We start from the raw sequence: 70161 nt of genomic DNA, 5'->3' as shown, positions 1-70161 counted from the left end.
TGGGGTTTAATTTAAAGGGGAGAGCAATCATCAGTGGTAGGGTTTGAAATGCTGAACAGTAAGCTGGTATTTTTCCTTCCACAGCAAACATTTTATTTCAATACATAGAAACCAAATACATCTAAATATATTAGCATGCAATATAGTTTAGTGGACGATTCCTGCATTTCATAAAAACCCTCTGTCTTCTAAAAATAATAGTATTAAAAGAAACCCAGAGGAACTCATTTAAAAGAGAGGAAAATACCATTTTCTTATATTTAGCAATTGTAATCCTGCATGACTGGTGATCCCTGCAATGCCATCCTCCGCTTCCTCCTCCTCCACTGGCTCCTTTTTCCCCCAGTGAGAGCTGATGAGGGGAAAAAGACACCCCCCTCCCCCTCCTCACACCCTGCTTACTTCCCTTGGCTTCACATATCCCTCACTTCACCACTGCTTTCTTTTCACAGGATGAGGGTAAAGAAATCTGAAGGTCCCCCACCACCCCACCCCCACCCCAGCCTGCAGCCACTCTTCCCTGTTTATCATATTAGCCTGTGCCCTTGATCATTTTGTAGCCAGACTCAGCCTTTGAACTATGGAGAGAAAGCAAACCAGCAAAGCCATACCATAAATCATATGGGTTTAAATTCTGACAGTAAATGGTCTGGTACTAAACCGTCAGCAGGCTTCAGAACTGGGCGATCTGATTGGCTGTTTCACCAGGCTTGTGATCCTTCCGTAGCTTCTCTCCAGCCTTAAAAGATTAGAAACACAGTCCTTAATCATTGTCTCTGTGGCTGTAAATAAGATAATAAATATTAGCAGCGCAACATATATTGTGATGAAATCATATTGATGTGAGAGGCAGCCACGAACAGCTGGGAGAACCAGGATCAAATTATCATCTACCATATGATTTAAGAAAGGCTTAATTACACCAGTGTAATATCATGCATTGTTCAGAATAATTAAGAAAGTTTAAAGCGTCATTACTGACTCCAATAATTATAATTCTGCAGAAATCGATATCTGTTGAGCACAATTGCTCCTGGAAGGAACCACAGAAGAGAAACAGCTTTAAACTAGCCAATTTCCTGAATGTCCCTCCAAGTCTCATTGTATTGTTTTGTTGTTTTCATGCCTTTGTATCTGTTCAGTAGTCATGTAATTTACTGTTTTGTTTTTGCAGACTGACATGAATCATTTTCATGACAGACAGCATGATTTGCGAACCTTTACCTACAACCTTCCCCTGCCTTAACCAGTTTTAATACCTGACCCCAAATGTAACTGGAGAACACGATGGAAGTGATGTTTGCAGTGGCCATGAACAGGCTGGGTTTCTGTTTTTGTTTATGTGTGTTAAAATGCATGACTATTTCACATAATAATGACCTTTGTGTTTTATCTCACGTGCAAATGAGGTCTTTGAAGTCTGGTTGGGAAAGGGGAAAAAACACTTCCACTCATGTGTTTCAGGCTTACTGGGTGGGTGCAAACCTAAAGACCTCTTTCAGATAAAGCTCTGAGGCGAGAAACATCCAATTAAGTCCTTACCATTAGAAAACAAACATTTCTGAGTTAGCCGTCCTGTGTGCTCAAGATTCTCTAATAAAATGTTTTTCATCACTCAGGTAACAGATGGATCACACATGGTAAGAGGCAAAGCCAACACTGCAATCATCCTCCTTATGTCAAGTGGCCTGTAATGTTATGTCATGTAGCCCAGGAGAGCTGTTACATATACCGGTGCAGTGAAATCCAAATCAACCCTGAATGTTAGACTTGTAAAGCCTGAAAGGCTTCTTACTGAATGATTTTCTTTTCTTATTAGGGAACATAAAAATTCCATGTCGCTGGCCACCTCTGGTGTGCTTAAGATTAAGAAATAGATCCCAGTGTAAGGCTTAAAGTGCTGCTGAACAATCAGCAGCACCTTAAAAAAAAGAGGGACAAGGAGGAGGAGGAGGAGGAGGAAGGAGCCGGCAGAGGAGCCTGAAGAATGAAAGGTGAGACGTATGGAGACCTTGAGCAAAATTATTTATCAATACACAATGTATTGATTGACATTCCTTTTTGACCAGGCCTGGTAGTGCTGCAGGCTGCCGTTGCAAAGGGCACTTTAAAATCATTTCTGCGCTTTTGCCAATATGACTTCAGAAAGAATCAAGTCACACTGCCGCTTTAGGAAATATGTGGCTCACTCAGGCATTTGGTGATTCTCTCCCTCTGCCTGTCAGCACTGCAAAGATGTACTGTTTACGTCTGTCTCTTGTCAGAGACAGAGAGAGAGAGAGAGAGAGAGATGTACAACATGAACTGGTTTCAAATAAAAACTAAATTGATTTAAAATACAAATAAGAGTATGAGTCACAAATCCCTGCTTTTAAAATGTATTTATTTTGGTAAATAATCTTGCAAAAGTAAAATTCTGTTGTCCACTCATGTGGCAAATATTTGTCCGAATATTTTCCAAATATTTATAATTTCTGGTTGGCTGCAGTAACATTCAGAGCTGTGGACTTAAATGTTGTCATGTGGGGGTGCTTGCTGAAATGAGTAAAGCTGTGAGGGTCTTACAGAGGCTATAGAGTCTTTACATAACAGGAGGGAGGAAATGCTAATTGAGTGAAAGATGACTCCCTTTCATTAGCCAAAGTGGATCCCTCTGTGCTATTGTACCTTTGATGTTTCCTCTTAGATGTTTCACAGGGAATCACTTTTATTTGCAAAATGTGCAAAAATAATATAGCATGTAATTGTCTGTAAGTGTGTAACCACACAGCTCACAGCAGTGGATTCAAGAGACAGTTACAGTATGGCGCCAACTTCCCCAGAGCAAAACAGAAAAAACAACAAGAGGGCGGAGTGGGAAAAACTGTGTGTGTGTGTGTGAGTGTGTGCCAGGATATAAGGTTGTAAGTATGTCAGAATGTGCAAGGTGTTTTGTGATAAGAAGGATGGAGGAGGGGCAAAGAAGACTGCCCAGAAAAGACTTGGTGATGTGATGGGGGGAGTGTGTCTGTGGTCAAAGTGTGTGTGACACAGACGAAGGCTTTTTTAATATCTAATGATACGAATAATTACATAAATCAGCAGTGTTTTCTTGTTCACCTTTAAATCCCCATCAATATTAACTGATACATATAGAACTATATATATACATATATGTATATATATATATATATAAATATAGAGCCCACACTCTGCCTGCACTCATCTTCTCGATCAGAAAACAGTCCTTCACAGTGTCTTGAAGGGGCCTAGCTGGCAGTTTCAGGGCGTTTATATTTCTCAGGCCCAGGTAAGGCCTCAAGTGGTGTGATCTTTTGATTCTACATAAACTGTAAGTTATTGTGACATTGTGGAAACATTTAATTCTTGATTTAAAGAGATCCGTTTAAAAACAAGACAACTTCAAACATTAGAAAGTCAGCTGGGAAAGCATTTTAATCAACATCTGAAGTAAACAAAATTATCTCACTGGAGCCAATAAGCAACATGTAGCATCTGAAGCTGCAGAATCACCACCAGCAATATAGTTTTGCCTATTTCTGTGTATTTCTGCAAAGAGAGTGCCGATCTCTACGTTTCATGCTTTGCAGTCAGAGGAAAGCTTTATAGAAACATCTGAGGGCACTTAGTGATTGGTCAAAATGTTTTTGCATAATTAGATTCAGTAATCACAAAATATGAAAAAACCCGAGAGCAGAAACATCAAGACAGTCAAAAAATATGAGGCATGATATTCCATTTAAATGTTCCACGGCTCACAGATTGGCAGTATTTTAAGAGACAATGTCCTCTCTTTTGTGTGTGACTAACTGACTGTATCCAATCAGTGTGGTGTGACCAGTGAGATTCCTTAAACCGCATGGAGGGAGTTGCAGAGTGAATTCAATAATTCCCACATAAGACAGAGCTTGCACTCAAAGAGATCTCAGCAAGGTGAAATCCTCCTCCTAATACCCTGCCAAAAATCTCAGCTGGAAAAGTGAGAGAATTGGTTTCTCTGTGGTTTTATGTTGGCTGGTTGTTAGTAGGTTTTGAAGCTCCAATAAGGAGCCTGTGCTGTGTCTTTCTCTCTCTTCCCCCTCTGACACTTCCTCCCTTCACCTCCCTCCAAAGCCCTAAATCACTCTGACTGTGGACAAGCATACAGTTAATAAACCTAACAGCCGGCAGGGAAGTACTACTACTCCTGTGTGTGTGTGTGTGTGTGTGTGTGTGTGTGTGTGTGTGTGTGTGAGACCTGTGTATCTGTATATTAGGTCTCTAGGCAGGAAAAAGCACCATATTTGATAGTGATAGCAGCCTGCAGTGATAACTCCAACATTTTATCTATGGCCATTTTAGCCTCACAACCACATAAAAAAAACATTTCCCCATTTTATGTTGCAGAGGAACAGCTGTATTGGTGCATGCTGGAAAAACATTTTTGTGCTGGAGACATGACTCATTATCATGATGCACAATGATGATGAGGCTTCAGAGACAATACTGTAGGTATGGATGTTCTGTGCCATGTCACGGCTGAAAGGCTGGGTCACATATTTTGATATGCAGGTGCACACGAGCACAGGGTTTCCTGCTGCAAGCAGGCAGCTCTCTTGTCAGAGGTGTACCGAGGCATGACACGTAAAGACACACACACACACACACACACATATATCGCTCCTCTTGTCAGCCATCCGCCGCAGGATGGCTGATAAAAATATCACAGGCCCTATCAGGCAATTAAACAGGGAGACGCAGCAGAGTGTGTTGGCTGCTTAATGGCTTCGGCCTCCCCGCAGAGAAGTCAGTGTGACTGGCCAACAGGGGGGGATACAGACCACTGATGGAGTGAGGAATCAGAAGGTGGGAGAAGCAGAAGCAGCTACAGTGGTCATAGTGAACAATTTCTTCTGCCATGTGGTGAAAAAGGATTTAACTGAGAAAATATTTAGATGGAAAAATGTCAGCTGCAGTTACTTTTCATATAAAGAGATTTATCATTTATTCATAAGCACATTCAAACGTGGAGGGATGCATGGATCCACTTAGTCTCTTCACTTCTAGTATGAGGAATCAATCTGAGTCACATGGTTGTGGCTGGTTTCTACCACGCTGGCTTATCTGTGAGGATGTTTCTCTGTATCTAACACTTTGTCCTGTTTACTAGTTTTCACACTTTTAGCCATCACTTGTGCATGCAGATGTCATGGCCCTCAACTCTGGACATGCAGAATATCATGAAGGTGATGGCTCTGCACTCTATAATGGACATTTCTCAAATCCAGATTAGCAGTATCAGCAGGGTGACAGAGGTCGGTGTCTGCTCCATGTCTCGCCTCCTGACATGTCTACCACTCTCACCTCAGCAGGGGCACTGTGATGGACTCCCTATCACATCACACAATCTCAATGGCACCACCGTGGATTTTGAAAGCCTTTGTATTACGTTTTTTTGGGGTTTTTTTGCGTGTGTGAGAGAGAGATACAGTAAGAAAAAAGCGAGCAAGAGTGTGTCCCATGTTCCCTTGACTCCAGCTACAGTTTAATGGAGACAGATAGTTCCTACTCGACTGTAACAACAACACTGATGACTCAAACAGAACTGAACATCCACCATAGCAGCCAAACCTGTACTTAAATGTTTTTTTTTATGTTGGAAAATCCTCTTGAAGCTGCACTAGGTGTGAACATGACAGAATGAATACTTGTTCTAGTACATTTGTATTCATGTGCAATATATTTCTTGTATGTCTGCATGCAGTTTTTGTGCAGCTTTTAAATACTTTATGGTTACATGTCATACAAAGAAAATGTAGTTAAAAACCAAACTGGGGATATGACCCATGGCAATCTAAGGGAGGGAATGCCACTAAATCCTGACACTAGTCCTTTACTTATTCAAACAAGTTACTAAGCATTGAGGGTGAAGTGGACAACATTGATTAGAACAAAACTATATGGGCCACAACATGACAACCAAGAAAGGCACTACCCAGCAAAATCTGTCTGGTTAAAAATATCCCCCACAATGATTGGGTCAAAATGACGAAAGGCTCTACGTTTGGCTGTACTCACTATACATTCTGCTCCCCTCCCCATCATAACATCCAGATGAAGGGCTGCTAAGTCAGCTCTGGTCCAGCCTGCTCTTGCTCCACGGCTCAGCCTCCCAGTGTGTGTGCTGCAGACAAAGATAGGACTCTCAAAGGGCCAGTACAATGCAGGGTGGCTCAAAGGCTTCCATTTCTGCTTGCTCCTTTTCACTCTCCCTCTATCACACTTTTTTCTAATGGAAAAAAAAGCCCGGCCCACACATCAGAACATGCTGTAGCATTGACAAAATGACTTATTACTCCTCGCTGCACACATCCCTCTCCCTCCCTGGATTCATCAAGCTCCCAACCTCCTCTCAAAATGGCTGGCACCTCCTGGCGCTCGAATAGCCTGTCACCCGTTCTCTGCAGTGACCTTGAGATAGAGATGAAGGAGTGATGGTGCTCCCATAACTGCTGCAATACAGTTTCTCTTCCCCCCACAAAAAGATGCACAGCACCAATATGGCTCTCACTGACACTGACAGCAGTGGGAAAAAAAAGGGGGGGGGGGCTCTCTGCATATCTACATCAATCAAAACAGGATTAGGGTGCCTCTCTCTGGTTCTTTTTATTTCCCATTAACTTGAAGTTGCTGATGAAATACAGAGCTGTTTCATAGTAACATGGGGTTGCCAAGCTACATTGTAGCCTTTAAAATCTTAGTACAAAAGCTCTGCTGTGTCCTTAAAAATATATTTCCATTTACTAGCATGCCTATAACCAGAATTAATTGTTACAGATGCATTGCTGATGCCAGTGACAAAGGGGGCAGAGTGACTCTGACAGCAGGACGCACAGTTTAAATGATGTGACAATGTGTGAAACAAAACTGTCTGCTGTGATCAACCACCTCCACAGCCAAAATGATCCTCCCGCCTCTAAGGAAACTTGTGACCAGTCATGGGACCCATCGAATACAAATCTTTCGTTGTCCTGCTGGAATGGTGAGGCGAACAAGAGATGATGCATGGATTCCTAATCAAGTAAAGTCAGTGAGAAGTGATAGAAGTGGAAGGTAATTGTCCTGGCCATGCTGAATAAATGAGGCGTCGGCTTCCTTCCAGGTGCCAGGTTTCTGAATGACTCAGTTCATCAGCCATCTTTAACCGTCTGCCTCCATCCCTGAGCCACACTCAGCAGGTTCCAGAAATCCAATCGCCATCCTATCCTGGCCATTCTTCAGTCACTCCTCATTAAAACTTGTTGTCATCCTGACCTTGAGCCTGCAGGAGCGGAGCAGCTGTCAGAAATAAATTTTGAGTTTTCTGTTTTCGCTGAAAAGTAGGAATTTGTGGCTCAGCTGAGGGTGAGATCAGTGGGTGGTCCCAGTGCAGTACGGACTAGCGACGCCATCCAAATTCTGTCCAGAACACCCTTCTGTGACCACCTGAGCCTCTGCACTGTGTGCCAGTCTGCTGGCAGTCAAGTCAGGCAGCACGAAACCATTTCATTGCTTCACACCAATTCAAAATCTAGTTGCGCTTGCCCTGTCAGGTTACACCTCTTCTCTCACACTCCTACCTTTCTTTCTTAACACCTGTGCTGATGTTACTGAGTCCTGCGAAAGGAATGCTGCTATATATTTTCTCACAAAAAAAGTAAGAATTACTCAAGGAGGAGTTTGGCATTCCCATGGCAACCAGGTCCTGTGGTATAGGCAGGCATATCAGGCCAAGGCCAATACCATTTGCATACAAATTGCCCAGCTGGTACCTTGTTGTTATGACAACGGCACACAGCCCAGAATTCATTTGGAAGTAAAATATAAAAGGAAAGCAGCCAGTGAGGAGAGTCATTGATAAAAAAAAATTCTTTCATAATGAAGATGTTGCTGACACTGTGTTCACATGCAAATCCAATCACCACACAGTGGCTGCAGAAAAAAGGGCCAGATCATATATTCACACCTGGAGTTACTGGAGCGATAACAGCTTAAATATTGATTGCTCTATTTAACGTATCAAGATTTATTCTGTAAGACAGTATTCTAAATGGTAAACATTCCTATCTTGACATGACATTTCTATTTGTGCATGTTTGCTTGTCTTACAAACAATCAACAATTTGTATTTGACCTCTGGATGATACTTTTTAAAGTGCATCTCCCTCTTGCTTGGATTACCTGATTTTGCAAACCTGTGTATAATTCCTTCCAATGAGCCATGTCAAATCCTCAGAGCTTGAGAGAGAAAGTGAAACTCTGCTGACAACACAGTGGCCTCTACTGGCAGCATGTGGCAGGAGGTTTGCACACATGCCTGTCTGGCTAAAGAGATAATGTTTAGCTCAAGGCCAAGTGAGCTGATGCTTTTCCATAGTCATCCTGGCTCAGCTTACTGGTCAGTTAAATTACCCCGCGCAGGGCTCCACGAGCATTCTGTGAACCCAGCATATCTGTTTATTCCAGTAACCCCCACAAGGCTCCCATTTAATGATTGGCTTCAGTGCTGCTGTTAAACTATCAGGCTGATCAGTCTCTCTCTCTCCCAGTGGAAAACAAACCAGCTCCTGCTTCTGATACTTGACCTGTAGTATAGACGAGAGCTCATCTGTTAGCAAGGTGAACTCTCACCCTGGTCTGTACACATTGCACTTGCAAGAGCCCCAAATGATGCTTCTGTTACATATTATTGGAGACAACTGGTGCAAACAACTTCGACCAGGATTGAATGGCCTGTATCAGCAGCAGCACAACAACACAGCAGAATGTGTGTGTGTGTGTTACAGCCTCCACCTCAGGGTGGGAGCAGAAGGAAGGTGACACATTGTGCCTCTCCAGCATATAAATGCAGGAGATTTCTAGCCGTTAGCTCTAAGGCATGACAGTTTAGCGGGTTTCTTCTCTGAACGTGCAACCTTTCCCAAGGTCATAACTTGCTTGCAGCTTGCAACTAAAGCAACACCCTACTCATTTGTCACTTACCATCTAATTCAACATGGCAACTGGATGGGGACTGCCTAGCGGAGATCACCAGGTACTCAATACAAACACACACACTACATGCTCATAGTTCTGCAGGGTGTCTTCTTTGCACTGTGTTATTTTTGCTCTTTATTTATGGATAGCAGTCATTGCATCAAGGAGGATGGAGCGTTCCAAAGATTTTGCCAAGAAGCATGGTATTCCGATGGCTTACAGCAGTTATAAAGAGCCGGCCAATGACCCAGACATCGGTGAGACAAGAGTTTGTAACACATAGCTGCACGGGCAGACAAAAGGCTGTATAACTGTTTGAAGCTAGGGATGAAACACCTGTGTCCCCACAGATGTGGTGTACCTGGGAGAGCACTGGGAGTCGGCCTAATGCTCCTCAAGGCTGGGAAGAAGGTGCTGTGTGACAAACCGTTTGATATGAACTCCACACAGGTCAGACCTTGTCGCTGCAGAAAAGAGGAACACTTGATTTTTAATGGAGGTAAGTGTGAATACTTACCATAATGGCCTAATGCAGACCTTTGTCTGGGGGGCCTTTACAAGGGTGCCATTTTTGTAGTCATGCACACTTTTGTTTGTGTCGTAAATATGAAACTACAACCAGCAGTTACGTAGCTGTGCATAGTAGAAGGATTGCAAACAGGGAGAAACAGAGTAAAACAACAAGACTGAAGATGTTTCCAATCTATGCTGAGCTTATGCTCAGCTAGTTGTAGGCCTACATGTTGCTTCATATTCACCAGCCAGATATGGGTGAGATGTTCCACAATGTGAAACTGCTGTAGTTGGTGCTTTACGGCATAAGTAAAACTTTGATATTGCATAACATAAACAAATCAAGTTGTACTCTTTTACTCGACCCACTGCAGTTTATATACTTTACACATCTTCCACTGTAGTCACTCAAGTGAAAAGCTGTGCTAATAAACTGCTGCTCAGGTGAAACTTTAGTTTAAATTCTTCTCTGTTGCAATAGAGCAAGGTTGTCTGCTCTCTCCCTCCCAGGGCATCTGGACTCGCTGTTTCCCTGTTCATGCTGATGTGTGCAGGCTGCTGGCAGAGGAGGCAGTAGAGGAAGTGAAGCTGGTAATGGCCTATCCTGGCTCCCCTCAGCTCCACGTACCCCGCTCAGTGGAGAAAGAGCTGGGTGGAGGAGCTCTGCTGGACATTGGAGTATACTGTCTGCAATTTGTGGTGATGGTGTTCAATGGTGAGAGTCCATCCAGGCCACGGGGGTGTTGCTTGACTCAGGTATGATTCAGCACACGGGTCAGAAGTGGGACATTAGTATAATTAACCACACAGCATGAATCAGTAATCACCAACTGGCTAATGAGCCTCATCATAAAAAAGAGGACGTGTGACACAGAGGAAGTTTGACAGAAAATCCCTGCCTGAAATGTAAACACCTCAGGACTGACTTCCTCACACAGAAAATCCAAGCCTTATCATTAAAATGTCAGACTAATCCAAATCCCAGAGAATACAGTGGTACAGTAATACTGTCAAAGTGGCAGGAAATATGTAGAAGCATATCCTTCAACTTATTAAGACCATCATGTATCATGTGTAATCTGCCTTTTCTTACCATTATGAAACATATGTGACATTGACATGAATAATTATATTGTGTTTATTTTGACCCTTCTCTTATGTTAAACACACTTAAGCAGAGCTGCAGGCTGCTAAAGCTGAATAACACTCAATCACTTCCCTGAATTGGCCTGAGTTAGGCTGAAGCAGATTTATTTTATTCATTCATTCACTGGTTTGCTGCTACTACACAATGGTTTAATATGTTTTAAATGTTCAGGCAGGAGTGAATGAGTCAGTGGTCGTGGTGATGAAATTCTCTGGGAAGAGGATGGCTTTGTTTGCCTTTTCAATTGCTGCTCGACTTCCAAATGATGCTTTCATTGCCGGCACTAAGGGTTTTATTAAAGCATGCTATGTCAGTCGTGTACAGGAACATCTGACTTAATTAAAAATATAGAGGGACATGTGAAGACTGTGTAGAATGATAACTACTTTCACATTCAATTAAATTGAAGTATTCAGGCAAAGACTTATTTGATGATTTACAAGTTGAGACAATCAGTTCAGACAGAAGAAATGGCCTCTTTTTTCCCATCAGGTCCTTGGCCCCATGCACAGCCCCACCGCACTGGTAGTGCACGACAGGGAAACAGAATACCCTCTGCCTGAACCTTGCCTCCCACAGAATTTCACCAACAGCACCGGGCTTTGCTATGAGGCAGAGGAAGTGAGGCAGTGCCTGCTTAAAGGTAGCTCAAGATAAAAGCAAAGTTGTGTGTTTGTCTTGAAAGAGGTGAAAGTGTTTGAACATCCCAAACCACTGTTTCAAAGGTGAGGTAAGTTTGAAAGAAAGACGCTGCAATTCAGTGAAACTGTTTCATTTCCATGGCTTCTATTTAAAATTCAGGTGAATTGTCATACATGAATACTCAGTGCTGGTATCTGTCCTTGGAACGTCCTCTAGCATTACAGTCCTATTGGTTTAGGTTTTTGTATTCATTTACATAATCTTTACAGCCCTACTACCCACCATAATTTATGCTTCATTGTGAATTTAAATGTGGCTCTAAACAGATAGCTGTCTCACCTAAACTGCTCCTCATGCAGGGCTTCAGGAGAGCCCACGGATGCCTCTGACAGACTGTTGTCTTGCTGACAGAGATCATGGATGAAATCAGGAGACAGGTGGGAGTCGTCTTCAGCGCGGAAAGCCAGCGACATCAGTCAACAGCAGTTTCACCTGACAGAAACCTACTCAGATGGAACAGAGGGAGGTGCTAGGGAAGAAACAATACACACCAAACACTATGTTACACAGAATGAAGCTCTGATTGAAAACAATGTAAACAAATAGAGTAGGACTGTGTGTCACCATGCTATAAATTCAATCTTAGATCTTTAAAGAAGAGCTGTCAGTGTCAGGTGTGAGATTGATGAATCCAATAAAGGCCTTATTGTGAAAGCTGCGTTTTAATTCAAATATCATCTACTGGAGAGAGGAAGAGACTTGGAGTGGCACGTTTGAATCGAAGTGTTCTGTCATGTCTGACCCTTGCAGCAGAGTACAAATAGATTTAAAAATAGGTTGCACTGTCTGCTTCTCAAGGTTAGAACTGAAAAGGCCTTTATGAGTCAGCAAAGAGCATGGCTCATTTAATACTTGTTCTCAGTCTTTTGGGCTGGACCGAGTATGGTTCAGTGATACATGCAGTGAAGCACTGATGCATCCCATGAATGCAAAATGACAAATTTTGATGCAGTGACATTATTTTGACCTTCCTGTTTTCCTTGATTCAAGAACAATGCCTGTATTTCTGTCTGCATGTCTTGGTTTTCTGTATCAATGCTTTAAAATACTGCACTCATCATGGATAGAGGTTAAACAAAGAAAGTCTTTAAAAAACAAGACATCAACATGTCACATTAACCAGAACCCAGTAACAATCTCTTCACAGTATAGGCTTAAGTAACATAAAAATATACCAAAGGCTATTTCAAAAGCAGTGTTAGTAGAATTGGTGATTGATTAGTAGGTAACATAAAACTGATGTTGAAATAGTGAAAAAGAATTCATGCTACCAGTCACCTGTGCAGAGTAAAGAAATGTTATCACACTGAGTACAGGCAGAGAGCTCCCCTTAGTGGCAGCAGGAGGACTAACAACAAAAGCTGGTTGTCCTAGATCACAATCTGGAGGTCACCTTTAAAATAACATTTAATATGTTACCACACGTCTTGTCAGTTCAACGGCTTAATGTCATGCATGTAACTACAAATCTTGGCAGGTCCATAAATGCATCCCTCCATTATCACACTGCAGATATAGTTTTGATGAGCCTACTTAGATGTAACATTTTGATTAAACGTCTATTTATTTATTAACATAGTTTCTCATGACAAAGTTCACAAATATTGCTGGCAATCTGGTAAAAAGCAAGTTTTAAAAAAATGCATGTTTCTTCTAAATTCAAAAGGTTGAAGCATGGCATCATTTTCTTGAAAATGTTTCCCTTGCTTCTCCAAGTTCTTCAGTTCTGATGGTGAATTTTTGAATGCAAATGACCTGGATGACTGAGCATCTTCATCAGCATCTTTCTTCTAAATGTTGTTTGGGGATTCCTGCTGTTTAGCTTTTTGAATGCTTGTCATGCATTTCTATATCTTACCCTATAGACAGAAATGTGGTTTACAAATTTTTACTTTATGTTACATTTTATTCACATAAAATAATAAAACAAAGTATTACTCAGTGTGATAATTTATAGGAGTCTTTACTTTGACTGTGATTGATCGTTTATTTATGATAGTTAAATTGCAATATACTCACATACCATTCATCATAAAATACTAAGATATAAATGAGTGAAATGTTTATCATTTCAAAAGATGCATAATATATGTAACTATGTAATTTCAAATAGGTTGCGATGGTGACAGGCATTGGCTATATAAGACCTGCTAACCGTTTAAAACCCCCTGTTTGCGCTTGACCTGTGACCTGAACAGACCTGAGCAAAAACTAACAAACAAAACTACCTGTGGAGGCTGCATCGGAGCACCAGAGCACCGGACATCGGAGCACCAGAGCACCGGACAGCGGAGCACCAGAGCACCGGACATCGGAGCACCAGAGCACCGGACAGCGGAGCACCAGAGCACCGGACAGCGGAGCATCGACTCGAGGAGGATCACTGAGCATCGGAAGTCGCTGAAGAAAACTCATCGACCACCAACTACAGAAAGTGTTAGCTAACACTTGGAGCATCAAGGACACCTTGACAAAAAAATCTCCTGAACACCGGAGTTTATATTTTCTCTTTTTTTTGTTTTTTTTTCTTTTTCATCCGCAGGTCAAAACTCATGGCCTCCAGAAGACCCCCCATTGGTAGGACTGAAAGTAGTTTATTCTCTTTTCATGACAAAATCAGTGATTTAGCTCGATAAAAGCACTTAAAAAAAAAAATTATCTTAGCGTTAAACAGGTGTGACGTTGCTATGTTTAATTAGATGTTTATGATTAAATAATATGGTTTATTACATAAATATGTGTGTTCTGCCGTTATCTCTGTTACTCTGCTTTGGCTCAGATGTTCTGTGGCTTAAAAACAACCAGCACAGTCAAATGTTTTTGCATTTTATGTGTTGTAGCACATCTGTAGGTATTTTCTGTGGTAAAAGAGTAGTAGTGCAATATTTAATACATATTTTCTTCATGTCAAACATCTGAAACAAAAGCCTGCTGCAGTCTTTCATCTATAGTCAGCTGTGTTCCTGTCCAATCTCATGGAGTCATTCTCATGTTCTCATCTCTTCAACACCAGCAGAGGTCTTTCTCTTTAAATCCTTCTTATTTTGACCTTCTTCATGTTTGTTTTTCTCCTCAGAAGACGAGGTCATCAAGCGGCCCCCAGAAGACCTCCCTCTCCAACTCTTCAGCTCTTCTGATGAAGAAGACGAGAGTGAGATCGACGTTGGAGAGGAGGTCTTCCCTAACTGGATAGATGGTCCGGCTCCCTATCCCATGGAGGAGGACGAGTTGGAGGAGGAGGATAACGATGACGAGTCGGAGGAGGATGACGACGACGACGACGACGAGTCGGAGGAGGACTGGATCAGTGACGATTCTGGCTATGGCACCATGACCGAGTCCTCTGAACACTCTGAGGATGAGGATGATGGGGATGGCATGAGACCTCTTTCTCCCGTCCAGCAGGACCTGTCAGAGGACCTGTCTGAGACTGGAAGACCTGAGAGTCCCAATGACGTCCCCACTATTCACGTCCCTATTGTTTCAGATGTGTATGCTAAATACACACACTTGGTTGGGGCTGGCGCTTCTCAGGTCAGGTTTGACTTTGGAAGCTTTGGGAGCTTTGGCTCCACTGAGGAGCCAGCTGCTAAGCAACCTAAGTTTGATCTTCTTCAGGACTCCATCAGGACAGAGGAGGTCTATAGACACTCTAGACCCTCCACTTCAGGCCTCAGCACCTCCTCAAATCGAGACCCTGCTCCGTCAACCTCAGGCCATAACTCCTCCACACAGGGGAGTGACGGGCATGCCCCGTTTGGTCCTAGATGGTATGACGACAGCAGCGACTCTGATTGAGGAGTGATCGATCAGTCAGGGAGCAGGAGAGGGGTCCTGCTCTTTCTGATCAGGTCAGCTGTGGTCTGAATTTAAGGTAAGGTGAGGTAGGTAACATTATAGTGAAGGACAGCAGCTAGTCCTTCTTCTCAGTGATTGAAATGTTAAAGGTAATATATAAGAGTCTCTTTTTCTCTGTGACTGTAAAGGCGGACTCAATGTGTTTTCTAGTCTCTCCCTCCCTCCCTCTCTCTCTCTCTCAGTCTTTCTGTATTTCAGGTGTTTCCGGGTGGCAGCAGTCTAGTTTCATGCAGACGATCCTGATCCTGACCCTGAGCAGCACAGCTTCACACTCAGCAGCAGTAAGAATGACAGCCTCACCTCTTCTTGAAGCATCATCTCACTGTTCTGACAGTGTTCTTAATGTGTTTTCCTCTAACAGGTGTACTTTTAATAGCTGGAAAAAAGATTCAGGGTTCCAGCGGTCCATGGGGCCACATGTGGTGAGTCATCAGGCTTTTCATGCTGCTCACATTTGTACATTTGTAACTGCTCAAACTAAATCACTACATTTGTGTGCAGCTCCATGGACAGATGCTGTCCAGATGGTCCAGGCTCCTTCAGAGAAGAAGATGAGACAGCAGAAGATGTGGAATCAGGAGGACGTCTGGACAGCATCAGACTTTTGCTGGCACGGTGGTGCAGTGGTTAGCACTGTGCCTCACAGGAAGGTCAGCCTGCCTCTCTGTGTGGAGTTCACATGCCCTTCACGTGCCAGGTGGGTTTTCCCCCGGGTCCTCCGGTTTTCTCCCACAGTCCAGAACGTGTGCATGTTGATTGGAAGAAACTGATTTGGCCAAATGAATCTGAGTGAATAAAACATTGAACTGCCTGCCATTCAGTCTGTCATCATTTATAGTCATCATAGTTGTGTTTTAATGCTCTCATATGTTTGATTAGTTCATCATCTTTACATCTTTATTATCAGTTTGATGTATGTGATGATCATCACCTGGAAGAGAATGGAAGGATTCACTGATGTGGAGAGACACAAACACAAAGTGTGTCACCGTGACGTGTTCGTTCTGCTAACAAACCTCATTGTGTTGACTCTTCATTTACAGTCAACAGTGTTTTATTTGAAAGTTCTGTAGCATCAAAGCTTCTTTTTAAGTTAATTACTTATAAAATCAATTGGCTTCATCAGGATCTTTTGCATTATTAAAAAGAGATTTTTAGGTATTATATGCTTCATTAACATTATTATGAACACAGATGTTTAAGTTGATATTCAAGTTGTCAATACAGTTTTTACAAATAGTGTGACATCATTACAAGTGATACATTTAAAAAAATGTATCAATGTTTGAAATTATATATAATATAATATAATATAATATAATATAATATAATATAATATAATATAATATAATATAATATAATATAATATAATATAATATAATATAATATAATATAATATAATATAATATAATAAGGTGTTTCAGCTCTCTGATGGACTGGTGACCTGTCCACGGTGTACCCAGCCTTTCACCCGTAGATAGCCGGGATAGGCTCCAGCCCCCCGTGACACTGCACTGCAGGACAACGTGGGTTCAGATAATGGATGGATAGATGGATAAGGTGTGTCACTAAGGAAGAGCCCACAGCTCATGCTTCCTACACAGTGGAAACAATGACAAAAGCCACAAGACTTACTGGCCCGCTCCAGACCCAGGTACCTGTCTGACTGAACCACCTCTACACAGACACCCTCAATGGATACAGGCTGCAGAAGGGTATGAGCTGAAAATGATAGCTAGATAAATAGTTTAAAAATCAAATGGAATAGTTGAAAAGCGAAAAATACAAGCACACATGTCCTAAAAAAGCTGAACTGAATTGCAGCAATCAAACTAATAAACATATCTCGCAGAAGTCGCAAATCCACGCCCCCTGGTGGCTTCAGTATTCACTTCCGCTCTCACGAAACAGCGTCACTTCCGTTCCGCGAAACTGAAAATTTGGCGCCTCGTACGTCTGAACAAACACTGGCATAAACATCTGAAAGATTATGGAGAGAATAGGCGCTGTAGTGTCGTCGGGTTTGGTCACGGAGCGGTCACGTTAGCTGTCGCCGGGAGGTCGGTGAACAGTCTCGTGTTTGAGGAAATGAAGAGTCGTTTAAAATTAAACAAAGCAAGTTATCTTCGGCGAGCTGTAACGTTAGCTGATGCTGCTCAGGCTAGCCCTCCCCTAACAACACATCGGTCAGTTGGCTTGACGGACATCATTAACTGATCTATGTGCAATCTCTAGGCTGTCTTCAAACACCATGAACAGGACCAAAGTAAAGAAAACTAAGGTGCGTGTAAACTCCGCCTCACCTGTATCAGTCTCCATACAGAACCAGACCGCGTCTGTGTGGCTGGATTCATGTTCTCTGACCACACTAAAGTCTCATTTGTGTTCTCTATAGGCAAAAAGAACTACTTAAAAATCATATTACAATACAGTATTATGTTTCTGTAATTACATGTTTTAAAGTCTGGAAATGTTGGTACTAGCATTTGGAAACGAGAGTTTCATATTAACGTACGGTCTTAAGATAAAATAAGAGATGAGATAATCCTGTATTAGTCCCCCACAAGAGAAATCCAGTGTTACAGCAGGTGAGACACAAGCACACATTGTAAGAAGAAAACAATAGAGCAAAAATAGATAGAATAAATAAATACAAGGTGAATGAATGCTTGATTAAATAACAGAATAAAGTGAGTTCAGTCGTACACATTATGATATCCTGTATGGTGACAAATGACAATTTACACTATAGCTCAAGAACGATAAACGAATAGCTTTTTCTCTCAGGTGCCAGAACTGCAGAAGAATATCTCCTCATTTTTTCCCTTACAAAACCAGAAGGTATTTACAGTGATTTGTAAAATCTCAATGTTATGATCAGTGGCATTGATTAGACTTCTTTAGATATCGCTAAACTGGAGAGAGCTATCTGCAAAACGAGCATGTATCAGTCATATCATTTAAAAAGATATAATATTTAACAATTCCTGTAAATTCACAATGTCACATTTTTGAGAACAGTTTATTTATTGGTTATTTCTGTTCTTCATGTATGTTCATTACAGTTCGTCCCGGTGTACAAAAATGTTTAAACATGAATATTTTTGCTTCTGTTTTTGCTTCATTTTTTTTGCTTAAAGGACCCTACATCTTCCAGAGGTACATACATTACTGGTTCTGCCCTCACCAAAACTGGCATTCAAAAAAAAGATGGTGAACGAGTCCATTCCCCCATGAAAAAGAGTGTCCTCAGTGACCTTGAAAACCTCCCTCCCTCCTCACCAGATCTTGTCCTCTCTGTGCCTGAAACTCCCAACAGTCAGATCAGGCCTTTTTGTTCTACTTCCATAAGAGAAGAAGGTAGACTTGGCCAACTGTCCCCGATCTGTCGCAGCCCCCTCTCTAAGGAGCAGAGTGTACATAAAGTAATGCCTGAGGAGAGAGGAAGACGCTCTATCAAAAGAGTCTTTAGCCCTCCTGAAGTATCCCACAGTCCCAAGAGACCAAGAACAGCCAACCTATTGTCACCAAGAGCTCTGATCAACTCCTCGGACAGCAATTTAAAAGTACCACGGCCTCTGTTTGGCTCTGTAAAGATCAACCGTTTATGTAGTGACCGAACACCAGATCAGCCTGAGAGGTTGAAGCATCACAGCCAAGGTAGTAAAGTGGTCCATAATGACAGCAGAAACACAGTGATGTTGCTGCAGTCTGAAAGTGTTAAACAGAGGAGACATCAGGGAGAGCAAATCAGAAAAGATTCTGATTTTACTGTGATAACAGAGCAGAAAGCAACAGAGGAAAAAGCTAATAAAGACCAACACAGAGCTCTTGTTAAAGACACTCACACTCTTTCTGCTCATGTGTATGAGCTCTGTGCACAAACTGCACAGGAGGAGGAGGAGGAGGCTGATCTAAATGAAGAAAAGACTACAAGAACACCAATGAGAGAGGGAGGTGGGAGCAAAGCAACATCCTCAGACAAGGAGAGAGCTGCAGGTAAAAAATTCCACCTGACAGCTTCTGTGCTGCTTATACCAATTAAGCTGTTTAGCAATCTTCACTTGTATATAATGAAATTACAATAGCGATACTGTATTGTGTCAAATTCTTGCTAACCTTTTTTTTTATGTTTTTTGACCAAAAATAAGACAACACACAAATGCCTCCTGCTTGTCCCATTGAGGAAATGTTGGATGAGAGCTGGTTTGCAGAGCACATGGATCCTACTGAAGACTTCGGAAGAAAGGAGAAGTCCAAACAACCTTGGTAAAAAAGCTCATAAACACTCCGACTCAAACACTATGATGAGTGCATTCAGAGATGTGTATGTGTGTGTGACAATACTCTTCTATGTCTCTACAGTAAGGTACCAGACCATGTGATCCTCTCTGGTGGCCCAAACAACCGCTACTGGGTTGTGGATGTTGAGGATAGACCTGGCCACAAAATGCTGACCATCACATGCTCCAAATCTCTGCACCCAGCTGAGACATGTCTACTCAAGGATGGATGGTAATGCTGCATCTTATGACATCTGTGCTTTTGACAGTTTGATTATTATGTGCCTTTTCCCTTTAACATCTCTCAGTGTTTCAGCTTCTCATTCTTCCAACAGAACAGTGTGTAGTTCAAAACAGTTTGCAGTGTATTTCTGTTGCATTGTAACTGTGCACATGTTTCTTCATGTCTGCTTAAGATTACCTTCTTCTTGCATGTTTCCAGGGAGATAACTCCTGTTTGCTGTGGTGATGTGGTACATCTAGAGGGCAGCTGTGATGGTGGATCCTGGCTGGTGGACAGGGAGCAGGGCTTCCTGGTTTTACTACCCGATAGCCTCATCTCAGGCACCAGCATCTCAAGCTCTATCCGCTGCATGAGGCGTGCAGTACTTGGTGATCTGTTTAAGGTAAAAGACACAAATACACTTTATTATGGTGGTTATGGAAGTGAGAAATGAACATCTATGTGACATGTTTCTTTTGGTATTTTTACCCTCTCCATGTTTCTGTTTGCAGAGTTTTGACGGGGGTTCCAAACAGATGCTGAATGGCACTATGGTTCATGAAGTCTTTCAAAGAGCAGCTACAGGAAAGGATTTTTCTTTGGAGAAACTGTCAAAGCTGGCAGACGAAGCCCTGCACAGTCCTCAGTACCTGGGAGACATGTAAGTCTGTGGCCTATAATCCGTAAGATGCTGCATACCTTTTCCACTAATTGTCATTTGCCTTTGTAGGCATTAACAAGGTTACTTGATCTATGAACATCTATTGTAGTTAATTATTAAGTCCTGTAAGTGTGTGACCTGTTTATGTTTGTGTTTCCTCCATGTGATCCTAGGTACAGTTTGGGTGTAAGTCAAGAAGAGATGAAGCAAGAACTGCTTGATTATCTTCCATCGCTGGACAACTGGGCAAAAGAGTACCTCACCTCCCCAACACCAAAAGCCATCAGCCTAAAAAAGTGTGTGCAGAAGATGCAGATGCAGCATTATTAACTCTGCACCAATGCACCTGATCACAAGGACATATCTAAAGCTATCCTGTTCTGTCTCCATGGTCACAGGCCTGGCAACAGCAGGGGTCAGGACTCAACCACTTTTGCCACAGTGGCCAACCTGGGAGACATAGAGGAAAATGTCTGGTCTCCAAGGTTTGGCCTAAAGGGAAAAATTGATGTGACTGCACAAGTTCGAATCCAAAGACCACGAAACAGCAGTCACAGAATTCCAGAGGAGAAGACCATCCCACTGGAGCTGAAAACTGGAAAGGAGTCCAACTCCATAGAACATCGCAGTCAGGTTGGTGAATCACAATGCCCGAGATGCATGTGAAGGCTGTGGGAGTCTGCTGAGGAGGCAGCTTTAATCATGTGTGTTTTTATGTGTAGGTGATTCTTTATACTTTGATGAGCCTGGAGAGATACAACTCTGAAGCTGGCTTACTGCTTTACCTCAAAACAGGCAACATGCACTCTGTAGCAGCCAGCCACATGGATCGCAGAGGTACAGCATGGCCAAACATCCTGCCCAATATGAGTACTGTACAAACATGCATCACTGTTCAGTGTTCACTTCAATGGTCGTTAAGTGAACAATCACTCTAAAAAAACCTTTGTCGCCTTTATTGATAATGCTCTTTTTGTATATTTCAGAACTGCTGAAGCTGAGGAACACTTTGGTTCACTATGTTCACAACTGTGTGGTGAAAGGGGCCGAGCGGAGCCGTCTTTCCAGACTCCCTGACATCCTGACGAACAGACAGACCTGCCAGTATTGTCCTCAAAGGAGAAATTGTGCTCTATACGAGAGGTAAAACTTGTGAAATTTATGTCATCATTATGAAAATCCTGCTTCTGTCTCCCTCTGATGTCTTCTCCTCCTCTACCTTTTGTTCAGAGCATTGGATACCAGCTCTGCGGATGTCAGTAAGGATGTTGTGCGTGAGTTTCTGGAGCAGGAGACTGGTCACCTGACTCAGCCTCATCTGAGCTATTTTTCCCATTGGCTTCTTCTCTGCTGTTTGGAAGCTGCCACCATGGAGGCCAAGAGCCGGCGAAAGAGTGTGTGGCTTCAGACGGTTGAGAAAAGGTACGAACCCAAATACAGAGACTTCCACCTGTCCCCACCTGCTCCGCTCAGTTTTCTTTGTCTTGTGTTTGCAGTGAGAAGAATGGAAGCTGTGTGGGGAATCTCCTGCTTCATGGCCAGGTGACAGTGCAGTCTGAAGGGGTTTTCCTTCATCGTTTCCAGCGCAGCGGTGGTGCTTCACATCTCAGTTTGACAAACAGTGGCCTGGCCAGCGGTGATCGCATTGTTCTCAGTGACCAGGAAGGCCGCCTTGTTGGCTTGGCAACAGGGTACCTGTGTGAAGTGAGCAGGACATCAGTCAGCTGCACTTTGGACAGGTCAGGACAAATTCACATAAATCTACTGACAACTAAAGGACGGTGTTTTTTTTGGAGTTAGAGTTACTCAGTTTTTGACCTTGCTCTGGTAATAATTTGTTCAACAGGGACCTGTCAAAGTTCAGCGGTGTGTTGTTTAGACTGGATGGGGATGAAGGTGTAGTGGGTCTCAGCACTCACCTCACCAATCTCTCCAGACTGATGGAGAACTGTCAAGACAGGTGGGTACAATCAAATGATGACGGAGTTAAGGTGATGATAAAACCAGCTTACAAATAGTTGTATTCTTTGTTGCTCTATGCAGTGATCATCTGAGGGAATTGGTCGTTGACCTTCGTTCTCCAGAATTTATCTACAATCTTAGTTCTGTCCTGCCCAGAGAGGCCAAGGATACTGTGGCCAACATCCTCAAAGGTGACTCAGCTCTGTTCACCTAAAGCTTTCCTCATTTCTCATGAAAGGACATCACCTGTGTAGACAAGTGCAGTTTTAATCTTTTAATTTGTATGTTTGTGTAGGACTCAATAAACCCCAAAAGCAGGCCATGAAGAAGGTGTTGTTGTCTAAAGACTATACACTGATTGTTGGCATGCCTGGAACAGGAAAAACCACCACCATCTGCACTCTGGTATCAAAATCTATAAACCTACCTGAACCATAAATTCACATACTCTACTCCCTCCTGCAAAAAACAGACTTCTGATGCTCTCTTCCCATCTTTACTTTCTTCATAGGTTCGTATCCTGCATGCATGCGGCTTTAGTGTGTTGCTAACCAGCTACACACACTCTGCTGTTGACAACATCCTGCTGAAGCTCAAACGCTTCCGTGTTGGCTTTCTGCGTCTGGGCCAGGGACAGAAGGTAAGGGGGTACCCTCAAAAATGTACAACATACAACAGTCTTAGGTTTGTTTTAATGGTTATTGCTGCTGCTTAACTTAGTTTAATAGTAACTTTGTCTTTTTTGTTATATTCTCCCATCTCTCTTGTTTTTTCTTGCTGTATCAATCCTGTAACTTTTTTCCTGCCCACTCCAGGTTCATCCAGATATCCTGCCATACACAGAAGAAAGTGTGAGGAAGAACGGGGTCCACACTCTATCAGAGCTGGAGCAGCTTTATAACAAAGAGGTGAGTGTTAAGTTAACTTAAAATTTAAATAGGTGTTACTTTTTATATTTTCTCCTTGCTTGCTTGCAGACAAAATCATCTAACCAGCAAACAATCAATCTTCTTTCTCTTTCTAGCTGGTAGTGGGAACCACCTGTATGGGGATCAAGCATCCCATATTCACACGTCGTCGCTTTGATTTCTGCATTGTAGACGAAGCATCACAGATCAGCCAGCCTATCTGTCTGGGACCCCTGTTTTATGCCAAGAGATTTGTTCTGGTCGGAGACCATCAACAATTGCCACCAATAGTACAGAACCAGGAAGCCAGGTCCAGTATCTGTGTTTGCAAATGAGCTGTATAATGATCAGGCACCAACAGGGCAAAAGCAGAGATGTTGATCATTAAAGGGTGTGATAGGTGCAAGTAGGCAGTTGATGTTTGTGTTTGTTCTTCAGATCACGTGGGATGGATGAAAGTCTATTTAAGCGACTGGAGCTCCATAGTGAGGCAGTGGTTCAACTCAATGTCCAGTACCGAATGAACAGGTAAACCTGCATCCACAGATCCACTGATGAGCACATCAGTAATCTGATCTCATGAACCTGTAAGGAAACATATTATACTCCTGCATTTGTTTTCCAGGCAAATCATGTCTCTCAGTAACTCTCTGATGTATGATGGCCGACTGGAGTGTGGTTCAGAGAGGACGGCCACGGCCTTGCTCACCCTGCCCTTCCTGCCTTCTGTACAGTCGGAACTAAACTCATGTTGTCAGACCGATTCCCAGCATGACCTGTCTTGGATACAAGCCACATTGTTGCCTAGTAACCCTGTTTGCTTCCTGGACTGCTCAATGGTTTGTAGAATGAGTGCACTTCAAGTACTGCAGGTTTTGACATGTAGCCGGGTAGATATAGCTAACTTTAAGCTAAAGGTTGAGACACAGTTGTTTAAAGACCGTTTACTCCAGTGTAAATGCAAATGTATTGTTTGTCCTGCCAAAGGGTTCAATTTATACTGCACTTTAGTAACACCTAGTACTTTGAGGCTCCGTGGCCCTCACATCAAAGACTGAAAAATACACAGCATTTATATGAATTATTTGTGGATTTCAGATTATTTATTGCGAGGAAATTTCAGTGCCCTCTGTGTGCTTCTGCTCTTTCATTCATAAATCACATGGTTTGGCATTAAGAATGTGGGTGTTGGTTTATGTAATTTTATTTCCAACCGGTTCTTTCAGGTGCCCGCTTTAGAGTCTGTGGAGCAGGGAGGAATAAGCAATCGTACAGAGGCTGCACTCATACACAAGCTGCTTTCTCTGCTCATAAAGGTACATCAGATTCCCAAGGCATGATCAATTGTTATATATATGATCAAATCAATACTACTGACAAAGTGTGACAAACGGGTTGTGTTTTGTATTAACCACTGCTTTGTTTTTTAGGCAGGTTGTAAGCCCAGTGATATAGGAGTTATTGCACCCTACAGGCAGCAGTTGAAGACCATCTCTGCTCTGCTGCAGTCCTCTGCCTTCATTGGTGTGGAGGTGAACACGGTGGACAAATACCAAGGACGAGACAAAAGCCTGATTGTTCTCTCTTTTGTCAGGAGCACAGCAGAGGAAGGAAATGTAAGTCTTTCTTGTCCCAGCTCCTTTGTTTCTGCTCATCTATGTGCACCTCCATCACCATGTGGATGAACTTCCACAAGCTGAGTGAAAACCGTAGCTGATTTTTCTCTGCCTGTAAATTTGCAGCTCGGAGAGCTGCTAAAGGACTGGCGTCGTCTGAATGTAGCCATTACCAGGGCCAAACATAAACTGCTGATGGTGGGCTCGGCTACAACACTGCGACGCTACACACCAGTGGAGAAACTACTCAACCATCTCCAGCAGGAGAACATGATATCCTTTAGAACCCAGCTTGGCATTACCACTGAACTATTCTTCTGTGTGGCATTTAATTCTCCAAGCACTGTTGTTGATGCTGCAAATTTGTGTTTCAGTTTTTGTTTCAGTTCAACATTTTGTACATTTTGTGGCTTTTTCTCTTTAACCCAGACTTCACATTATTCAGCTTCCACCAGCAGCCCACAAGGCCTTACCCAGCATGCACCTGTGACAGAGCTCTTTGAAGCCATGATGGTTCCACGTCTACAGTGGAGTGGCCGTTGGCTGTGAACCCAGAGAAGTTTAAACCACCACTTCTTTTGTTAATGTTGATCAGTTATATAAAACATACTTAAGGCACTCATTTCATGATCCAGCTGTGAAAGAACCGATAAAACAGTATTGTACTGAAGCAAACTTGAAGTAGCACTGATAATATCCATGTTTTTCATCAAATACCTCCATCAAAACACATTTTAGCACAGCTGTTGGTACATTCACATGACTTGTAAATGTACCAGTTAAAACTTGAAGAATATGAAACTTGAAACTAAGAAGCTGCAGCAGTTGTTTTGTTGCAGCTTCATTCATACTTGACTACACTAAACACGTGTGCAAGAAACTGTTTTTGAAATGTGCATTTTTATTTCAAAGCTGTTATTTGTTTATCTTAATCTTAAATCTTAACTTCAGTACGAGCAACAAGTAAAGTAAAACACATGCATCATTAACTGAAGCGGTACAGAAACCTGCCTAAGAGTATAAGCTTACCTCCCATGTATCACTGTGAACAGCTCATGTCAGATACACAAGGTTAACTGATGATTTTAGGAAAAATCTTTATTTGTCCCACAATGGGGAAACTGCAGGATTTTAAGTCACTTGAGTTTACATGTTTGTATTAACTTTTTTAAGTTGTGTATTTTTTTCTGCTGTTGTGTAAAATTAATAAATAATTGAAAATGAGCAAAGCTTACCACATTTGTTCTATCAGCACCTCAGCCTGCCAGGTAAGCAGAGTGAGGTTTCATTATACAATAGACTACTCATGGCTTGAGTTTGTTTGGTGCTTTTATTTTATTTTCTTAAGTGTCTGCAGTTACGTTGGTGACTGAAATGACCTTTGCTTGCAGGTGTCTGACTATAATATGATTGTTCCTTTCATTATAGTGACCGTTTGTCCAGCTATGTTGATCCTGCCGTCATCTCTCACTTCAAGCTCCAGCTCTCCACCTCGGTTGGAGCATTGGTAAGCTACACACAGCACACAGAGTGTCAGTTTTTAGTCAGAAACATTTGCTACAGTGAAGCAGTACATTGTTTAATGGTTGGTAAAAGAATCCGTAGATTAGAGCAGCAGCACTTAAATTACTCACCCAGCAATTTTTTCTTTCCTAATTTTTTAGCCCAGTAGCTGCCGAGGACAGTGTGGGCAGAACCTGCAGGAAAAGAAAAGACGGGCCAGGAACTAGTTCAATGATTTAATAGTTAAAATTTCACAAGACCCCAAACTTTACTGATGCGTGCATCGGTCAACATGAACTCTGGCCGGTCTGCAGCTATGAAGCAAGCTCTGATGCACTGTGTATACTGAAACCTTTGGACTGCAACCATCAGTAAGATTAACAGCAGTTGTTGTGTGGTGTATCTTATAATGTAGAGGCAGCAGTAGTAGTACAGTTGCAGTTCTCTTACCAGTGGCAGGGTCCTCTGGGATGCCAAACCATGGAGCAAAGTATCTGGAGTAGAAGTCATATCCTGGCTGGCAGTCTGGTGATCCTGTTGTCAGATAGAGCAGGGCCACAGTTTGATGTGACATTCTGAGCTGGTCTTATTACTTTTATGTTTGTGGGCTACTGTGCAAGAACATTGATATACAACAGTCTGCTATAGGTTTGTTGTAAAAAGTCATAAAATGGTCTAATGCATAGTTGTTGGTACCTTTCATAGTGACAGCTATTCCTTTGACTCTTCCAGTCTTGTCACTGTTCTGAAGAGCCACAGGGTCAATTTTCAGACCTGTTAGTGCTGACCTGGAGACAACCCACATGATACATTTAGTGATTTGTGATAATTGTGTCTAGAAGGTCTTTGGTTACTGGCTGGCTCCCACCTGGGGACAGAGTGTTTGGTAGGTTCAGTGAGATTCATTTTCATCTACTTGTGTGTGTTTTGGTTGTGACCTGTCACAGCTGTCGTCTAGTCGAATCACCAGTTTCTTAGTGTTAGAGTGCAGATAAACTTCCTGAACTGGGAGGTTTCCAACAGCAGCCTGAATCACACATGCAAATGGGAAACAAGGAAACAGTCGATGGTGCTGGTGGAAGCTGCTCACAGATTGTTGTACAAATGTTCTTACTCACCTGGATAATGTCTCTGAACTCATTGGCATCCTGAGATAAAAGTCATTTTGGAAAATGATCTTAGATACCTGGTAGAATTGTCCACTTAGTGAATCTCTGTCATGGTGTGTTTATTATACTGTACCTCCACCTGGGTGGGTGGATTAAGAGGAAAGTCCATGACATAGCCTTCTCCCTGCCGGACAACAGCCAGATCTCCACTCCTAGTTTCAAACACCAGCATGGGATTTATGTTCTCTGAAGGACAGTAAACACCCACACAGTTATTGATGACCTTTGCTGGCCTTACTAAAGTGTTACCATAGAACCTAAATTTACCTGCAGTCTTACAGAACTACTACTACAAAATTACTTCTTTGCCTTCGGTCTTTTCAGTGATACTCTGCATACACATTATTATACTTTTGTATAGTAATCATGTCTATGGATGTGTTGCATCTTACTCTTGTACTGGCATAGCACTGCTGCGGTGGCCAGAGTTGCGTGACCACACAGATTCACTTCAGTGGTCGGTGTAAACCATCGGAGGCGGAACCTTGACCCTGTAATTAAACATCACATATTCATTTCAACTAGGCTTGTGCAATTAATCGTATCGTGTGCAATTAATCGTCAGAAAAAGTGTCACCGATTTTAATATTTGCCACTTATCGATTACGGTGATTAGTTCCTCGTCATGATCACGCATTTTTGTGTGCGACGTTCTCTCGCATCACCCGCAAGTGCGCACATGTGAGCCCATAATAACAATAATGGCGGAAGGCAGTGGTATTCAGTTAAATGATGCGGAGCAGCACGTTCCTAACAGAGGTTCAACGTCTTAATTTTAATGTTGATATGCACTCCTCTGTGACCTTAAGATAGGAACATTTGAAGGACAAAGTTACTTTAAATGTTTGCTTCATTATTTTTTGAAGCAGTTTGTGCATCTGTTATCAATACATATTTCAAACATGGCTGGTTTGTGCCTAATCACTACTTACCAGCCTAACCTGTTAGAATGAAGTAGTTAACTTGACTGATGATTGTTTTAGAACAATGTGGCGAGTTAGTCAAAAACATGTCAGTGCAATTGTCATCAATTAATTTTCAAATTAATCGTTATCGGCTAAATGCCGCAATTAATCGTGATTAATTTTTTTGCCACTATCGCCCCACCCTAATTTCATCATGTATACACACAAGTATACAAAACAGCTGGAACAGAGTGGTTTACTTCACAGCAAAAGTCTCACCTAGTGAAGTGATAATTCTACACATCCACAGTTTCTCATAGGGTTTTTTTGTATTGCAGCAGTTAAAAGCTGCAATTTGGGTAACATCCTAATTTTATTTCCTGTTTAATTAAAAACTGTTGCTGTTTGTTGTACTAATTGCTAAAATGGCACATTTGATTCTAGGTCATATCATGATTTTGGTTTCTATACATTAAAGAGATTCTTAAGCTGTGCATAAATAACATGGACATTCCTCTTTAGACTGTTGTAATTGTGAAACCCTGACAGCTCACTGCATTTTTAACTGTGACAGCCCGTTGCATTGTTCTTCAAATTCCCAACAATGAAAGTCTTAGCTGCGTGTTTAACAATGTTACCTGTCATACTGCTGAGGACATGTGTTTTTCCAGTTTGTTTATACAAGAACAAACAGAGTGAAAATGACCTTAGTAAACTGCAACACCACAGAATATTTGTAACCATATATCACTTGTTAGTCAGCCTCTGAATATTTTCTACAGTCAGTGTCTATGTGAATAGTATTCATGTACTCTGATCTTTTAATAGTCTTTCCTAAACGTTTACATAACTGCTGTGCTTCTTTGAAAGCTGCTGTCAATAATTGGACAGTGGAATGTGTCATCTGCAGTAATTGAAATGAGTACAGTATGCTACAAATGTCTAAATAGAAAACTACCACAAATGTTCCTTTGGATTGGGTGATAATGCTCTTCAAAGAATGAAGTCATGCCAATGTTGACCTACTCACTTCTTCTCTAATGCCATTATTATACCAATTGTCTGGTTTAAAAGCAAAACAAAATGAACTGGCCACAGTGGGTACTGTGAGACTTATACTTAATCTGAGATATGACCTGATACTGACCATCAAAGGTGGTGAAAGTACTATGACGGTGATTATCTGTTTCACTGTTTAGTCCAGCCAAGACTAAACTACTGTATCCCCATGCTAACAGCCTCAGTAACCATTTTAATGATAAATTAATTGATTCTTGTACATGACAGCTGTGATCTTCAGTGTGACAGATCTCATACATCTGTGGTCATTATTCAGTCATATAATGTGAAACATCTATACCTGTAGTAAAATCATCAGAGGGGTTGAGTTTGATGATGAAAGCAGTTTCTGACAGATTCATCTCTGCTGCTATCTTCTGATACAAGTCATCAGTCAACTCCTGTGTTAATGATACAAACGTTTTTTTAACATAAATATCAATAAAGTGTGGGAATCTGGACTGCCTAGGTTATGCTCATTTTACAACAAATACTTTAAATTCATGTAACATTCAAAACCTAAGCTGACACCTGCTCATTTAAAATGCTCTGTCGGTGATTAGTCTAAATTGTGCCACACTGCATATTGACCTAAAAATGATTACTCACATGCACAAGTGGACAAACCGCCGCAGGATTTCCCTTGAAAGGTAAATTAGTGAAGGCGTCTAGCGTGAACACTTCAATCTCCATTATTGTAACGCTACAGATGGAAATAACAAGCAGCAGGTTCCAGAGAGGTCAGCGTGTGATACAGCCGCTCTGCTGTTGTGGATGGACTTTCGACCTGCTCTGCACAGTCTGCCCCCAGCGCCACCTTCTGGCTGCCTGTGGTGCCAGATTTTCAGTCTGTGTTTTTACAGCGGCGTTTTGACACGTTATCTGGTGTCGGAAGCGAGTTTGTCAGAGTCACATGTTCAGTTGCCTATACGATGCAACCTACACGCCCTGCTCCCTCAGTATAAACAGCTAGAGCAGATAATCTGGATCACTTTTTGCCTCATCACAGGTTTGTCCCCTGAATACAGCAGATTCCAGATGTCGTCAGTTAAACCATTTAAAATGTAACTAACAAACAAGAATAAGCATTTTTATTTATTCATGCAATATTTATTATTATTTTATACAGTTCATTGTAACGTGTTTTATTCAAAGGGTTTTATACTTGTGTGTGTTATTTTCTAAGTCTCGCGATAACATACCTGACCGGGGTTTACTGGCACTGTCACCTGAGGGTCGGGACAGGAGGAGGAGAGCGGGGACAAGAGGCGGCTGTGAGATATTTTCAGACTTTTCTGACGTTATACGCTGATGGCTGACACATTTCTGTGTGTGGATATAATTTGATGCCCAGTAACAACGTACACTCGTTAGGATATAGAGTAGTTTGCCTTGTGTGTTTGACCGCTGTCAGTGTCCTACAGTTAGCAATACCAGCTAGCCTGCTAGCTGCTAACGTTACCAAGCTAGCATTTTCACGTCAGAGAACGTTAGCATAAACGCTAACTCGATATGCAGACTCGTATATATTCTTCCAAGGCCAACTTTTAAAGAGCGACTTTTTAGCGAGCAGATAATCTATTGTGTGCATATATTTCGAATGGACTTGTGAGTATTGTGGAAGAGTTTAAGGCAAATTGTGGTTACGTTAGTTAGAAAACCTCTACGACACACAGTTGGAAGGAGGAAGTACCATCCGCTAGCTTATTTAAACTGCTGTGAGAGATATGAAATGTTTTCAATAGGAGGTTTGTCACTGTGCTGTATAATCCCACCAGGAGCAGGCCAGTTAAAGTTTCATGTGTAAAAATATGTTGTTCAGGTGATCTGTGGAAAATATGTGTCATCATCGGTGACTGATAACTGTACACGTAGAAATAGCACCTGACTACACTCGTAAAGCAAATAGAACGTGCAGGCTTGAAGTTAATGAAGGGCGAGAAGTAACCTAATACAAAGCTATAAATGCAGTTTGTCCAGTGTACATATTTATGAAAAAAGACTTGCACAGCTAATGACCAGAATGGCCTTCGACCTTAATTTAGATCTGGCACAGGGGGTCCACACAGTGTCCACTGCTTGTGGGTCATATGGTGCAGTGCTGATTATGACCGTGTTATATGTGTTTATGTATATATCTGACACAGTCATTTACTTTCTTGCCGCTGTGATGTGTTCTCTATGGCAGTGAGGATGTCTTTGAATGAAGAGGGTTATGTGGTCCGGATCAGAGGACTTCCCTGGTCCTGCACACAAGAGGAGGTGGCCAGTTTCTTCTCGGGTGAGAGCACATGCACATCTTAAAGCCTTTGAAATGGAATGAAGTATTGATGTTGTTATGTGTTAATGTCAGTGAATCATCTGGGTGAATGCTGTAGATAGAGATGTTGCAATGTTTAATACAATAAGATAAGATAAAACTTTATTAATCCCAAAGGAAATTCTTCTGCCAGAGGTATCAAGTTACATTAAATGCAGTTAAGTACAGAGTATAAGAGGATGTGAGTGTCACTAAAATCCAAATCAGAGTACAGTACACAGTATGAACATGACAGTAATGCATGACATGATCAACTTGCTCTTCTCCCTACAGAAAGGGGAGGAGTTATACAGTCAATAGTAATTTATATTAAAGTACAGTACATATTCAGTAATATCAAAGCATTGCTGAACCCCTCATTGTTAGGGTTTCTTTCTTTAAAAGAAGAGATGTCAGGCATTATTTTTAAAGTGTGACATTATTTTATGTATTTGCAGATTGTGACATTGTTGGCAAAGTAAACGGAGTGTGTTTCACCTACTCTAAAGAAGGCCGTCCCAGTGGGGAGGCTTATATTGAGCTGAAAACACCTGAGGATTTCAAGAATGCCCTTGCCAAGGATCGTAAATATATGGGACACAGATACATAGAAGGTATGTAAACGTTCGCAACTGACATAGATCTCGTGTTATAGCTGTGCTGCTTTATGTGACATCACAGATGCTACTACTACAGTCTGTTGTTTATGTCATTGATTATAGTGCAGATTTTAAAGGCGTACATGTTCTAGGGTAATATATATTTTTATCTTTTCTTCTATGACTGGCCTTTACTAAAACTGAAATGTCGACAAATGCATATGTTTTACTAATGGGACTGTAATGTTTGTCATCACCTGTGTGTCTGAATTAGTGTTCAAGTCAAACCGTAGTGAGATGGAGTGGGTACTGAAGCGTAGTGGTCCTGCTGACTATGACAGCTGCAGCGGCTGCATGTTGAGACTTAGAGGCCTGCCCTTTGGTTGCAGCAAGGAGGAGATTGTTCAGTTCTTCTCAGGTATGTGGGCATTAAATCTTCTGTCCTGTTACTATGTTGTGTTGTGGTGACGTTAGACCATTTAGTGTTAGCAGACCACAGGCTTTGGACATTAGGCTGCAGCAGTGCAAGGTGATCAAAGCAAAGAACGCTAAAAAGCAAATGTACGTTCTGAATGTGTTTCACTTGTCTATTAGAGTAGGATTTATAGTCCATTATAATTCATAGACTCCGACATAGAAAAGAGACTTCATTAAATAAGAACATGAAAAGCATTCATATTAAAAAAAACATGTAAGGAAAAAGTTTGCTTGACCTACATTATTTTATTTATAATTTATCAATGTTTAAGGGCCCATGTATGAGCGATTTAATAAAGTATTTCTGATTCTGATGTAGCACTTGACATATATAGTTTCTGTAGCAGTTCACCACAACAAAATCCGACGCTGACTTTGGAAGTAGATGCGTAACCTGACTAAACATTTGGTGATAAACTTATCTTGTTGTCATGTAAAAAATGTATGGCCGTGTTTACACCGCCTGTTGTAAATGTAACTCAAGTGACCTATCAGATATGAATAATGAATGTATCAGCATGGAAAAATTGCATGCATTTGGGTATTATTTTTAGATCAGTTTCAGGTTTCATTCAAATGTGGAAATAAATCTAATACGAACCAGTTATGTATATATATGTCAGTGCAAGTAGAGACTTCGTTCTGTGTCATTAAAACTGCTACAGTTTTGTACTCTATCACGGATTAGCATTGTGAAGCAAAGGGGCAACATAAATGAGAAGGAAGGTGAATGAAGAAAGTGTGGGGCAGTGCTAATGGCGAACTGCAGAAGTTGTCTGTTTATTAAATCTGTGAGGAGAGGAGACGGTACAGGACAAAATTAATGCTATATACACTCAACAAAAATATAAACGCAACACTTTTGTTTTTGCTCCCATGTTTCATGAGATGGACTTGAAGATCTAAACTTCATTCCAGATACACAATATTACCATTCCTCTCAAACATTGTTCACAAATCTGTCTAAATGTGTGATAGTGAGCACTTCTGCTTTGCTGAGATAATCCATCCCACCTCACAGGTGTGCCACATCAAGATGCTGATCTGACATCATGATGCACAGGTGTACCTCAAACTGCCCACAATAAAAGGCCACCCTGAAATGTGCAGTTTTGTCTCACAGCAAAATGCCACAGATGCCACAAGCATTGAGGGAGCGTGCAATTGGCATGCTGACAGCAGGAATGTCAACCAGATCTGTTGCTCGTGCATTGAATGTTCATTTCTCCACCATAAGCCGTCTCCAAAGGCGTTTCAGAGAATATGGCAGTACATCCAACCGGCCTCACAACCGCAGACCACGAGTAACCACACCAGCCCAGGACCTCCACATCCAGCAGGTTCACCTCCGAGATCGTCTGAGACCAGCCACTCAGACAGCTGCTGAAACAATTGGTTTGCATAACCAAACAATTTCTGCACAAACTGTCAGAAACCGTCTCAGGGAAGCTCAACTGCATGCTCGTCGTCCTCATCGGGGTCTTAACCTGACTCCAGATCGTCGCCGTAACAGACTTGAGTGGGCAAATGCTCACATTCGATGGCGTCTAGTACGTTGGAGAGGTGTTCTCTTCACGGATGAATCTCGGTTTACATTGTTCAGGGCAGATGGCTGACAGCGTGTGTGGCGTCGTGTGGGTGAGCGCTTTGCTGATGTCAATGTTGTGGATCGAGTGGCCCATGGTGGTGGTGGGGTCATGTATGGGCAGGCATCTGTTATGGACGAAGAACACAGGTGCATTTTATTGATGGCATTTTGAATGCACAGAGATACCGTGATGAGATCCTGAGGCCCATTGTTGTGCCATACATCCATGAACATCACCTCATGTTTCAGCAAGATAATGCACGGCCCCATGTTGCAAGGATCTGTACACAATTCTTGGAAGCTGAAAATGTCCCAGTTCTTGCATGGCCAGCATACTCACCGGACATGTCACCCATTGAACATGTTTGGGATGTGCTTGACCGGCGTATACGACAGCGTGCACCAGTTCCCACTAATATCCAGCAACTTCGCACAGCCATTGAAGAGGAGTGGACCAACATTCCACAGGCCACAATAGACAATCTGATAAACTCTATGCGAAGAAGATGTGTTGCACTGCATGAGGCAAATGGTGGTCACACCAGATACTGACTGGTTCTGAGTCCCCAGACCGCCAATAAAGCAGAAACAAAATGCACATTTCAGGGTGGCCTTTTATTGTGGGCAGTTTAAGGTACACCTGTGCACTAATCATGATGTCAGATCAGCATTGATGTGGCACACCTGTGACGTGGGATGGATTATCTCAGCAAAGCAGAAGTGCTCACTATCACACATTTAGACAGATTTGTGAACAATGTTTGAGAGAAATGGTAATATTGTGTATCTGGAATGAAGTTTAGATCTTCAAGTCCATCTCATGAAACATGGGAGCAAAAACAAAAGTGTTGCGTTTATATTTTTCTTGAGTGTATATATAAACAGAACAGTGTTTGAAGAGATTTCAACTGCAGTAGTGGAAAGTATAGTATTTAGTATAGCACATTTGTAATTTCAAATTTGGTATGCATCATTTTTAATAGAAATTAAATATACAGTCAAAATATTGGAACTGGATATTAAGACCTGCGGTGTAAATGCAGCTTATGTGTTGGGGTCCTAAGGCCTAATGTATGTGTGTTTCTGTAGTATAGTCATGCTCTGCTTACTTGTCTTTTTCAAGAAATGTTAGTATGATGCAGCACCAACCATTGTTAGAGCTACATTAACCCATTTTACATGCTTATGACTCCTAAAAAGGGTTTGGTAGGATGAGCTGGGCTGGTTCGGCTGAAGGGATATAGTCCCATGAAACTGATCTGGGGTCAGTATTATTCATATGTTTACTGGCAGTTGTGATAATTAAAAATGGAAAAAAACTATTGTAAAGATAGACACAGCATTGTTAATCAACAGTGATCAAAATAATTTGGCTGGCAGCCAATTTTATGAAGCATATCCAGGAAATGTTGTATTTGTTTGTATATATGCTGACTCCAGACCAGTATTTGTTTTATTGTATTGCTGTGCAACACCAAGTGTAACGTCAGTCCTCTGCGCTGCTCCTTTTAAATGCAGTTTAATGAGATACTACAGCTGTTAATTCGCTTTTATGACGTATGTTAATCCTGAAAGCTCCACTGATGCAGTGGGTGTTGTTCTATCCATTCTATCAGTCTACCTACCGACCTATGTATTTATGTGTGCTTGGGTTGAAGGGTTGAGAATCGTGCCAAATGGGATTACTCTGCCAGTGGACTACCAGGGGAGGAGCACAGGGGAAGCCTTCGTGCAGTTTGCCTCAAAGGAGATAGCAGAAAAGGCTCTGGGGAAACACAAGGAAAGAATAGGGCACAGGTGGGACAGATGGGAAAGGGATGGGCTGGACTGGGACTTGTAATGTAGTATTTAATTGGTCGTCATATCAGTGTAATTATTAATGGGATGGGTTTTGTTTTGGTTGAATGATAAGCATGGGTTGGTGTGCCAGAAAATTTGTGATTAATTATGAAATGGGAATTTAATTGGGTGGGCTATGTATTGTTTATTAAATGCTCATGGAAAGGTTTAATGGGGTATGTGTTGTGATTATATGTTAAACATTAGGATGTAAGGCAATGTATCTAACATTACAATACAAGTTTGTGTGATTATTTTATGCTATAGGCAGTTTTCTCGTCATCAATTAAGATTTGGGAGTTCTGTATGTTCACAGCAATAAACAGGTGTATAGAGTCATTTGTTGGCACTTACATAATTTCATAGATGTAGTATAACATTTACTGTAGAAGAGGAATAAGAGTAGAACTACTGTAAACATCTGTCAAGATAGCATCTACAATTAAAGCATGTCTATATGCCAAATGCAGCACCCCAAAGTTTGTTGGGATTTTCTTTACTTTTAGTGTTGAGGTTGGTGTAGACACCCTATACTACAGCCCTAAGCCCAGCTAATAATCAGACTTTGTTGAGGTTGTTGAGTCATTGAGTCATTCAGACCACTATTTAGAGTATGTATCTTTTGTATGTTTATCCTTTCTATATATCTGTCACAAATATGTATACAACCTGGCCTGAGCCATTTCTGCACCTTAATCCTGTCCTTTGCCCTGGGCTTCTCATATTGCAGGTACATAGAGATTTTTAAGAGCAGTCGTAATGAGATCAGAGCCTACTATGAGTTGCCTCGGCGCGGAATGGGAGGCCAGAGACCAGGGCCCTATGATAGACCCATGATGGGGGGCCCCAGGGGAGGGTTTTTTGGACCCGGGCCAGGCCGTGGCAGTACTCTGATGGACACCATGAGGAGCGGAGGTGGTTATGGAGGAGGTAAGCTGTTTCGACTCGATTTTTGTGCATTATTGTCTTTTAACTTCCTTTATTTGTTTAAAGCCACTTGAGGTGTCTTCACTCTTTGTTTTGATGTGAGGAGGAAGCATTGTTTTTATTGTTCTGTGTCATTTTACCCCTGTTTTTTTCTGCCCCAGGTTACAGTGGCTTTGACAACTACAATGGTTTCAACAACTATTGTTTTGGCAATGGCATGTTTGATGACCGGGTTAGAGGAGAGCGGGGAGGAAGAGGTAAAGTCCAAACTATTTTTACTCTGTCAAGTTTTGCACATAGACATTTTAAATTAATGTTTGAAAGCCTTGGTTTCACTCTGCTGAAAGGATACAATGTTTTCCTTTGCCTTTCATTTTTGTAAAATTGTAAAAAAAATTCTACATTCAAATATATTGCAATTGTCTTCAACATTAAGCAAAGATGGGTGGTTTATCATTTTTTAAAATTAATTTAATATTTTGTTTTAATTAGTATTCAATAAGAGTATCAGATTACTTCAAAAAGAAAAGGTTGCATCGATGATTTTGTGTGCTGTTGTGTGTTTTCACACTCAGGGATTGGAGGCCATGGTTATGGTAGTCAAGGTGATAATGCAGGATCTGGCTTTCACAGTGGCCATTTTGTCCATATGAGGGGTTTACCTTTCCGTGCCACAGAAGGAGACATCGCTAAAGTAAGAATATACACAGTTACATTTATTTTATTAGTTTGATTGCTGTTTTTTTGTTTAATGAAAAGGTCCCAACATGTGTTTGTGTTTCTCAGTTCTTCTCCCCTTTAAGTCCACTGAGGGTCCATATTGATGTAGCTCCTAATGGCAAGTCAACAGGAGAAGCAGATGTAGAGTTTCGTTCCCATGAAGATGCCGTGGCAGCCATGTCCAAAGACAAAAACCACATGCGTATGTCTTTCATTTTGTTACACTTTCTATGAAACAGTGCTAGTTGTTGTGGAAAGGAGCAAACGTAGAGGTTGTTTCCTGGCTTAACCCTCATGCGTTGTTCGGGACATTTTTGTCCTCTGAGAGAAATTTTTCTGTTTATTTTGGCCATAACTTTGTCAATATGTGGACAAATTGAATCATTTTTCCTCAATAAGCTTAATTTTACATAAATTTTGTTAATATGATTTTAAAATTTTTCATAGGTCAACGGTACACTGTGGGCAAATTTTACCCCCTAATGTGTTGTTCGGGGACAAAAACGTCCCCTAACTTTAACGGTTTTAAAAATATATTAGATAAATATTTTTTTGAAATTTTTTTGCATAGCCCTTTTAATTAACTTCAGTTCTAATCAACAGTAGTGAAAAAATCATTTTCCCCCAGGATTTTAACCCTTTAATCACCAATTTTATAAGGGGTGGTGCTGAAAATTGAAAAAAAAAAACACAAAATGGCTCATTTTTAATAGAAAAGGTGAATGTGGACTGGATTCTTTTTAACCTTTATTATAGTCTTGGTCATGTCAAACATCAGTAAAAAAATTGACTTTATTGCATTATTAGTTTTTGCACAGCACTGGATTTTCTTTTTTTCTCCCATTTTGTCCCATAGACTTACATTATAAACACACTTTTTTTGACTGCACAGCCATGGCACTAAATAATCATGCATTCTTGATTGTTGGTGGTTTACCCTGTTGGTAGGAGGTAACATTTGTGATTTTTACAGTTAACAACTTAATTACCATATTAACCCTTTACCTGCAGGCCTGTGCTCATGTACTGTAGTTTCTGGCTTAAGTATATGGAGTTATAGGGAGTATTTTAGCACATAATTGTGTGTCTACACACTGTGTGTGTATGTTAGAGAGGAAGAGAGCCATTTGCACACTGTCAGGGAAGGAAAGTCAGGAAAATAAAGTTACTAAGTAAGTGAAGTGTACCTAATTCAGACGTACAACGGCAATGCATAAGCATGTAAAATGAAAACATCCAGGAGTTCTGGCGTCTGAAGTTGTGGATGGGTAAAATAGCTGTTTTTTTGTTTTTTTTTAGCTTTCGGAAAACACGTCCTCCAGTAGAGTGACTTTACTTTTAGGTTAGTGTCTCAGTTGAGATCACTGAATTAGTCTAAGTGAGGTCTAAGTGCCCCTTTTCCATGGTGTGTTGCGCTCCACACGACCATACGTACATGTGCATGTTACTAAATAGACACCATAGATAGATAACTTGATAACATAATAAATAATCATTGACTAACCAAATCTAATCTACAGTTTAGTCCCCTACTAAAATTAGTATTAAAAGTAGTTTAGTAAAGTAAAGTAAAGTAAATTTGTTGCAGCCCTAAAAGTAAGTGCCGGGCCCTTTGATGCTGAGAGGTTCAGACTAAACAAAACAAAAACACTAGTGGACTTGCATGCATCCTCCTGGTCATTTAATGGTGACAAGAGCAGCAAGCAGCATGAAGAGAGGATTCACCTGTGCATGAGTGAAGGATTCACTTGTGAACGAATGAAGGATTCGCTTGTGAACAAGTGACGGATCTACTTGTGCAGCCTTCACAGCTTCACAGCCTGGCCCTTCATAGAGCCAGGCTGCACAATCATTTCCAGAGATTGTGCACAAGTGAATCCTCTCTTCATGTTGCTTTCTGCTCTTCTCACCATCAAATGACCACAAGGTCACATGTAAGACCACTTGCCTTTTTGTTTTGTTTAGTCTGCACCTGTAGACATCAAAGGGCCACACGTGCATAGCAACACTTTCTTTGTTTTTGTTTACTATGAAGACTCTGTGGTTGTGTGTACTCACAGACAACAAGATCAGTGTGCAAATGGCTCTCTTCCTCTCTAACATACACACACAGTGTGTAGACACACAATTATGTGCTAAAATACTCCCTATAACTCCATATACAAGCCAGAAACTACACTACATGAGCACAGGCCTGCAGGTAAAGGGTTAATATGGTAATTAAGTTGTTAACTGTAAAAATCACAAATGTTACCTCCTACCAACAGGGTAAACCACCAACAATCAAGAATGCATGATTATGTAGTGCCATGGCTGTGCAGTCAAAAAAAGTGTGTTTATAATGTAAGTCTATGGGACAAAATGGGAGAAAAAAAGAAAATCCAGTGCTGTGCAAAAACTAATAATGCAATAAAGTCAATTTTTTTACTGATGTTTGACATGACCAAGACTGTAATAAAGGTTCAAAAGAATCCAGTCCACATTCACCTTTTCTATTAAAAATGAGCCATTTTGTGTGTTTTTTTTTTCAATTTTCAGCACCACCCCTTATAAAATTGGTGATTAAAGGGTTAAAATCCTGGGGGAAAATGATTTTTTCACTACTGTTGATTAGAACTGAAGTTAATTAAAAGGTCTATGCAAAAAAATTTCAAAAAAATATTTATCTAATATATTTTTAAAACCGTTAAAGTTAGGGGACGTTTTTGTCCCCGAACAACACATTAGGGAGAAAAAAGAAAATCCAGTGCTGTGCAAAAACTAATAATGCAATCAAGTCAATTTTTTTACTGATGTTTGACATGACCAAGACTGTAATAAAGGTTCAAAAGAATCCAGTCCACATTCACCTTTTCTATTAAAAATGAGCCATTTTGTGTGTTTTTTTTTCAATTTTCAGCACCACCCCTTATAAAATTGGTGATTAAAGGGTTAAAATCCTGGGGGAAAATGATTTTTTCACTACTGTTGATTAGAACTGAAGTTAATTAAAAGGTCTATGCAAAAAAATTTCAAAAAAATATTTATCTAATATATTTTTAAAACCGTTAAAGTTAGGGGACGTTTTTGTCCCCGAACAACACATTAGGGTAGTGTTTGCGAACAATGCATGAGGGTTAATTGAAGGAATATTTTTACAAGACCTCTAGGAAAACAAAATGTAATTATAATGAAGAAATTTCACATCACTTACATAAAACAAATGTGTAGTTAATGGACTGCTGTTTTCTCCACAGAGCATCGCTACATTGAGCTGTTCCTCAACTCAACCGCCAGTGGAGCAGCTGAAATGAGTGAGTTTTCATCAACAGTTTTCATTTCAAGTTTTGCATAGATTTTTCACTGAAGTATTGAGAGATCATTTATATTTTTTAAACCCTTCAGGCCGCGGCGGTGCTGGTTACTATGGTAACTCAGGAGGTGGAAGCTCACGGAGCGGTGGGCTACGAGGTTCATACTGATGTTATTTACTCTTCCAATCCATCCTGGCGTTTGTCTCACATCTCTTAAGGGCCACATTTAATTAGCATTTTTAAGCAGGAAAGCTGATACAAAGTCACTCACCTGTTGTGTGGTACACGTTTTTCTTCAAGTATAACTTCACCACACGTACAATAGCTGAACCAGCACTATATCACACCATTCCTAAAAGCATATGAAGAACACACAGCTTGGCAGCGTTAAAAAGCAGCAGCTGCTGTTGGTGCTGATAGGTGAAGATTTCCTGTTTCCTATCTTTTTGCAACAATTTAATATTGTAATATAGTTTTAAGACTGCAAAATGCAGAAAAGTCCTTTTTTTCTTTTGTGACTTGATTAAGATAAATCAAACAACAGGTACAGCACATTTTGTAGCGCCGCATTATGAAGGCCAAGCAAGGTCACTTGGATTCACTTTGCCTCTTTGACTTGACGTGCTGTGGTGAATGATTGCAAGTCTTTCTTTTGGTTAAAAATATATGCTTCTACGTTTTTAAAAAGCAACATTTTGTTATTGTGTTGTAAACACATTTTCTTTAGAATACACTCATTAAGAATGGATTGCAGATCAGCTTTCCTGGTTTGAAAGGTTTAACAAATGTGAGCCATTGTTTTTTTTTATGAATGTTTTCACAGTTCATTAAAGAATTCAAAACTAAGTTGGATATTATATTTCTACTCTCAAAGAGTGGAAGTAAAATAAAGTCTCTATATTTGAGCTGTAAGATAGCTTATGGAGCTGTTGTACATTTTGCCTAATAAATTTTATATTTAATTGTCTTTTTTGTCTTTTTCTGACATGATACTCCATGAATCATGAATGTCATGAATGTCATGGTTGCAAACAAGCCACCAGATGGCATGGAGTGTTAAGAGGGATTTCAGTCACCTACAGACAAATGACAGCATGTAACCGGAGTCAATTACTGTCGGTAACTTAATTTAATCAGAAAATGCTACAGTCAAGGCAACAGACTGTTGGCAATAGAGTTAATATTAAACTGGCAGTAAGCTAAAGCATCATAGTGATTATTGACACTCTTTATATATATCAAGATTGTATCAACACTGCTCCACTGAAAGCTGGGAGTTTATAAGAGCAACACAGCACAAAGAAAGGCCAGCGTGTGTCCCAACATTGCAAAGGTGTGTTGTTTTTTTGTTTTTTAATTACTAAACACTTGGAAGTGATTTCCAGCCAGTTTCACCTCTTCATGGGAATGAATACTTCCAGTTCACAAAGACAAGTCACAGGTTGTAAACATCACATGTATAAAACCAGAATGCACTGGAACACTTCTCCTGTGTCAGTGATGACAGTGAACTGCTTTAGTCTGACAAAAACAAGCAAACATAAATATAAACCTTGTTTCAGAAAGTGTTTAGTGTCAAACATCCAGCAGCAGTATAAGGTGATTCTTCCACTACTAACTCATTATAACTGACTTCAAGTGAACAGGGAAAGTTCAGAAAGTTAATGTGCTTTAAACATTGAATCAAATATAAATATTTAAGACAATATAAGATTGGCAATGTTCAAACATACTTTGTGGCTGTCATGTTTGTTTCTTAAAAAAAACCTAAGTGAGGTGGTCATGGTGTGAGCTCACCAGTGGTTCATAAACCAAAAAAAAAACAGCCAGACAGATGATGACAGCATCTGTCTGCCCTCTTGGCAGCACCATCCTTAGTGTCTCAAAAACATTGGAATACTTGCTTGGCTAGTATGGGCTAGTGTAGCTAATTAAAAATATTTTTCTACAGAAATGGTCACTGTAGAAATGTATGACTCAGTTTGGCAACATGAAAAGTAAATAGTAATCACTGCATTTACAGACACATAAGGCACCAACAACAGAAAAAAAACATTTCAGCTCTCTTCACAGCCCTGTAGGCACGTAGGCTAGTGTCAGCAGAGTTCCTGGAATTTACCATTATGCTTCATCTAACAGCTGCAATTCTAAAACAAGGTCAGGTCAATTTCTTCTGTCAGTTAAAACAGAAACGTACACAATTTATATTCCAATTTGGTTCATTTCGATCTGTCGATTCGCTTGCCCTCATGCAAATGCTGCCGTTCATTTTTGTTTGGCTACACAGTTGCTGTGTACAGTTTGAGGCTTGACATGCATTTCAATACTGCAGGTTTGGTTCAGAAACTAGTCAGACCTTTAGTGGAGCCGCTCCTCGCAGTCAGTGCAGTTTCACTTTCAATTCTTTGTAAAGTTGTTACTGGATATATCAATATATTCACACCTGTTGTGTTATTTAGTCCTTTTTGTAAAAGGTCAGAACAATCAGGAGTTGCAGCCTGTACCACAAATTGCTTCCTTCATTATATTTCCAGTTTTTAAAGTATAACTGTGGCCTGATACCTACATTTATTGTATATAGAGTAAGAGAGTTTCAGATACATGGTTAGAACTGCGCAGGTCATCTTCTCCTCCCTCTGAATGTTCAAACGTGTCATTCACTCCTGGCAGCCAACAGTTGATAGAAGCTGGGAGATGAATCTCACAGAGAAAGAGTGGGACTTTTTCATGTGGGATTGGAGGAGCATCGCTGGAGGAGAAGGGCGTGGCAGGTGTCGCAGACTCTGACTGGTTTGGGAGACGCCGGTAGAGGAAGTTCGTTGTCAGAGCAGCTGTTGCAGAAAATTTCCCCGCAGTTCCTACAGTGATGCTGTTGGCAGAAGTAAAGACAGATGCACCTTACTGCTGTTGGGCCTGTGGGTACCATTCAAGTTAGCAGAGGACAGACCTTTCGTCTTGAGATGGAGAACTCCTTCTCACACAGCTTGCAATGGCTGGCATCTTTGTCCTTCAGCCAAACCTGACCCCCCTGAAACAAAACAATGTTTACTTTACATAACAAATCAGCACTACATTTTTATCCCTGAGATGGTTTTTGTGTAGGAGATAAAGGATCAAATAACTGAGTTTAAAATGAAAATGTGTTAACTTTTTAATTGCCTGCTACTTTACCTGAAGAGCTTTGTTGGCTTCTTTGATGTCTTCAATCTTCAATTTGGATCTGACAACAACCACATTTAGACTTAGTAAAAGGTAATAAAAGGAAAGAGACTCACCAAAGGTCATCAGTCACACATTCTTCTGTTGTTAAAACCGTGAAGTATGGCGGAGTAGATTTTTAGCGGAAATAATTTAAATTATGTAACTCTTAACAACATAGCCTTAGATATAGTTTCCTCTAAGTTTCAGCCATTACTTGAAAACAGCTCAATTCAAGTTCACATACTCGCTGAGTTTGGAGCCTAGTTCTTCTAGAGCCTTCTCTTGATCCTCACAGATGCCCTTTAACTGAATGTTTTCATCCTGGAGACAATGGAACTCCTGGAGGACACAAACAGCAGACATGTCTCTAATAAGTTCCAATCACACACACATCGGTTTGAATAAACGTAGCATCGTTTCATCCACAGTTAAGTGTCTTCTCACCTTCTTCAGTCCGTTGATCTGCAGCGCCTCTGTACTGAGCTGAGCCACTGCGTCCCTTTCTTTGTCCAGGTCATTTTGTAATGTGTGTCTCCACTCCCGCTCTATCTTTAGGTCCGTCTCCAGCTGCTGGCTACAGATACATGGTAGCCATACAAAAACACCAACAGACAAGAAGAAAGATGCTTCATACTTTTATTTAACTCTTTTCTTGCTTCTCCAAGTCTAAATAATTATGAACTATGTAGGGAATTCACATGTCAATGAAGTCAAATTAAACTAAAGCAAACAGCTTCTGTAGGTGACATGTTTGTGTGTGTGTGTTTTGTATGTGTTTGCTTACAGTTGCTTTTCTCTGTGTTCAATCTGCCGCTGCAGGCTGTCGGCCTTGTTAGCAAAGTCCAACTTGAAGCGCCTGGTTCCCTCCTCAGCTGACGTGCGTTGCCTCTCTGCTTCCTGTAATCTGTACCATTATAACCAGGGACAAACTCAGGACCATGGAGAGAAAAAACTGGGTGTGGAGAAAACAGGGGAACACAGGAGGGAGGATGGATGGGAATGAGGGGCTACAAATTCCAAGAGTGAAGATGGAGGTATGGTTGAGGTTGAGGGGAAACAGGCGTAATTTGCTCAGAAAGTCTACAAAATTAAACATACAGGAGGTTTTAACTGGGGGTTCAAAACAAAACAATAAAGAATACTTCAAAAATAAAGACACATAAAGAAACAAACAAAACAAAAACTGGACATAGCATCCAGCTGCCCTCAGACTGATCAGCCTTACCATGATAATTTACTTGCATCTGAATTTGCACATTTTCCATGCAACACAGGGACTGATTTGACCAAAATACAACCCACGCCAAGGACTTTCAAAACATCTAACTTTATTGATCGTGGTGGTAAAAGACAGTAGTTGAGTGTTTTTCTACAAACTGAATATTATGAACACGGGGTTAGAGTAGTCAGAACAATTACTTCCTGATATATCACAAAAAAAATCAGTAAATACGCCAAGACGAACACAGCAACGCAGTGTCTACAGCTGTGTAACTACAATTCTTTACACCTGGCTCAGCGGTCTGGTCAGCAGACACTAAACACATGAACTGCATTAAAGTTGCTGGTTCCACTGAGTGGCTTATGTTGAGAAAACTGAACAGTACAATTTTCAGTTTGGGTAAGTGAAGAGCAAAAAGACGACGAGCTGTGTCCAGAACCACTCTGTGTTTAAAAGGTACTGCCTTATATAGTGCCTTTAAAAGCCTTACAACATATGCACACTGCTTTCTGCTGACAATCTCACCGTGCAAATTATAGTATTATAATAATGCAGTAATAATGCAAAGAGCAAAAGCGTGTGTCCAAAATCTCCGTTTACTGATGACTACTCAGTGTGGTGTTTAAGGGAGTGTGAAGATGGGAGCCAGAGTCATCGCAGCCAGTCAGAAGCAGGTCAGGAGGTGCAGCACATGCAGAGCAAACCAGCGACTAATTAAAAGCAGGCGGCTGTACGCACGATCTCCAGTCTGACCACATGTTTGAAGCAAACCTCAGTGACTGACTGTGATGGAAATGTGGGTGGCGGCAGAAGTTGTTTTGGTTGTGTGATGGTTGTTGCTCATAGTTGTGACCCTAAAAGTGATACCTGCTGTGTGGTAAGAGCAAATGCCCGCCTCCTGACCTGGTAGAGAACCCCCCCCCCTAACTTTATTCTGCATCTCGGTAGAAAGCAGAAGTGCAGCAGTCTAAATACAGACATGACTCTTCACGTTGGTTCAGTGTTTCCAGTTAAAACAACAGACAACTGTCTGTGGTACTGCATATAAACTACTGGAGACAGATACAATTCACACAGGTTGTATGTATGTGTGGCTAAGCCTGTGCATGTCAGTGAATAGTCTAACTACTTAAAAATGTTTCTTCAGTTTCTTAAACTGGTGTAGCTGCTGATGACACTGACTGTCAAGACTTCTGAATGTTTCCTCACTAAACTCAAACTCAGCTGTTTCCATGTAAAATAACCAAGGACGGTCAAACGTGTCACAATAATCTCTATGATCCTTGTTGACAAAGGTGTCGGTAATAATTAACCATTTCAGAGACAGCTGTCAGGTCCTAAAACCATCTGAATACTGTGTGCAAATAAAACAGGAATGTTCTTTTCAGTTAAGTCCGTCTATTCGTGTGTGCCTGTATTCAGAAGGAGATGTCTTTAACCAGCTTGTATTGATGCTCTGTGTCTGTGCTGGCACACTTAACAAATGACATAGCAAGTGTTCTGGTCTGACTGAGCAGATCCTTATCACTGCACAGAGGAGCAGGGATAAAAAAAAAATTAACATCGTGGTTTCAGGGGAGCAAAGATAGACAGATGGTAAGATGGACAGATGGTATAAAAGAGACAAACAAAGGGGAGGGAAGAAGGAGGAAAGAAAGGAAGGAAGAAGGAAAGGATGTCAATACATCAGTATACCAAGTGGCCCCGGTTACACTGAACACTTTTGTGACTTAACATCAGACACACAGCAGGAAGTGTGAATGAAATGCATTAAAACACAGACATCTGATCAGGTTTCCAGGCTCACTCCGTAATCAGATTGGGTACAGCCTGGATACAGTATTTCCTTTCATAGTAAGAGTGAAAAATGACAGGAGATTGGGAGGAGGAGGAGGAAGGAGCAGTAATGCAGAAGATAAATAGATATAACTACAACTGTTCTGAGGCTATGTTGTCCGTATTATTCATACTAACAGATTCAAGCCCAGAAAGCAACAACAATATTCACATCGTTAGATCTTTTGATGATCAAATTTGAAGTGAAGGATTTCTAATCAGGACTTCATTAATTTAACTAGACTTTTATACTACAGTATAGCAGCAGTACAAAACTCCCACCAAAAAGTGTAACCGGGGTCTGTGTCCTACAGCACCAACTTTCCGAGCAGCAAAAAACATTCACAACCAATCACAAACAGGATGAAACAGATTTAAACCAATGGGAAAGGGAGAGGGGACATGGTGGGCCATGTTGACTGGGAGACAATGGGGTGAGGAGGGATTATAAAGCATCAATGAACTAGCAGACGGCTACATAATAATACACATGGAGCACTAATACACAGAAGGACACAATGCAATAATGACAGAACACAGCATGCAGACACATCTGCAGTGTATTTGGTCAAACATGATTAGAACTGCAGGGTTTCCACAAAGGAATTATTCAGCAAAAGCATATCTTGTTGTTAAGTAGCACTCAGTCTGACCAATCACAGACACAGCAGTGTGTTGGTAATAATTTGCTTTCACAAAACATGATAAAGAAAGAATATGCCTTGATTAACAGGACACTCTCTCAGCATATGTACTGAGACTAGTGTGAAGTCAAGCAGCGTCTTCATTAAGCTGCTAAAGACATAATGTCTTATAGTGTTCATGCATACCTCTTCATAACCTGTGCCCTTGTGGAATCCCTGAGCCCAGCAATGAGAAAGACTTTTTTGCCCCAGTTCTCTTCTGCATAGTTATAACTTAGACCATGCAGAACAGATGGAGGCACATGGGACCAAGTGAGTAGATCTGTGTCTGTGGCTTTACAGGCCGTGTACTGTATCTCACCTTTGCTCCAGCTGCTTCATGGTGGCAGTGATCTGGTTGGTCTTCTCCTCCAGACGACTGATCACATCGTTCTTCTTCTTCATCTCATCATCGGACGACTGACAATGAGAATAACCAGCATTTAACAGCAGTAAGAAATAAGAAATGTAATATTTGTGTATGTGTGTGTGTGTGTGTGTGTGTGTGTGTGTGTGTACCTGCATCTTCTGGTACATTTCTACATTGATGGCCTTGACCTCATCCAGTTGCTGTCTCAGTCCAATCAATGTGTCCTGTCAATAAAAGGTAGTTCTGATGTCTTATGTGTCTGCATGTTCATATTTACAGAAAAAAACACTGAGCAGGACAAAACAACAATAGGACGACACCAAATGTTCTCATGGTAACACTGCTTCAGTTTGACAGATTTTTTTGTGACATTTATGATTTTAATAATCCTCGCAGCCTCTTTACAAAGCTGGAATAATGATGATGTTACTGCATCTCAGCTTGGCTACAAATGTCAGCTGGTGGTGTTTCTGTTCACATATTGGTGGTGAGTGGCTCATTGCTGCTTCCTTTTTAACCACAAAAACATAAATGTGTACTGACCTGTTTTTCATGAATATCTTTCTCCAGAAGTTTCATGGCCAGCTCCATTTCCTGTTTCATTGACACCTGGACCACCAGCTCATTCTCCACATCCTGAAAAAGAACAAAATACACGTCTATTGTCTGACAGATATCGCATACAGTTCTGTACACACACTTCATCTGACCTGTCTGAGCTGACACTCCTCTTTCAGCTGTCTTCGAGCCTCATTGTACATCTCATCCAAACCCTGACGAGACTGTTTGTATGTGTCTCTCTCCAAAGACACATCACCTTGAGTTACCTACATGAATTATCAACAAGAACATGTAAGTTTTGTCTTAAATTGTCTGCAAAAATGTTGATCTGTATTTCTTTTGTGTTTGTGTACCTCTAAATGTTGCTGTGTCTTCAGGAGAATAAGGTTGTTTTCGCTCCTCAGCTGCTGGTTTTCTTCCTGCAGTTTGATGATGTTGTTCTTGGCTATTGCTAACTGCAGACACAAAAGAGTAAAAGGGTAACATAAAAGCCACAATAATGAGGACAACAGAGGAAGTTTAGTCACAAAGTGGGCTTAGATATACGCACCTCTTCTATGAGTTTGGAGTTTGACTTCTCCAGAGAATCAACTCTGCCTTGAAGACCATGGACTGTGGAGCTGCACACAAAAACAGAAATTACAACAGTAATAAAACCACTCAGTATCAATTGTCCAGCTCCTCCCCCTCTCCCCCTAGTTGTCCGGGATGGTAACAGGAAATGTCCAGGATGACCTGCAGATGGGTCTGTTTAAAATACACCACAAATGTCTTACTTGAGCTGTCGGTTCAGTTCCTCCACGTAGTTCTTCTGATCCAAGATGGATGCTATCTGACTATTCCTGTCGTCATGGAAACAGACATAAAAAGAACTCTGCATCACTACTGGGGAAAGAAACCAGCAGTCTGAAACAATGGAGGAATGTAGATCTTACCTCTCTTCACTCCTGTAATCATCCATGTCATTCTTTAAGTACATAGAAAAGTCGATTACGCCCACCTAAAATAAGTAAAACACAAACTTAATATCAAAGCTACTGTATGTGCTTCTACATTTCCAAATGCATTTTATCTGTTAGCCACATATGTAAAAATATTAAACACTATGTAGGTTGGGTTTCCTTTTCTCTGTTAACTTGTCTCGGTTTTGTTTTTGTCCATGACTTTTGAATGACATTACTTTCACCTACATTTACATTTTCATTTGCCTTAATCTTATCACTTCAGCTTTAGACTCAAGCCTCATTTACACTTGCATATCCATGGTAAATTCTGCCTATACTTGTCTGCTTTGGATCACAAGACTATCAATTCTAGATTCACGTTCAGTCAGGTGTGCACACAGGATGTGGCCTGAGTGTGTGTTACAGGGAAATATGTGTGCCCGTAAGTGGACAAAACATGGCACTGCAACCTCAGCTCTGTCTGCCCCACACTGAGATAAAATGACAGATGATCCTTGTCTCCATTTGTGCTTCCTGTAGCTTGAGTACTATAGATAAACAGTTAGTGGTCAATGTTCAGTAAGCTCAGATAGTAAAGTAGCATTGTTTGTTTTGTTACTATAAGATAATGCATCCTTTGTATGTTACATGCAGAAGAATATATTCACAAAGGCAGCAGAGTTATTTGTAATCCAGATAGCATACCTACACTTACACAATGATCTTACCAATGCTGTAAATATGGTTTTATAGCAGTGGCTACCTGTGAGTCCAGGTCCTCGCCTTTGACACACAGATTGGCATCAATGACGTTCAGGCCCACCAGCAGGCCCACAATCACAGCTCCTTCCTCCTCCAGCATCAGTGCTGAATTCTCATAGAAGTCACTGTAGAGGGAAAGGAATGTCCTTAAATACAGTAACCCTCTTTATCCTGCAACCACCTCAGCTGACAACCAAGACTGTGTTTTTTGTTCATTTTTTTTATCATCCATTTTTCTGTTCCAGTGTACCTGAGCACATCTTTCCTGGTGATGAGGAGTCGCAGATAGTCGGCCAGCCGTTTCTGCATGAGAGCCAGACGCAACCATGCTCTGGCTCTGCCTAAAGGAGTCCTGGAAAACAAACACACCAGTGATAAGGTTATTATTATTTTAACGAAACTGAGGCCTGTGGGAGTGATACATGATAAGATCTGTGTGTTTCATTCTTTTTCGTCTCTGCCTCCACTCATTGTTCACTGCCATGCCTCTAAGCCTTTATGTGACTGAGAACAGTCCAGATTTCATCATTACTTCTGACAAAAACACAGATTATAACTAACCAAACCTGTGTTTCTAGTCGCTGGCACAAACTTGACACTTTCCTGTATTAACGTTTAGCTCTGCACTTCGGTGTTACTAAATTTCTGCTTTGCTACATGTCTGTTGGTCTGACTCAGCACCAGCAAAGGAAACAGTCTCTGTTCTCTATCTGAACCTCGAGCCTGTTCCTCAATTTGCTGGATCAGACAAAGTATGAGTACTTCTTGATTCAGTGCCTATGGGGCCTGGGACAAATAACTGGGCAGAGTTAAAGTGAAAGCAATAAATGCCATTTAGCAGAGTGCTATTTTCAACAGCCAGCAGAGGACACTACATTAATACTAGGGCTTTTCTCCATCACATTAGACTACCTGCAACACCCCTTAATGCTTATCCTAAATTATTATTAATGCGTGAACAAGTTTTTGAAATAGAGAATCTGTCTATAATAATAGATTTAAACCTGACCACTACACACAACTACAAATATAACATACTGTACATCAACATCTGACTGACATCTTTTGAATATGTACCTATACAGAGAAATAATGGAAAAAGACAGAAGTGAGACAGCAGGGAGAGAACGGTGAAGTGAAAGTAAATAACCACCAGGTACTTCCCTGATCTGGCACAGATCCTATTCTCATGTTACGCTTCCTTACTGTTGTCATTGTGTGTGGTTGTTGTGGCTCCACTTAAATATTAGGTCAAGTAGTATGACAGGAGATGTGTGACTGTATTCATTCATCCCTTACTTGAGCCCAGGCAGGTCACGTACAGAGGCAGAGATCTCTGCTGCTTCAGGACACAGTTTCTCCACCAGCTCCAAAGGACCCCACAGAGACTTGTTAAAACCCAGGAAAGACTTCTTCACTGGAGAGAGATGTCTTTGTCACACACAGAGAAAACTAAGTGTGAGGGCGACTCACTCACAATGTCCTGCTCTCCCTTCCTCTTACCTCTGAGTCCATGTTTGAGGCAGTGCTCCATGACTACAAAGAACTGTTGGAGAGGTGGGTAGTCTGAGTCCAGTGTTCGTCCAAAGCTCAGAGCTGATTCAATCAGTCCTTTAATGCTCAGCTTGGCCATGTTCAGCAGGTTGGCTCGCTCCATGGCCATGGGGTCTCGCAAGGCTGCAGAAAATAATGAAGCCCAGACAAACACTTAAAATGCAGGCATACATACTGTACAGGTGTGTTGAGTGAGAACAATGTGATGTTTTAAAATGTTATCATCCTGGGACAGTGCACAGGCTACATTTTTAAGAAATAGTGCATTACTTTATGTTCTCATAGGATGCTGATCAAGATGAATAAATAATTATATCCAATTCAGACATTAAACCTGAAGAAAGATAAACCGCTGCTGGTCAATATCCATATTTTAAGGAAATCTTATGATGAATTTAATTCATGTGTCTTAAAAATACATCAAATAGATTATATTTAAACATATATATATATATATATATAAACAAAATATGTATTGGTATATAATACAATACAGCTCCTTTATGAGAATTCTCTAGGGGTTTAGATTGTGAATGCTCAACACATGAACCTCTGAGTTAATGTACAGCCCAACAGGGCACAACTGTGTCAGGTGTAAGTACATGTTGCCTAGCAGTATAGAAGACCAGTAACTGCTGCAGCAGGCTGGCCTGGTGGCAAAGACACAACACTTAGAAGGAGCATGTCTGAGCACTTTGACAACAGGCTCCAAGGACATAAAGAGGAAAAACCCTTCATCCAGATCATGTGACTTCAGTTACACAATACTAACCATCCAACATTATATTGTTGGTTATACAATGACATAAAAAACAGCAAAATCACCAACAAAGTGACACCACATTCAACCTACAGCACTGCAACACAGCACAAAAACATGACTACCCCCAGGGAAGAAAAGACACTGCAATTGCATGAGAGCAGCGTGTAATGCTGCAGGCAGTGAAGTTTTGTGATGAAACCAGCAACTCAGCTACAGTATCACTGTTAACAACAGATGAGGATGTAACGCTGAAGCATGAACTCAAGGCTGATTTATTAAAACCCAGTAACGGAGACAGCAGGTGAATGGAGTTTATCCCATTAGTCTGAATACATGAATGAATGTGCGTGGCCCTCATCATCACACCCTACCTTGCACGGTCCAGTCCCCCGGCAGAGACGTCCTGTGCTCCGACACTTTAGGCAGGACATGAATGCTCCCTGAAATAGTCTCGGACGCTTTCCTGGCCAGGGCGAAGATAGGAGCCTGCCATCGCCCATCTCCTACACCACCACCACCCCCTCCTCCTCCTCCTCCTCTCACCGAGCAGCTACTGTTAGCTTTATCTCCAGAACCAGATTTCTCCTCCTGCAGCCGCAAAATGCCGAACACCTGAGCTTTCTCCTTGCTGCTGTCCGCTTCAGACAGAGCCAGGTCGTGCTCTGCGGGCGATGCCATGTTCAAGTACCTCTGAAAGGACCCAAACTAGCTTCTGTGAAAACACGGGCTGCTAACCGTTAGCCAGCTAGCTGTGGTGTACAATTCATCCAGCGACCATTAGTCGTAGCATTCAGAATACCTGTGATACCGCCGGCGAAGCAATAACAGGTTAACTAGAATACCACAGTAAAAAATCAGCAGTCGTATAGTTTCCCGGCTGCGAAACGTAAATAAGGCGTCGGTCCCGCTACATGATGAACGTAAGCTGCGGTGACGACAGTGCAGAATACACCTGCTCCTGAAATGTGTCCTTTCCGTACATCGTCGTGGTGTACAGATTTGTTTACAGCCAGCAGACCAACCGATAGTCGGCTCTCCACGGTCCCGCTGCACCCTCAGAGGGGCGGTGTCAGGAGGCTCACAAGACACACAAAGGCAGCACTACGTAATGATTTTACTGGCGGCTGTGGAAGCGGCCTGCGCCCTCTGCTGCCGGAAGTGTGAACTGCAGGGTGAGGATGCTGCAGAGCAATGGAGCCCAGACAGCAGAGGAGCCTTATGTTTACTCCTCTTTACTCATCAGTGAGAGCAATGACCACAGTGGCAGGGTGGGTTACCTGCTAGAGCGATTTTACTCTTTAAGACTCTATATGAAAAATCAAAAATATACCAATTGACTAATATTTATGGACACTGATTGTACTTTTGAGTCTGTAGTATTATAGTTACTTTAATTAATGTGCAAGCTCTCAGTGTTTGTAATAATTTGACAAGAGCATGTACAGCTTACCTCAAATGTTCTTTTTTTTCTTTGTGCTCTTCTGACTTTATTAGAATTAGAATAAAACCATTTGGTAGCATAAGTTTTGACTTGGCTGGGGTTACTGCTGAGGAAATTTGGACTCTACTTGCTAATGTATACTGAGCCTACAGTGGAAAATCTTAAATGGTAATTTAGAAGACTGAAACTGGAAAAAATACCCACCCACACAGTCACCAGTAGAGTGGAGGAAGAGGTAAATTAAGACTACTGCAGAAAATATGATTAAAGTTCTGAGAAAAATCCTTGGACCTCATGCTGTGCATGAAATTTAGGATTGCAAGTAATGCTGTTGTTCACTTTAATATTATGCTTATCATTGTGTCCATTAAACTTCATAAACCTTTGAAAAAAGCCCACCACCACACTGCTACAGGAGAGATAGCATGTCTCCTGTAGCAGTCTGTTTAACTCTTTCAACCCACAACAAAGATGTATATGTATATGTATATGTATATGTATATGTATATGTATATGTCCGTCTTGATAGATTTAACTTGCTTTAGCACACAGATCTGTGGGTGTGATTTTTAAAATAAGATCATTAATATGACAGCATCATTCTTTTAAATCATACCTTGGCTGTAGGCTAACCGCTCCATACTCTCACTATGAGTGATGCCCCACCGGTGGAGACTCTGAGGAGAGTACATGCTGAGTGGTAGTCTCTGGATGGGCTGTGCCTCTGCTGAGCGGAGCCAGGATACTTTGGGCAGAGATAGTAAAGAGACACAAACACAGATTAAAAAGGAGTTCTCACCAGCAGCAAATGGTTTAAATACATTTAGTGTGTTTTATATAAAATAAGAGTCAAAACATATTCACGCTGACACACTGGGATGTGTGGATGCAGATTGCTGTGTTAGGCTAATTTATAACTAGTTCCGTTAACCTGGACCTGGACTACTCATTCAGCGCCAGTCACAACTGTGGTCGGCTATTAAAACAGAACAAATGAATAAAATTAAATTGTAGATTATCAGGCTTCCATAATTCCACAAAATGCTCATGGGTAATAAAAAGCGTATAGTCATACGAACACTACACACTCACCCTTCACTCTCATAAATAATAAATGATCCTCAGACATGCTGCTCATGTTTAAAATGTAAAACAGATTTCACATTGGAATAAACCGGGTGGTTTTACCTTTTGTTTCAGTGGTAAGGAACGTATCCTGCTGTTCTGTTCCACATCATAGAATGGACATAAAAACCTTCAACCACACTAACAGCATAATGTTTGCTGTAATGTTAATATCCATTAGGCTACAGTAAGTAGTATGACAAACCCCGCTGTGTGGTTTTCTCTTGCTTCATGCCCCTCACTCTCTCTCTCTCTCTCCCTCTCTAATAGCTCAGGGCTGACCAGGAGTCATATGATTGCTTATGCAGGGTTCTCCTTAGGCGTCTGTGTACTGCCTGTGTTAATTCTCACTCACATTCTTCACTGTTGATGTCCATTCAAGCTTTCTTGTTTTGTTCTGCCTCACAATTTATCTGCATCCATCTTCATTGGCTTCAGCTTCACAATTACACATGTCCAGAGCTTTTCAGCTTATCTTCCATATACCACCACTGTCAGGGTGGTATGTTTGTGCCATATGACAACCTGATCCCAACAGGGACCCACCCTTCCACACAAGTAAAGGCTGACCCAACCAATCACTGCTCTGCACTGGAAGCTGTGTCCACCACTAAGAGCTGATGCTGTTTCATTGTAGTAGTCAGCCTTTCATTGTGCAGCAATGCTGCAGATGAAGTGATGCTAAGCTCACACATTCTAATACAGAGATGTATTATTGTTTGAAATTAACATAACAAGACATTATAAGCAGCTGTATAGGCAAACACCAGCTATAAGCATCATTCTATCAATTCTTGTGCTAGAATCACTTTAACCCACGTTACAGTGTATCTCACCTCAGCAGGAAGACGCAGAATCTTTGGTTACACAGCAGTCTGTAGTCCTGTCCGCAGGCTTTCCAGTAATACCTCCAGGCCAACAGGGTCCAGTTGTAGCAGCTACAGACAACAAATATTGGATTCCAGATGTGTCGTGGTAAAAACATCAGCCATATACATATCTATCTATCTATCTATCTATCTATCTATCTATCTATCTATCTATCTATCTATCTATCTATCTATCCTGAAGGTGCTGCTAGGCTGCAACATCCACATGCCTGCAGTGACTGTAGTTCATAAGCGGTAAGCCGGTACATGCTCTAGGGATATCACCGACAGAAACCACAACCATCACCCCACACAGCACCCAATGACAGGAGAGCAGAGAGGCTGAGAGAGAGGAGGGGTTTGGTACTAGTGACAGAGCAAAGATCAGAGAGAGAGAGAGAAGGGAGGAGGCTCAAAGGGTGGTAAACAGGAAGAGAGAGCAGAGACAGACAGGCATTTACATGATACACAGAACATATGAATGAAATGCATACAGAAATCAATGAAATCACCACAATGGTTATGAATAGTGATTTTAGTGAGAACACAAAAGAGGAGGGTCAAATCTATCATCAGCCAATCAGGGACTGGATGGAGAGGGCGGGCCTTAGTGAGGCAGAGAAGTTATTGGGTGTGTTTGGAAGTGAATGACTTTGCAGCTGAGAGAAGGAAACTGACTTTTCAGACTATTTACTCCTTGCACAACATGGTACAAATGAACAGAGATAAGGAACAACTGAAACACCTAAATAATAGTATTACTAAATTAAAAGAATAAAGCTATTCCTGTTGCACTGATGCTAAACACACCTTAACACTAATCACTGCATATTTTGCTGCTGCCTATTATAAGACTGTGTCAGCATTGTGATCTAACGTTTGTGAATGGGGACAGGAGGAGTACCAATAAGAATGGGAAGGGGGGAAAATGTGTTTTTCAAGAAAGTATTTATTTGTAAATATATATACAGTCGAAAAGGCTTCTTTCAGAATAACAGGAAAGCTTTCTTTATGTACACACAGCTTTGCCCATACAAAAATAAACATCACAAAAAAGGCATTTATATTTCAGGTCTGCATATCTAATGCAAAAACAGTATATGGTTGACTTCAAATAAAGAATTTTGAAAACTTAGGGGGAGCCCTCTCCAGTTTTAAACTAGCACCACATTCAAACTGATGTAATGCTGAATATACTCAGCAAAAATAAAATGGCATCATGAAAAACAATAGTTCACAAGCCGAATGCTTAAAAATTACTCGAAATGTGTCATGACAACTCCTACCACAACTGTTTAGTGGCTCTGTGGCTCTTTAGTCCTCAAACTCTGCAGCATAAAGCACTTGCTGAAATTTCATCCGGACCTCCATCCTTTTTCTAATGGTGAGCCTCTTCAGCGAGGGCAGCAGGCTCAGCAGAAACAGTTCATCTTCATCTTTCATGCCGGGGAGGGGGTCTGCAGAACTTATCTCAGTCTCTGCAGTTGTTTGTCTTTTGCGTTTAATGCACGCTCCTATATGGGGGTGGCTGATTGGACAGGACTCCGGCAAGAAACTGGTACTGACGACAGGCAGCGACTCAGAGAGCAACTTCTCATCATTATCATCATCTTGCTCGTCCTGATCATCCTGATCATCTTCTCCAATAATTACCTGTTGGGCATGAAAAACAGCTGATGGTTATACTGAAGACACAGTAATGACCAGCACCGGCTTCCTGGCTATAATACATTTTTCTAGTTATAATGTAAAGTAATGTATAATGTGATGGATCATTTGTATGTCCAACAGCAGCTGTGGAAACTTCACTACATTTAGAAACTGTATAAATTTCAAGGTAGTGCCCTCACTATGGGGATTTTCAGCTATGCTTACATTTCAGCCTACAGATCACACTGAATGAAATCACGTGTGTGTGTGTGAGAGAGACCTGATCACAACTTCTACACAAATTCACAAAGTAATCAAAAGTTAGCCTCCCTTTCATTTCTACCACGAGTGACATAAGTGAGTCTTAATATTTATTTTATTTTGAAAAACTACAGACGGACGCTGCGAGACGAAACTGCAGTGCACGTCACACACAAAAGAGAAACAACAACACACACAGTCCTCTCGCAGAGATCATCGGTGTTTGCGAACTGTGGCAGGTTATGGATTTGTGGATCTCATAAAGGAGGAGGAGGAGCCGGACATGTTTGGAGAGGAAGAGGAGTTGTTGCCGCTATTCATGGAGACGGGGGAAACGACTTACCTCGTCTTGATAAATAACCGTGTTGGTGGTCGTGTCCCGGTGTTTAATATGGACATCGAGCCACTGTAACGCCGTGTACAGCGCTGGGATTAGTTTCCTACCGCCGGGATCAGCATTTCTCCTCGCCTCCACACGACGTTTGGCCTTTGCAAATTTGTCACGCAGGCATCGCCACTTTTTGCGACAGACACTCTCGTCTGTGCACAATGTTGATGCAATCTCCTTCCAGGACTTGTTCGCTATCCGCGTGTCCTTGTAGCTCCTCAGCGACGTGTTGTAGAGGTGTTCGTACCTCCTCACTTCCTCCGCTAACTGCTCATCAAACATGTCCATTGTTGTAGAATCAAGTCCGGTACTGTTGTGTACGCGTGGACGAATCGATCTAAATAACGATAGTTTTGCTACCAAAGTTGGGAGCAGTGTTTACTCGATAGTAGCGTGATGAGCTCGATATTTCTGTGGAAGTTTGTCTTTATATCTTTAGCAACATTACTCGTATGTACTCGCGGTGCAAACAGCGCTCCTCCCTCGCTCTGCTCAGTGAGCAGGCGCACTACGCCCCTCACCCCCCCCCCCCCCCCCCCCACTCCACTCTGCCGGAGCCAGCCTGTTCCTGCTCCACGAGAACAAAGAACTTTATTCTTGCTCACGAGGTGGAACAAGAACAAGACGAACAAAGTTCGTTTCGGACTTTTATCATCGTAAGCCATTCATATCACATTTCGCCAGTACTTAATACGCCGTTTTTCACGTCGTATGCCGTCGAAAACGCCGTTTTAGGTCATATGCCGTACGGCGTTTTATAAGATTCTAATGATCTCCGCTCCATACCTTGCTCAGCTATAGTTATCACTCTTTATCAGCAGAGGAGAAGGACAGACCACACTAATTCATCACTGATCTCCTTTGCTGTAAAGGATCACTTTGGTCATGCTTTTATTTTTAATGAAAGAAATAGGGATTTTGTTGACGGTAACATTTGTTACATTTTGTTATTTGTTACTTCTTATACACACAGAAATTGCAGAAAAGAACAATAAATATACAATACAACACAAAATACAATAAATATATAATGCTGCTCTTTGAAACGCCCCCAAAGAGACACATTTTTAGTTAGGGTTAGGTTTAAATGAAAAAGGCCACTGACTGAACACCAATGGGTGAAGAACTTGCATGTTGTATTTGTTGTAATATTACATTCAGAATCAAAACATCTGTAGCTGTGTGGACCTAAGAGATCGGTAATGAATTAGTGTGTCTGTCCTTCTTCTCTGCTGATAGGCTGATAAAGAGTGAACTATAGTGGCTGAGCAAGTTACATATATTAAAAGCTGTACGGCGCTGTTTGAAAAAACGCCTTACGGCATACGACGTGAAACACTGATGACAAAAGAACGGCATTTTAAGTACTGGCTAAATGTGATATGAATGGCTTCTGATATTTTCACACTTCACAAGAAGCGTGTGCTGAACTCCTCAAATGGCCCTCCCACTGCAGCGCACACCACACACCAAATGCAACCGGATTGCAAATTGTGAGCACAGTCGCGGTTACCTGGCCTAACGAGCTGATAATGCTCAGGGAGTGGGTGTATTAAGCGCTCATAGCATGATAATAGATAGAAGATCAGTGTAGCTGACTGTATTGTTTGACCTCTGGTCTGTGTGAATTTAATTCTGTGAACATGTGGATGACTGTCTGGAAGACACGAGAACCACGAGAACAAAGAAGAAAGTTCTTTGTTCTCGTGGAGTATGGAACAGCCTTAAAGTGCAGCCAGCGTCCTGGAGATGGCAGAGGAAGAGGAGCGCTGTTTGGATTTATTTCACAGCGACAGACAAAGAAGAAGAAACTGCTAGTTGTGGTTGTGTGCAGGAAAGTGACATGCTACTGTGGCAACACAACTAATTTGCACAAACATAAAGCAGCACACACCAAAGACCTCAAGCTGCAGAGTAAACGCTGTCCATACTCCATGAGAACAAAGAACTTTCTTCTTGCTCTCGGCTGACATCATCTTGTTCCTGGAGCTCTTGTTCGGCAGCTCTCACAACTTGTTCTCAACGCATGGTCTGGCACACCATCGGTGGTGTGCGAGAACAATTGTGTGATTGGTCAGAATTTAGTGGGCATGATAAATGTGGTGAAGAGCAAGAGCTTCTTCAGGTGTGACACTGTACACACAACAGTATTAGACTTGATTCTACAGTGATGGACATGTTTGATGAGCAGCTAGCAGAGAAAGTGAGGAAGTATGAACATCTCTACAACACGTCCATGAGGACCTACAAGGACGCACTGATGGTGAACAACTCCTGGAAGGAGAACATTGTGCACAGTACATGGCATCACAGTGGCTTGATGCTCATGTTACCACCTACGTGATTTTTTCACAAGACGAGGTAAGCGGAACCATTGAAAATGTGTGTTAATGTTAACATTAATATTAGTTGTGGTTCATGAATTAAAAGTCCCTTTCGTCATCCATCTCCAACATCTGTTGAACCAGGACACTGTCCTCTCCCTGCTTGATTCTGGTTGCATGGCCTGAATGTGCCATCTACATTTACTTTTTTCCCCATCTCTGTGAATAGCAGCAACAACTCCTCTTCCTCTTCAAACATGTTTGCCTCCTCCTCCCTTATGAAATCCACAAAATCCATAACCTGCCACTGTTTACGAACACTGCTCTGGATGATGTCTGCGGATGGGCTGTGTGTGTTGTTTCTTTTTTGTGTGTGACCTGCAGTATGAACACACGCTTTTCATGGAGTGTGAAAACTCTGTGCCGAAATGAACTTTGTTATTGTTCTTGCCACCCGAGAGCGAGAAGTTCACAGTAGACGTTATGGCATATGGCTATGCATGAAGTAAACAGCTGCGTTTTCCTTCTATGATAATGATCCCTCCCTTTGTTTTTCAGTCACTTCATTTGAACTGCTTGTGGCCATTTGCTGATCAAGACAAGACGTTTAGTCTTTTAATTTGCAGGTTCGAATCCGTGAGGAGCAAGTGGCAGGATCCTGCGTGCATGCTTCCTTTTTTGGAAGCTTTCTGCTTCTAATCTGTTTAATCTGATCTGTTTTGTGAAGTCTTTTCTCTAAAATTTGACAATCCAGCTGATGGTCTAATCGGATTTTATATGGTGTTTTTATATATTATATATTTTATATTAATATATTATATTATATATTATATTATATATTTATTTATAATTTATATATATATATATTTATATATATATATATTATATTATATTATATATTTTATAATATATTTTATATTTATTATTTATTTATGGCGGCACAGAGATTAAAAAGTAACAGATGTTAAACCTATTTTGTTCTAATAATCTGTTAGTGTATTACCACCATGAGGTTGACAAAGCGGTTTCATTTTCAGATCATTTTGTATTTGTCATAATTGCTGTCAATAAAATACTGAAATAAATGGGTTATTTAATCTCTCAGAAATAGTTGTTGAGTTAAGCCTTTACTTCTGTAGGTAAAAAAGGTGTTTGCATTCGGTTGAAATCCACCAGAAAGCAGGAAATGGCATCTACTTCATAAAAAATGTTCTGGGGGAGGACCCCCGGACCCCCCTCCCACACTGTGTGTGTGTGTGTTAGCATCTCATTTCAATAGTAATTTCTACCATGAGTAAGTTACACGAGTTACAGTCTTCAGCCAGATATTTATTTTATTTTGAAAAACTACAGACGGACGCTGCATAACCAAACTGGTTGCTATTATGAATTTAGCTCATCAAAACATTCAGTATTACACAGCAACGCACATATTGTTGGCTGTAACAAGTTGCTAATATATTAGATAAAGTGTGTGCTGGTTATTAACAGCGCTTCTTTCCATCAGTTAGCTAATGACTGCTGAGCTATACTGTTAATATGACAGTCATTGATTTTAGTGTCAGACAGGCGCACTCACCTCTTGGTGGTCCTCCATCCTTCTCTCTGCTCTGAGCTTGACAAAGGTACTCAACCAGACCAGCTGGCTGTACAGCGCCGGGACCCGTTTCTTCGGTGGGTTCTCCTCGTCGCCCAGCTGTGCGGCGTTTCTCTTGGCCAGTCGCTTCTTCGCTTTACAGAACTTGTCGCGGAGATTTTTCCATTTCATCTTTACTTCTTCCTCTGACTTTCCCATGGCGTCCGCTATTTCTTTCCATGACAACTGCGTCTTCGTGCTGTCTTTGTAGTCCTGTCGCGACTGGTCGTACAGATTCGGGTGTTGATGTATCAGGTCCGCCAGTTTCCTCTCTACTGTGTTCATTTTGTGTTCTGTTCGAGCGCTTCACCGCGAAGCGCTTTCGTCGACATGCAACGACCTCGGCAGGTTCAAGTCGAACAACGGAAGTACGAAGCGTCCCACTTTCAAAATAAAAGTTCATTGACTGCTTTTTCTCCAGTAGGCTGATCGGAAAAAAATAGACTGACATAAAATGCTGATTCGTACATTACTCTTTAGGTGTTAATATAAGATAGTCCTTCCGTTCAGAGCAGCAGTGGAACAAAACAAATTGTAAAATTATCAGTGCAATTATTTGATGCCGGAACTAATAAAGTTACAAATACTAAGGTGTTATTCTGGTTGGGGATCTGAGTTTCCTAAATGCAGTCAATAAGAAATGGGACATAAAGAATAAAACAGAGAGGGAGACGAAGACGAAACATCGGGCACACAGAGGCAGACAATCTGTGTCGGAAGTGAAGGACAAAGATATCTTGGTGCTCGGAGACGGCGCTATCACTGACGTCAAGAATGAAAGAATGCTTACATGCAGCTATCCGAGTGCCAGGGTCACTGATATAACAGGACTTCTCCCTCAGGTTATGTCAAACCACCCAGGAGTCAAACAGATCATTCTGCATGTGGGTGCAGTTGACACCAACAGGGGCGAATCAGAACTGTTGAAAAAAGATTTCTCTAAACTTTTAGAGATACTCGACAAACTGTCGTCCAATCATTTATCAGTGGGCTGCTCCCAAACATTGATAGAAGGATAAATAAATTCAGTCGCCTGCTTGCACTGAATACTTGGCTGTCTAAGACCTGTGAGACACATGCAGTGACCTTCATTGATAACTTCAACCTGTTCTGGGAACGTGATGACCTGTTCAAAGGAAGAGGCCCTCATCTGAATGGACGTGGACTGAGGCGGCTAACCCATAATCTTCTCCACTCTGTGAGACGCCAAACGCCTCCGACCCCCCCTGGGCCCAGCCTAAGGCTCCACTGCAAAGTGAACACCAGCTGCAGGGGGACAACAGCAGGACCGCTTCACTGGATCTCCCCACCTCACCTCCTCCACTACAGCCCTGCACCCCCTCAGCTGCATCCTCTTCCGACTCCTCAATATCCATCTCCCCCCTGCTTCACCTCTTGGGTTTCCAAGTCACATGGAGAGTTTGGTGAAGTCTGGGATCAAAATGGTCCCCCACACCCTAGCCAGATCAAGGGTCCTATCCTCAACACTGAAACATCCACCAGCATCCCCCCAGACACCTCCCTCAAGGCCCCCAAGATGCAGTATCTCCCCTCTGTCCTCCCTCCAGATAACGCAGCTGAGGTCAACCCAACCCACCCCTCCCTCTTCCACTCCCCTAAGCACACCATCTAAGCCTCCCCGGCCAGCACCAAGACTGCAATCAGCAGGGCTTCTGCTGTTTGAGGACTTGTACCCATAATAATCCCACTACCAACCTGAGGCCCAGGGAGAGAGCACTCTCCCACAGCGCAGATTCATCAATTCATGTTTTGATAAGTAAAAGGAAAAGAAAGCCCCATCATCCAAGAAATGTACTACCAAATTTAAAATCTATTCAATGTCAGCCACAGTCTGTCCCCGAACATAGACAGAACACAGGTTTTAATACATTAAATTAAGCTCTCTTAAATGTTAGGTCTTTGGCAGGCAAATCATTCTTAATTAATGATTTTATTCGAAAGCACCATCTGGATTTTATGTTTTTAACTGAAACTTGGTTGGGGCAAGACAATAGTGCAGCAGTTCTTATTGAGTCTACTCCTCCTAACTTTGGTTTCATGAGGGAAGCAAGATTGCACAAGAAAGGAGGAAGAGTCGCTGTCTTGTTTAATGACTGCCTCCAGTGCAAAAAGGTATCCTATGGAAAGTTTGACTCTTTTGAATATGTTGCTCTTCAGCTAAAGTCCTCCTGTCAAGCAACCTTTGCAGTTATTTACAAAACCCCGAAATACAATGCAAAGTTCTTTGATGAGTTTGCCAAACTATTGTCTATTATGTGCATTGACTTTGACTGTGTTGTCTTAGTGCGTGACTTTAACATTCATGTTGATAATCCTAATGATGGAAGTGCCAAAGAACTCTTTAACATCCTAGATAGCTTTGGGCTTTCACAGCATGTAACAGACTCAACACATAACAAGGGACATATACTGTATCTAGTTATCTCCAAAGGTCTGAACATCTCTGAGGTTGTGGTGACCGATGTTGCTCTTTCTGATCATTACTGTGTTGCATTTAAAAAGACCACCCCTGCTAGTCCCAACAAGGTAGAAGGAAAGGTGATCAGAAAGCGTCATATTAATGATAACACCTGTGCACTGTTCACACAGGCTTTTGTACCATCACCAACCCTGCCCACAGCTCCTGTTGACGACCTTGTAAACAGTTTCGGTTCCAAAGTTATGACTGTTATTAAGTCAATTGCCCCAATCAGAACCAAAGTTCTGTCAGGAAGGAAAAGGTCACCTTGGAGAAATGCCACACTGGTTAAAGTTCAAAAAAGAGTCTGCAGACAGGCAGAATGCAGATGGATAAAAACTAAACTCCAGGTTCATTATAACATTTACAAAGAGAGCCTACATGACTACAACCAGGAACTAAAAAATGCAAGACAATCCTATTTTTCAGAGATCATCGATAGGAACAGCAACAATGCTCGCACATTGTTCTCTGTTATAGACAGATTGACAAACCCAGGAGTATAAGTCCCACCTGAACTGCTGTCTAAAAAGTCACAGATAAAGTGTTAAATATAAGACAAACAGTCTGTAGCTCTAGCTCTGGCAAAACCATAATGTCACTTGTGCCTTCTCATCCACTAGTTAAGATGGCACTTTTTAACCTTCTAGATAATACAGCACTGACAGAAACTGTTAAACAGTTAAAACCCACAACATGCTCACTTGACAATCTGCCTACACATTTTCTTAAAAACGTTTTTAACTGCATATCGTCAGATGTGTTGCAGATAGTTAACAGTTCTCTTCAGTCAGGGCAGTTTCCCCAGGCCCTGAAAACTGCAGTAATCAAACCTCTGCTCAAAAAATCAAATCTGGATGCTTCAGCAATGATTAACTACAGGCCAATATCTAACCTTCCTTTTCTGGGAAAGGTCATTGAAAAGGCTGTTTTTCAACAAATTCATGCATTTTTGGTGCAAAACAATCTTTTTAATGAATTTCAGTCTGGATTTCGAGCGCACCACAGCACTGAGACTGCACTTATTAAGGTCTTAAATGACATACACCAGAATAATGATGCATCCAAAGTCTCCGTCTTAGTACTGCTGGACCTTAGTGCTGCATTCGATACAGTTGATCACAGCATACTGCTCGACAGGCTGGAGCAGTGGGTGGGATTCACTGGCACTGTGTTAAACTGGTTCAAATCTTACTTACATGATAGGGACTACTTTGTGTCAATTTGTAACTATGAGTCTGACCGAACTAAGATCACATGCGGGGTTCCTCAGGGGTCCATTCTTGGACCACTTCTGTTCAACATCTACATGCTGCCCCTAGCTCAGATCGTAGAACAGCACAACATCTCCTACCACACCTATGCAGACGACACACAGCTTTATATATCATTGTCATCACATGACTACAGTCCCTTACACTCACTAAGTAAGTGTGCTCAACAAATCAATGAGTGGATGAGCCAGAACTTTCTCCAGCTCAATGCTGACAAAACAGAGATGATTGTTTTTGGCCCCAAAAATGAAAGAGCTAAGATCAGTGCTTACCTTGACTCCATGTCACTGAAGGTCACAAACCAAGCCAGAAATCTCGGTGTAATACTCAACTCAGACCTGAATTTTAACACCCATGTAAAAGCCATTACTATGTCTGCCTATTACCACCTGAAAAACATTGCTAGGATCAAGGGCTTTCTGTCTGAACAAGACACAGAAAAACTTATTCATGCATTTATTTTCAGTAGGCTAGATTAATTGTAACGGCGTCCTCACAGGTCTTAGCAAAAAATCAGTCAGGCAGCTGCAGCTGGTCCAAAATGCTGCTGCTAGAGTTCTGAGTAACACAAGGAAAATGGACCACATCACACCGGTCCTCAAATCACTGCACTGGCTTCCTGTGAGTCAAAGGATACATTTCAAAACTTTACTCCTGGTCTACAAAGCACTGAATGGTCTTGGACCAAAATACATCCTGGACTTATTGGTTACCTATGAACTACAATGGTGCAGTGTTACTTATTTAAAATAACCTAACTGAAATTGTATATACTCACCATAACTGCATGTAACCTACACATATCTAATTCTAAATGATCATTCTATGTCAAGAATAGAAAGCAAAGTAACCTACAATGATTTCTAGCACTTTTATTCAGCTGTAATGTCCCCTTGCCTGCACTAGATGGCAGGCTTGTTCTTTTTTCCTTATGTACTTCGACTGTCTCTCAAACTGGCATCACCAAGAAAAGTTGACAAGGTTCAATAAACCTCTAGTTCTAGGTAAGATTTTTACATCCTGGATGAACACAAGTTATAACAGATAATGCCTAAATCTCTTAGGCATTGTATTTTATTACACATTTTCCTCACTGTGGGACTTTAAATATAATAGTCCATTGGCCAGACGAGATATTGGTACAACTCACAGTGGCAAAGGTTGCTTATACTTTTTAAAAAGATGAATGTCTGTAGTCAACATTTTGATATGATAACCCCATTGAAGTCACAGCTGAATTATTGTCATCAGCTGTTAAAGTTACCCTCCCCCCATTGAAGGAAATGCATTTGTATATTTTACAGTATGTCACATAAACAAAAAACTTTCCAACTTAATGCCAGAAAAAAACAACAGTGGCATTAGGATGAATAGTACACCGTCTTATTAAAAATGAAGTATTGTTGCCTCACTGTTGTACTATATTAAACCCACTGTTGTCAGTGGATTAATGTTAAAGGTCAGGATTTTATGATTATTGAAGCATGAAGCTGCTGTAAAACAGTTCTCTTCTATCTAAGAAGGAACATGTCAAAGAAAACTACAACCTGAAATGTATTGGCAAAGATGTTGTAGCCAGAGTAGCCATTAATTTGAGAGCAGATGTCAAGGGTCAGGATGCTCCTCACTCCTGGCCACTCTGAATGGCCTGCAGGTGGCTCAGTTCAGTGGAGGCTGACTCTGGATCCATGTTCAATGGTAAAGGACAGGAAGCCAGTGACAGTGTGCTGCTGCCCCATGTGAGCTCTGCTATCATTGGAGCTGATAGAGCCACCTGATTGGTTTAAACTTCATAAATAGACATACAACACAATCCATACTTTTGTATAGATAAAGGCAACATTTTGGTGAAACTGTGTTCATAAAATATTGTGGAAATGTGGTGGAGTAGAGAGTATAGATAGCAGCTGCAAAATGTAATGGAGTAAAAGTCTAAAGTATGCACTCTTATTTTTACTTAAGTAAAGTATAAATCCATAAAAATGTACTTAGGCAGGTCAGTAAAACAACTGCTATCAATGGCATGGGGTGTTTCTTTAAATGCATATTTGTTAACATGAAAAATGTTCCTCACATAATTATGGTGGAGTGTACAGTGCCACTTATTTTGTGTAGACATGTGTTAAAATAACAACAATTAGCCATGTAAACACGTGCTGTACACTAGTCTTTATGTTTATGTTGATTAGAGTTTTGGTGCGGGACAACGTGTGGTTATCAAAGGCCAGCAGTTCAAGGAAGGCTAATTTAAATGATTTTAAATGCTAACCACATGAAGACTCCAGGCAGGTGTGATAAGGCGTCTGATTTCATTTACATGTGAAGAGGACGATGCCGAGGACACATCAAACATCGCCTCTGCTGGAGGCGGCTCAGCATATCAGACTCTTCATGCAGGACAGATTACAGGGGCAGTACACTGGATAACACCAATTACACGGACAGCAGGTATTATCACAGGGATGTCTCATGTGATTGCACACCCTGCACAACTGTCTAGACTACCTACAGAGATCCTACATAAGGCGACACCATGTTATTACTACTCAAAACACCATCATTTAAAGGGACAGCACTGATTATATGTACAGTATTGTGTATTATTGTACATGAAACTATCAGCTGGTAAACAGCTGTTTTCTGAATTGATTTGGACATTTGCGCAGTGTGATGCAGCTGCTGACAGCAGCAGGTCATGCACACGCTGCAGCAGCATGCTGTCCTCAAGAAAGATGAGAAAAAATGCAAAGTCAGCAATGGAAGGCAGCGCGATTACTTTGTTTGACAGGTGAATAATCAAATCTTTTAGGGAGAAAATTACAGTGACCAAGATAGTTCATGCACTGCAACTTAAGAAAACACACTAAGCATGTTCAAATTGAAGGTTACTTAATGAAAGTACATAAAAGATACATTCAGCTTTGCAAACATGTTGACAACAGTTACCTAGAGGGAGACAAAGGGAGCCAACCAGACTGCATGAGCAGCAAACAGCAGAGTTCCAGGGATACCCTTTAACAACACTGTCAACTGGTGGCGTTGATCTTGGATATATTTAAACAGAATTTTTACCATGTGTTTCCACATATGTTTTCATGTGTATCCACATTTTGTGACAAATTCAGGAGCCTGTTAGTGATGGACCAGGCCCAGTGCTGCACTGCTCTACAGCACCTTAATGAGAGCTGCTGTACCACAGTCTCTCACTGTCTGCCAGGCACTCCAGAAATCTGACCCACTGACCCTCTCTGGTTATAAGGTCCCTTCTACGAACATTTGGCCACTGTCCTCCACAAATGTTTACGCTCTGTACTCTCCTGTTTTTGCTTGCCTTTCCTCAGTCTCCTCAAGTGTCCTGTTGCATCATCAACCCAAAAGGTTTCGCTGAGTTAGTACACACACACAAAATATTACTGTGACAAGTGTGTATTCACAGTCGGCCACGTTTATATATAAAACAAGGGAATGGCTTTGTCTCCACAATGCTCTTTGCCTGCTGTCTTATCTTCCCCACAGTGGGTGACTCAACATACAAAAATCGTCTGGACACACACACACACACACACACATCCT

At 41.4% G+C, this 70161-nt stretch overlaps 5 protein-coding genes across 14 annotated transcripts; 2 read left to right on the top strand and 3 right to left on the bottom strand.

Moving 5' to 3' along the window:
- Positions 1-17152: 17152 nt before the first annotated feature.
- Positions 17153-25895, top strand: dna2 (DNA replication helicase/nuclease 2). Of its 2 annotated transcripts, XM_028402494.1 has the most exons (25): positions 17153-17495; positions 18002-18055; positions 18355-19213; positions 19366-19483; positions 19580-19729; positions 19940-20123; positions 20233-20381; positions 20555-20677; positions 20780-21014; positions 21104-21218; positions 21368-21524; positions 21612-21803; positions 21878-22120; positions 22228-22341; positions 22425-22534; positions 22639-22748; positions 22855-22983; positions 23159-23251; positions 23368-23561; positions 23690-23779; positions 23877-24090; positions 24478-24567; positions 24682-24867; positions 24994-25140; positions 25304-25895. In XM_028402494.1, exons 1-25 carry the CDS (start codon positions 17466-17468, stop codon positions 25355-25357), a joined length of 4140 nt encoding a protein of 1379 aa, XP_028258295.1. In that variant the 5' UTR covers positions 17153-17465; the 3' UTR covers positions 25358-25895. The 2 variants fall into 2 exon arrangements, with proteins under 2 accessions (XP_028258295.1, XP_028258296.1); XM_028402495.1 differs by lacking the exon at positions 18002-18055.
- A 283-nt stretch (positions 25896-26178) lies between these two features.
- On the bottom strand, positions 26179-30274 carry pbld (phenazine biosynthesis like protein domain containing). The gene is made up of 10 exons (XM_028402496.1): positions 30113-30274; positions 29805-29904; positions 27932-28030; positions 27613-27725; positions 27489-27518; positions 27309-27397; positions 27067-27158; positions 26821-26904; positions 26502-26564; positions 26179-26379 (listed from the first exon to the last, which is right to left on the bottom strand). Exons 1-10 carry the CDS (start codon positions 30194-30196, stop codon positions 26267-26269), a joined length of 867 nt encoding a protein of 288 aa, XP_028258297.1. The 5' UTR covers positions 30197-30274; the 3' UTR covers positions 26179-26266.
- A 206-nt stretch (positions 30275-30480) lies between these two features.
- hnrnph3 (heterogeneous nuclear ribonucleoprotein H3 (2H9)) lies at positions 30481-42212 on the top strand. 4 transcript variants are annotated; one of them, XM_028402203.1, is made up of 12 exons: positions 30481-30512; positions 30690-30777; positions 31692-31784; positions 32261-32416; positions 32676-32819; positions 36125-36263; positions 37036-37235; positions 37394-37489; positions 37808-37926; positions 38019-38154; positions 41189-41245; positions 41337-42212. In XM_028402203.1, the coding sequence occupies exons 3-12, from the start codon at positions 31697-31699 to the stop codon at positions 41411-41413; spliced, it is 1212 nt and encodes a 403-aa protein (XP_028258004.1). In that variant the 5' UTR covers positions 30481-30512; positions 30690-30777; positions 31692-31696; the 3' UTR covers positions 41414-42212. The 4 variants fall into 4 exon arrangements, with proteins under 4 accessions (XP_028258004.1, XP_028258002.1, XP_028258005.1 ...); XM_028402201.1 differs by having other exon boundaries at positions 30507-30567; XM_028402204.1 differs by having other exon boundaries at positions 30510-30567; positions 30690-30831.
- Positions 42213-42583: 371 nt separating this feature from the next.
- rufy2 (RUN and FYVE domain containing 2) lies at positions 42584-56563 on the bottom strand. 5 transcript variants are annotated; one of them, XM_028401696.1, is made up of 20 exons: positions 56544-56563; positions 55199-55327; positions 52328-52501; positions 52124-52241; positions 51075-51176; positions 50826-50949; positions 50054-50118; positions 49895-49960; positions 49669-49738; positions 49472-49573; positions 49268-49384; positions 49101-49193; positions 48707-48781; positions 48510-48607; positions 45231-45350; positions 44891-45020; positions 44691-44785; positions 44417-44465; positions 44193-44273; positions 43971-44114 (listed from the first exon to the last, which is right to left on the bottom strand). In XM_028401696.1, the coding sequence occupies exons 2-20, from the start codon at positions 55272-55274 to the stop codon at positions 43971-43973; spliced, it is 1899 nt and encodes a 632-aa protein (XP_028257497.1). In that variant the 5' UTR covers positions 55275-55327; positions 56544-56563. The 5 variants fall into 5 exon arrangements, with proteins under 5 accessions (XP_028257494.1, XP_028257497.1, XP_028257496.1 ...); XM_028401695.1 differs by lacking the exon at positions 56544-56563 and adding an exon at positions 55771-55904; XM_028401693.1 differs by lacking the exons at positions 55199-55327; positions 56544-56563 and adding an exon at positions 53513-53819 and having other exon boundaries at positions 42584-44114.
- Positions 56564-57609: 1046 nt separating this feature from the next.
- Positions 57610-63184, bottom strand: LOC114433419 (uncharacterized). 2 transcript variants are annotated; one of them, XM_028401975.1, is made up of 2 exons: positions 62779-63184; positions 57610-58229 (listed from the first exon to the last, which is right to left on the bottom strand). In XM_028401975.1, exons 1-2 carry the CDS (start codon positions 63118-63120, stop codon positions 57891-57893), a joined length of 681 nt encoding a protein of 226 aa, XP_028257776.1. In that variant the 5' UTR covers positions 63121-63184; the 3' UTR covers positions 57610-57890. The 2 variants fall into 2 exon arrangements, with proteins under 2 accessions (XP_028257776.1, XP_028257777.1); XM_028401976.1 differs by lacking the exon at positions 62779-63184 and adding an exon at positions 58831-59372.
- Positions 63185-70161: the final 6977 nt, after the last annotated feature.

This window comes from Parambassis ranga, chromosome 3 (assembly GCF_900634625.1).
Source record: "Parambassis ranga chromosome 3, fParRan2.1, whole genome shotgun sequence".
In the NCBI taxonomy this organism is placed as follows: domain Eukaryota; kingdom Metazoa; phylum Chordata; class Actinopteri; family Ambassidae; genus Parambassis; species Parambassis ranga.
Note: the sequence above shows the minus strand (reverse complement) of the source record. Positions and strands in the feature narration are given on the sequence as shown.

Excerpts from the sequence above, each read along its gene's own strand:
- dna2 (XM_028402494.1), top strand. The coding sequence starts at position 17,466 with ATGAACAGGACCAAAGTAAAGAAAACTAAG. Across the intron at positions 19,214-19,365 it reads AGACAAGGAGAGAGCTGCAG|ACAACACACAAATGCCTCCT; the intron begins GTAAAAAATTCC and ends ACCAAAAATAAG. Across the intron at positions 23,562-23,689 it reads GTACAGAACCAGGAAGCCAG|ATCACGTGGGATGGATGAAA; the intron begins GTCCAGTATCTG and ends TTTGTTCTTCAG.
- pbld (XM_028402496.1), bottom strand. The coding sequence starts at position 30,196 with ATGGAGATTGAAGTGTTCACGCTAGACGCCTTCACTAATTTACCTTTC. Across the intron at positions 28,031-29,804 it reads CTCTGATGATTTTACTACAG|GGTCAAGGTTCCGCCTCCGA; the intron begins GTATAGATGTTT and ends GTTTAATTACAG. Across the intron at positions 27,726-27,931 it reads AGTGCTATGCCAGTACAAGA|AGAACATAAATCCCATGCTG; the intron begins GTAAGATGCAAC and ends ACTGTCCTTCAG.
- hnrnph3 (XM_028402203.1), top strand. The coding sequence starts at position 31,697 with ATGTCTTTGAATGAAGAGGGTTATGTGGTCCGGATCAGAGGACTTCCC. Across the intron at positions 37,236-37,393 it reads CGGAGGTGGTTATGGAGGAG|GTTACAGTGGCTTTGACAAC; the intron begins GTAAGCTGTTTC and ends TTTCTGCCCCAG. Across the intron at positions 41,246-41,336 it reads CAGTGGAGCAGCTGAAATGA|GCCGCGGCGGTGCTGGTTAC; the intron begins GTGAGTTTTCAT and ends TAAACCCTTCAG.
- rufy2 (XM_028401693.1), bottom strand. The coding sequence starts at position 53,819 with ATGGCATCGCCCGCAGAGCACGACCTGGCTCTGTCTGAAGCGGACAGC. Across the intron at positions 52,502-53,512 it reads GGGGGACTGGACCGTGCAAG|CCTTGCGAGACCCCATGGCC; the intron begins GTAGGGTGTGAT and ends TATTTTCTGCAG. Across the intron at positions 45,021-45,230 it reads GAACACAGAGAAAAGCAACT|CCAGCAGCTGGAGACGGACC; the intron begins GTAAGCAAACAC and ends ATGTATCTGTAG.
- LOC114433419 (XM_028401975.1), bottom strand. The coding sequence starts at position 63,120 with ATGAACACAGTAGAGAGGAAACTGGCGGACCTGATACATCAACACCCG. Across the intron at positions 58,230-62,778 it reads GGATGGAGGACCACCAAGAG|GTAATTATTGGAGAAGATGA; the intron begins GTGAGTGCGCCT and ends CATGCCCAACAG.